General features: G+C 41.4%; 1 pseudogene; it reads left to right on the plus strand.

Annotated features, from left to right (window-relative positions):
• The first annotated feature begins 39,153 nt into the window (after positions 1-39,153).
• Positions 39,154-39,727, plus strand: LOC147426868 (uncharacterized; annotated as a pseudogene).
• Positions 39,728-72,089: the final 32,362 nt, after the last annotated feature.

Below are 72,089 nucleotides of genomic sequence, written 5' to 3' on the forward strand. Positions count from 1 at the left end.
ATGTGGCCAAAAATCAAGCTTTGCTTCATATAGAATGATTTTTGCAACAACATGGCAAGAGGCTTTGCGATTATATGTTGCCTGCAATAGTCTCAACAATGATATCCTTAAGTGAAACTGGTGCTATGGCTGAAGAAACAACGTTTAATGTTGATGAGTAGCGTTGTCGGAGTGTGCGTCTCTCCAAGGTCGACCGGGAAAGCGTCAGGCTTCTGGTTGTAGATGGAGAAGCAGACAAGGTGCAAACCGAGGGAAACCAGTGCAGTTAAGGCCGATTTAGTTTAAATAAGACGATACAGAGATGATTAAAGAGAATTTCACGAGAATATCACAGATCAGATCATAGTTAATGGCTAAAATCCTACTTAGAATAGATATTAAGACTAAATTGAGGCTGGCAATCAGAAGACGTTTCCATTAATCAGATATTTGGAACTCTTGATACAAATCGGTTGCATATGCCAACGTCGGTATGCCTATTGATTGAAATTCCCTATTCAGATAACCTAAACCCGATGGAAACAATCCACAATCTACCAGATAAACTTCATCCTTTTTAGCCCTTCTCGCGCTTCTTTCTCCTCGTTATCCCTCTGCCTTGCGAGGTCAAGAGAGCTTCGGAAACCTTCTTTTTATTTTACCTCCTTGCTCCCCTTCGTTTCATCAAGCTCCCGAAAAAGAGAGAGGGGTGAAAGCATGTTAACGTGTCATGCTTCTTGCTGTCCCGGAAAGTGCTAGTTAGCATAATTTTGACATATGCTAACTAGTACAATAACACAAGTTAGATCTCTAAGATCTATGATGTATGATATATCAATAGAAATCTCCTCAAACAAGGAATCCAAATGTACAAACTCAGACAAATTTTGATATTATTTGTGAAAATTTTACCTTGCACCCAAGTTTTTTATATATGCTAACTTGAATATGGTAACTAGCACAAGAAGCGTGTCACATTAACATGCTTTTACGTAGAGAGCCTTTCTTCTTTCCCACGCTCTTCACCTGCTTCCTTTCTTGTGGCACTGCCTTTCTTCCTCCAAAAACACACACCTCTTCCCTATATCCAAAAAAACCCGCCCCCCCTTGGGCGTGTGTACCCTCACTTTTCCCTTTTTTGGACCCTTCTCATGTGGACCGCCCCTTTTTAGATGCTATTCTTAGCTTGCCTTAAGCTTCACGGTTGAATACTTGTATATTGGTACTGGTCTCAGATTTTCAGTGTTGTACTAGTACTGGTAGTATTGGTACTGGTAATACTGGTACTGGCAATACTGGTACGTGTAATACTGGTACTGGTCTTGGATTTTTAGTGTTGTATTGGTACTGGTAGTACTAGTACTGAAAATACTGGTACTCATAATACTGATACTGGTCTCAGATTTTTAGTGTTGTACTGATATTGGTAGTACTAGTATTGGAAATACTGGTACTGGTAATACTATTATACTGGCGGCTAAACCGGTACAAACCTAGCCCCGACAAAACTTCAATTGGTGATAACTTGGTATCCAAATCTCTGATTGCCGATCTGAATGACCAGTAGGCTCCTTCAACACTTCAAGATCTACACATCTAAGCCAAGAACCAGCACCTCAGACATTCTTCACCTTTCAACCTGTCTGGCCCTATCTGGAGCCCATCTTGGTCTAGAAACCCTCATAAAGCATACATCTCCGAACACTTGCTGACATAACAGCTATTATCATTGTTCATAAGCTTGACAAAACCTCAAATATGTATGCAGATTTGCATCTTTCACCCCATGCTCGCAAAGCGGCATGACATCCACCCCCTCTTGAAAAAAATTTCAACTTGCTGGCTTATTTGAATATTCCCTCCTCCAGGATCATAGGGAAAACACAAGAATTTTCCAGCAATAGAGCATAAGCATGAACTAACCCATAAACCATCATGAACCCCAACTGGATCATATGGTAAATAAATCAACTGCCCTAAACCATGCACATATCCATCTCCACCCGGATCGAACGGCATATCAATCAATTTCCCCAGACCATGCATATAAGTGTTTCCTCCTGGATCAAAATCTAGCTCAACATCCCCTACATCATAGGGTAAAAAAAAATCCCATACAACAACATGTATCACTAGATACTGCCATATCCCTTGTGCAACTGGCTCATCCAATTGTTGATCATCAATCATGGGTAGGAAGATTGATAATTCACCTTCACCCCCTCTAGCATCAAAATTTTGAGCATGCATATCTGGATACATCAAGTCTCTGGAAAAATCCTCTTCATCAGACTCCCAAGATGCATCAAAAATAATTCCCCTAGTTTGTATAGGCCCAAAACCCAATAGAGCATCATCCAACGACTGTATAAGGTCATCATCAACCACATCTCGACAAACGTGCTTATGCATGAAACCAAATTGCTTGGTACCCTTTGCATCCATAATTGAGAAGCCTTCCAAAGCTTCATCCAATAAGCACATAAGCTCTAGGTCCGTCGTTTCAGAATAATTTTCCACCTTGCATATCTCAAGCTGTGAACTAGGCTTTCCACATATGACATGAATATTACTAGGCATACCTGCTATAGAATGATCTTCAATTTTCTCTTCCTCATCCAAATATCGTTGACCTTCTATAGCACAAAGTTCAACATGCATATTGAAAATTGCACCTACTACTCTGTTCATATAATTCTCATGATGAACCCAATCATATGCAATACCAAGAAATTGCAATTTATCATGCACCCCCTTTGAACCGGCATCGTCAAGTTTATAATTGGTTTGCCACATTGTGAGCTCTGCACAACAAAATCCTGCTAAAGATGGACTTTGTACCCCATGTTGTGGCTCCATCTTCACTCTCTCACCCCGGTCATCTTTCGCATCGAGTTTACCAAAAATGTCAAAGTGCGCAATTCTCTAGGGTTGACCGGGAAGGCGCTGGGCTTGTGACTGTGAGAGAGTTGAGAGAGATAGAGGCAACAAGAAAAAACAATGAGAAAAATGCAACATAGATCTTACCTAAACGTTGAATTTGATGAGTAACCCAAATTAGTACAAAGTGCGGTCAAAATCGATCCTTGATAATTAAAAAACAGAGCTTTGCTCTTTTCCAAAAGTTTTCCATCTTCCTGCATAAGAAGGAAAAGGAAAAAAAACGTTTTCCTTCACCTTCTTTTCTTTTCTCTTCTTTTACTTCCCTATTTCCTTGCTCCTTAACTCTTCACCTTTCTTTCTTTCCTTGTCGACATCACTCCTGCAGCCCCTTCCTCTCTCCTCCCTTCTTTGATTGAAAGCAAAAACTCCCCCCCCCCCCCCCCCCCCCCCCCCCCCCCCCCCCTAGATACTTTCACACCCACTAAAAGAAGAAGCCTTGGGCACATGCACCCATCTGCATTTGATCCGCAACTCCCTTTCATGTACATACTCATTCCCATAATTACACACTTAGCTGAAGTTCCTTTTCTTTTGTCTCTCAATAAACCCTACGTGGAGCACACACTCGGCACCCTCAAATCCACCAATGGACCTCTAAGTTACCATGACATTGCCGGTAGAAAAGCATCATCTACTCCGAGTTTATCAAATTAAACCATTCTTTATTGTATTTCCCTATTCAATGTCGCACAAAACTCGCATACACATGCATTATTGACTAAATTAGGCTTAATTTGGTCAATTTAATCCCACTGTGAGTGCTTCAAAGCATAGAAGGAATATCATGTCAAAAGATCAAGAAAAACATTGGCAAGGTAAATCCAATCACCTGACACACATTTTGAAGACGACTCAAAAATTGTAGACCAGGCACTGAGCGAAACTGCACATAACTTTTTTGTTCGAATTTTGATTGGCAAGCCATAAAGACTGGCATGGAGAGCATGTTGAGCACTATGATTCTGGCGTATTAAATTGCATTTGACAAAATATTTGCATCTTGACTTACATGCATCAACCACATTTGATGCCCCCAAAACCCACAATTAGCATACATTTTAGTCCTCTTGTTGGCATAATAGCTGCTAACATTGTCCATAAGTTTTGGCAAAAACCTCAAATATGTATGCATATTTACATCTTTCACCGCGTGCCCGTAAAGCAACACAACATCCATCCCCTCTAAACCTGCACATCCTCCGATATGTGCCAACCATTATTACAAACTGAAAACAAAAACCTATAAACATATAAGCATTGCCCCACTGTGAGCATGCTTTGAGAAATTTTCCAATCTGTGGTCTTATTTGAATATTTCCTCCTCTGGGGTCAAAGGGAAAACACAAGAATTTTCCAGCAATAGAGCATAAGCATGAATTAACCCATAAATCATCATTAACCCCACCTGGATCGTATGGCATATAAGTCAATCATCCCAAGCCATGAACATATCATCTCAAAGTGGATCAAACGGCATATCGATTAATTCCCCTGGACCATGCATATAACCGTCTCCTCCTGGATCAGAAGGTTGCGTGTTCGATTCACGTCTAGTTCACCAAATTGTCGGAGTGCACGTCTCTCCAGGGTCAACCGGGAAAGTGTCGGGCTTCTGGCTATAGACAGAGAAGCAGACAAGGTGCAAACCGAGGGAAACCAGTGTAGTTAAGGTCAATTTAGTTTAATAAGATGATATAGAGATGCTTAAGGCGAATTGCACAAGAATATCATAGATCATATCAGAGTTAATGGCTAAAATCCAACTTAGAATAGATATTAACACTAAATTGAGGCTGGAAATCAGAAGATATCTCCATTAATCAAATATATGGAACTCTTGATACAAATTGGTTGCATACACCAACATCGGTGTGCCTGTTGATTTGAAATTCCCTTTTCAGATAACCCAAACCCGATGGAAACAATCCACAATTTGCTAGATAAACTTCACCCTATTTAGCCCTTCTCGTGCTTCTTTCTCCTTGTTCTCCCTCTGCCTTGCAAGCTCAAGAGAGCTTCCAAAACCTTCTTTTTCTTTCATCTCCTTGCTCCCGTTCGTTTCACCAAGCTCTCAAAAAAGAGAGAGAGCCTTTCTTCTTAAGAACCCCACGCTCTTCACCTGCTTCCTTTCTTGTGGCATTGACTTCTCCCCTCCAAAAACACACACCTCTCCCCTATATCCCAACCCCCCCCCCCCCCCCCCCCCTCGGGCATGTGTACCCTCGCTTTTCCCTATTTTCGGGACCCTTCTCATGCGGACCGCCCCTTTTTTAGATGCTATTCTTAGCTTGCCTTAAGCTCCATGGCTCAATACATGTATACCGGTATTGGTCTCAGATTTTCAGTGTTGTACTGGTACTGGTAGTATTGGTACTAGAAATACTGGTACTAGCAATACTGGTACACGTAATACTGGTACTGGTCTCAGATTTTCAATGTTGTACTGGTACTGGTAGTACTAGTACTAGAAATAATGGTACACGTAATACTGGTACTGGTCTCAGATTTTCAGTCTTGTACTGGTACTGGTAGTACTAGTACTGGAAATATTGGTACTGGTAATACTGCTATATTGGTGGCTAACTCGGCACAAACTTGGGCCTGACAAAACTTCAACTGCTGTAACTTGGCATACAAAGCTCCGAATGCCAATCTGAAAAGACCAGTAGGCTCCTTCAACAATTCAAGCTCTACACATCTAAGCCAAGAACCAGCACCTCACATTCTTCACCTTTCAACCTGTTTCTCCCTATCTGGAGCCCATCTTGGTCTAGAAACCCTCATAAAGCATACAGATCCGAATACTTGCTGACATAACATCTGTTATCATTGTTCATAAGTTTGGAAAAACTTCAGATATGTATGTAGATTTGCATCTTTCACTTGGTGCCCGCAAAGCGACATGACAGCGTAATATAGCAGATCGTATGGAGACTTCCTTAAATGAGGATTAGCGAGATGCTTACCACCAAGTGCTGCAAGCTATCGACACACATTCAGGAGGGGATTTTTCTTAGATGGTCGTAGTGGCTCAGGAAAAACTTACCTATATAATGCACTTCTTTCACAAGTGTGAGGAAGTGGTAGAGTTTCTCTTGCATGTGCATCATCTGGTATTGCAGCTTTGCTTTTGAGTAATGGAAGAACTGCTCATTCTAGGTTTAAAATACCTTTGGAGCTTCACTCTGAAGCAACCTGTAATATATAAAATAAATAGTAAACTTGCAGAACTTCTAAGGAATGGAGCTTTACTTATATGGGATGAAGCTCTCCCATGACACATCGCTATGCATCTGAACCAATGGATAGAACTTTAAGAGATATTATGCAGCGAGATTCTTTGTTTGATGGAAAAGTCATTTTGTTTGGAGGTGACTTTCGACAAATATTACCTGTTGTACCAAAAGGTAGTCGTACAGACATTGTAAATGCTTCATTGTGTCATTCTCACATATGGAATTGTATGAAGATATCGAGGCTTACCAGAAATATGTGTATACTTGATAGTGGTTCAAATTCGCTTCAACAAAGTTTTTCGCAATGGGGATATGGATGATGGAGGAGACTTAGATAGAGTCAAAATACCTTCACACATGATGCTTCCAGGAAACAGTTTGGAAAATATTCTAAGCTTTATGTATGGAGATTTGTGTCATGTGCAAGATCATGCAAGTTTTTTCAGAGATCGAGCAATACTTGCTTCGCGGAATAAAGAGGTGGATTTAATCAATGATTGCAAAGAATGCATGGAGGTTGCAAAGAGTATCTGAGTGCAGATTCAATTTGTGTGTCAGAGGAAAATACACATATGTACACAATTGAATATCTGAATAGCCTTACTCTTGGTGGTGGTTTTCCACCTCATGCTTTAGTCTTGAAAGAAAATGCTCATATCATGTTGCTGTAAAATTTGGATCCAAGACGTGGATTATGTAACGAAACCAGATTGATATGCAAGAAATTTCATCATAAGATAATTGAGGTAGAGATAGTTACAAGATTGAATATTGGAGAGAGAGTTTCTATTCCAAGGATTGACTTTATTGTTGGAAACAATAAGGGCCTTCCATTTCAAATGAAGCGTTGTCAGTTTCCAATCAAGCTTGCTTTTGGGATGACTATCAACAAAGCACAAGGGCAAGCACTGGGAATTCTTGGTCTATATCTTGTATCATTGATCTTCTCTCATGGACAATTGTATGTTGCAATGTCACGTGTGCAAAGTGCACCTGCTATGAGGATTGTGTCAATACTGAAAACACTCAAGAGGAGTGTTGCTACACTCCAAAAATTGTATGCAAGGAAGTATTACAACTAGTGAACTCATAACAATAAGTTCAAATTGACATTGTGGCTGTTACTTAAAGTCAGACAGACTTGATATTAAATTTTATTGATATCTCTTAGATAAAAGTATTGGCCACAAATGGATCCTCGTTTGACACAGTGCATCCTATGTAGAAGGTCACATCACTGAATTCATTTGAGGTATTTATCTTCTTTTTTCAATTAAAGTATTAACTTGACCTATTATTTCCTTGAGAAGATTGGCTTATACATTGACTTAATTTGTTGAAGATCGACCGCAATGGAGGGGAAGAGTTCCTGCTATGGTTTTGATGATCTTATTTGATACAACTCATATTATATTGTAAGAGTTTTTATGTGGTATTTTGGTAGTTTTAAGCCTTTCTTGCTCTACATAATTCATGGATGCCTTTGCAAAGATCACTGCCATTGAGGATTTATCATCATAGGTGTTTATGAAATGCTATACTTAGATAGAGATATATCTATGCAAGTTCTTGGATACGACCATGTTTCCTTTTCTTTGGACCACGAGCATTGTCAAATTCAAGTTAATATTTGGTTTGTGAGTGATGAAAGGCCAGTCAATGCACAACAGGTGGGGGTTGCTGGAGACTTGACTACACCATATCGATTGAGGATATTTACTCAAGTTGAAACACCCCCCCATATCTTGCAAAATGTATACAACATAGGTCCTTGGACTTATAGAATCCCTAATGTGGTCTCTCAAAGGCTACACTTTGATGAATAACCTTTTTGTATTGTCTCTACTACATTCAAAATATTCAAAGCATCTTTGTGAAGTTGTGAAATTTCAAAGTCTTTTGAATTGCTTTCATCCCCCCCCCCCCCCCCCCCCCCCCCCCCCCCCCCCCCCCCTCTCTCTCTCTCTCTCTCTCAATATGCTAAATCCTTCTTTTAAACAAAAGAAAGATGGACACGATTCTCTACGGTATGATTGTGTAAGTCTTCTTTATTCTATTTTGTCCCTCTTCCTCTTAAACTTTTAAATTTCCATTGTTAGAGCAGATAAAGAATGGCATGATACATCATGGTTTCGATGTACCTTCTTATATTAGAGGTATGTAAAATCTTATCTTTGATACTTACTTTTACCATGACTGATAAATTTATGGTCTTTATTTTGTGTATTTACACGTGTCTTCTTTATTTTGTGTAAGTCTTCTTTATTCTATTTCGTCCCTCTTCCTCTTAAACTTTTAAATTTCCATTGTTAGAGCAGATAAAGAATGGCATGATACATCATGGTTTCGATGTACCTTCTTATATTAGAGGCATGTAAAATCTTATCTTTGATACTTACTTTTACCATGACTGATAAATTTATGGTCTTTATTTTGTGTATTTACACGTGTCATCTTTTTTTCTAGATCCTCCATCGTGGAGGGGTCCTGCACATGCTAAGGATATTGTTCATATTATCGAGGATTTTGAGATCCTTCGATGTGTATATCTTGAACTTGAATCCATATGACGCTAAATAAGTTGTCACTTTTTATGCCTGAATGGCTGGTTGTTATCTTCATTGCAGGTTTCAATATTATTGTAGACATTCTGTCTTGGCATTATGTGAAGCATGACATTTTAGAAGTTTTGTAGGTTATTATCACATAGAGTTTGATATAGATGATATGCGAGTCATTGTGCGAGAGTTAGGTATGCAACGGCCTCTCAATTGCAAATTTTCATACTGTCCCTATGGAGTGAATGAATGGATGTTTAGAATCTATTCTTTCCGTGACTCACCTTGATGCCTCGGACGTAGTGTTTGACGTGTTGGACCTAGGATCTTGAGAGTTACAAGTAGAGTGTGTAGTAGGCTCAACTTCTCTAGATGATCGATCACTCTGATCCATTGTCTATGCATTCTAAGAACCATATTTTTTTACATATTGTTGGCTTATTGAAGTGGGTTTTATCTAATACATAGGTTAATGTGTGTGTGTGTGTGTGTGTGTGTGTGTGTGAGAGAGAGAGAGAGAGAGAGAGAGAGAGAGAGAGAGAGAGAGAGAGAGAGAGAGAGAGAGAGAGAGATAACTTTGCTAACTGCTTTGTAGGTTAACATGGGTCATGATGTATTGGCTATTCTCCCAATACATATAAAGATGCTTATTTATTTGAAAGTTAAGGATGAGTACATTTATCAAAGAAATGGTACATGGTGCTGGTGGCATGATTGGGTGTATTCATATGCAGATGGGTGGTATTGAAATTGTGAACACTTAAGCATTTCACTATGCAAAGTGTCAAAAATATTGAGCGAGATAAAATTGATGGGAGTCCTACAAGAACTACATATGGTTGATATTTATTATGTCAATGTTTGTGGTTGTGATATTCAGTTGCAAAAGATATATCACAATCATAAATCTTATATTTCAGATGAAGAGTTTGAAGTTGTGAAGTTTATCAATGGGATATATTGGAGTGATCCTCAACCGTCCAACTATAGAGTAGAATAGGATTTGTTGTAAACAAAAACATTGAGGTTGTTGTAAAGACTTTGACCTAATGGATCTCTTGATACTTTTTGGCAATGCAGCTCTATTTTGTCATGACTTTGAGTTATTTAAGTGTTCGTATTGTGCATACTTTTTTAAAGTGTTTAAGTGCATGTTTAACAAGTGGCCATGTTGATCATCTGTGTGTGTGTGTGTGTGTGTGTGTGTGATAATAACTGATATCTAATTCTCCTAAATGAATTTCTCATGTTAAACTCGTCATTTAATATGGGGAAGTACCAGGGGAGAAAAAGCTAGAATATTGGTTAAGCTAGCAGACCGGCCACAATAGGGATCCAAAGGAGGGAAAATAGGGATCCAAAGGTAGGGCCATCTGCAAAAGAGCAATGTGAAACAATGGGCTTAAAAGACCCTAAGGTTCATCCCATTAAGACTTTCAAAATGCTAAGGTTCCAAAATTCAAAGGTTGTGTCCAAAGGTCAAACATCAAGGAAATTGGATGCTTTATGTGTGTCCCAAAAAGTCTTCACAAGTCCTACATAGGAGGGGGCGAGACTTAGAAGTAGGGGATGAGAGAGAAACACACACACACACACACACACACACACACAAGCTTCCTTTACACAAAGGGAAAGAGGGACACATGTCAGATCCCTAGCCCAAATGCCCACAAGGTGTACTCAAATCCTATTGGATGACCATGGAGGACCAATGAGAATTAGTCTAGAGTAAATCTAGTTTAATTAATTTAAAAACACTTAATAAAATAACCAATAAGAATTAAGCTCTCTAGAAGACTATTGGATAGTCTCCCAAGGGATCCAATAAGCATTCAACAGCCCAATGGCTTGCCTGATTCCTATTGTCCAGGAGGCAAAGGGGTCCAATGAGAGTTTAGTTGCATTTATTAATTACCTAAAGCTCTCACAAAACTGGAAAGGGGGACACATGTCAGAAGGCTATCACTTATGCTTCTTAATATTCATTGGCTAAGCCTGGAAAGGGCCAATAGGATTGCAGCATGAGCAAATAGCAAGAGGGGTCGACGAAGAGAGAGAGGGGGTTGATTTTCTCAAGGCATTATCCACACACACTCACACAAATTCATGTGTGAATCAAGAAGACTCTCTCTCTCCTTCTCAAGCTTTAATGGAAAGCTTATCACCTACTCCAAGCTTGTGAGAAGGGAGGCCTACACCAACAACTACTGGCTTTGTGATGCAAATCCAACCAAGAGCCAAGCTTCAGTGCATGCTCATCTCCTCTACCATGCTTATTACTAAGCTAAGCTATGCTAATATGAGTGATTATGTGAGGAGATGTACATGTTTCTCGTAAGACTACTCCTTCTTCCTCTCAATCTACTCTCATACCCCGCTAGCTCTCACCATCTTCGAAGGTGTCTAAGGTCTTGGGTCTGAGACCATGAGGGAATTGATGTTGTGTTTAATAAGTGTTTGCCTTAGTGCTTGAAGTTTCCATCTTCATTGCACTAGCTAGTATTGAAGGAACACAAAGTATTGTATTGTAAAATGTCTCTCTTGATGGGAGAAACCATGATACAAAGCCTTTTGGATGGGGAACCGGCTCCGTGCAAATCTGGTCCTCAATTGTTGTCAATAGCTTAATTTCTCTCTCTTTTTAAGTATTGTTCATGCTATCTGACTAGGTGTTATACTTTTTGTTGCTCTCTCCATCCAAGCACTCTTGTTATTCTCATTAGGAATCTATTCTAATGAAATGCTCACTATGTTCATGCTATTTTTTGATACACACAAGTTACTAGGCCAGTAAATGTTACATTCGTATTAGAGCACAAGGTTTCTCTTTTCTTGCTCAAGAAGGGAAGTCCTCAAGCTAGCTATAAGTGGTTGGTACTATTAATTGCATGTGAGTAAGTAGAATAGAGATTTTTCAGCCTTGCAGTGTGCCTGCCTTCATGTAGATAACGGGGCATCACCGTCAAGAGCTATGGTCTTAATAGTGGAGTCATATGGGCCTTGCCTACGGCTTAACCACTATTGAGCTATTAGGAGCTTGACAGGAGCCGGTCCTGTTTTGGTGTTTAACAACCCTCTCTTCTATTCCTTGCAATTATTGGTATTCGAGCCATGGGTACAGTAGCATGAGTGCTTTTTCTAAAGGGGTAAAGAGGAGTAGCAACTAGGGCTTGAAGTGCCAAAGTACACCTAAAAAGTTCACACCTAAAAGTTGTTAGAATGGCTGACAATAGTAAAGAGAGTGAAATTAATGTTGATAACTTTGATTTTGCTAATGAGCAGGCTACTAATGATGCCCCTATGCTTGTTAACTACCTTGCTTCTAGGCTTCAAAAAGCTATGGGAAATCCATCCCTCCAAAGTGAAGTGCAATGGCAGCTTCGTACTCATGGGATTCTCCAAGATCCCCACCATGACAAGAGAGTACCTAGGAAGCCTCCTTGTGAGACTTCCAAAAGAGGCCTCTCTCCGATTTAGGAAGAAGGGGAGGATCCATACGAAGGGCTCAAAAATTTGTTTCTTGATGATGCATCTCCTTCCCAAAGGAGAATTCAAGAGCCTCCACCAAAGGAACGAGAAAGAAGTGAGTCTCCTGCCACCTTGGTGGAGATGGCTCCATGAAGACGGCAGCCTAAACGCTCTCCAGCACCTCCAAAACAGAGAAGACCATCACACACTTCTCCACACCAATGAGAAAGAGGTCACCCTCTTCTTCATCTTCCTCAAATTCTTCATTTTCTGAAGAAAGTGATGGTGCAACTTTTGAACCATAAAAAAGAAGAGGCCATAGGAAATCCTATGCCGCATGGAAGAGGTCGTCCAAGCTCAAGAAGTCCAAAGAGGAAGGGAAGAGCATCTCTTTCCTTACCTACGATGGCACCTTTGTTGCTACAGACAAAGTCTTGGCCTTTATCCAACAGTTTGATGTGAAGTTTGGACATGAGGGCTTCATGGAGTCCTCTAAGCTATGCCATGTAGCTATGCACTTTCAAAAGTCCACCAGGCAATGGTGGTCTAGCCTAAGGGCCAACGATGAAGCTCCACAAACATGGAAAGCTTTAAGAGCTTCCATTATGAAGTAGTTTTTGGCCACCGATGCCAAAGACAAAGTATCACCGAATGGTGAAGCTTGAAGCTCTCTCCCTACGAATCCATTCACAAATATGTAGACAAGTTTTGGGACTTACAACTCAAAGCCACTATCTTCAAAAAGTTGGATTTTAGAGAGCAAAAGAAAAAAATTTGTGCGGGCTTAACTGAAGAAATAGCAGAGTATGTCAACTCCCAAAGGCCATGCACCATATTGGCGGTTATACACCATACCATGGTGGCTTCTCAAATCAATTTCCAAACAGGGGCTAAGAGAAATTCTAAGCCCACGGAAAACAAGGGTTCCAATGAGCCTAAGGGGAAGGACAATGTCCAAAAGTCTCCTAAGGGAAATTCCAACAAAGCTAAGGAGAAGGGAGTTTACGAAGGAAAAAACAAACTCTCTCCTAAAGAGCTTGAGCGTTATTGCAAGGATAACCACTATTTCAAGTGTGGCGAGCAAGGGCATGCATACCACGCTTTTCCCAAAGAACACCCGCCATGAGCCTCCTAGAGCTACCTTGGCTAAAATCCAAGAGGAAGAAACTCACCATAAAGGATCTCCTCTATGCCATGCTTGGGGAAAGGTAAGAGGACATGACGCTTTTATTCTCTTTGACCCTGGTTGTACTCACAATTTCATATCCACAGAGTTGGCCACCAAGCTAGGCATACAAGCTTATGAGATGGGAGATGTCCTACCCACAAATGGTGCTTTCAAGGGGCAAGAAGCTTCACTCACCCTTAATTGGGAAATTGAGGCTCCATGTCCAAAGCTATGTGGACAAAGAGGACTTCTTTATCTCTCCTCTCAAGCACGAGGATGTAATCCTAGGGGCACCATGGTTTGATCGCATGGCTGCCAGTGTTAAGTTCCCTGAAAGAAGAATCTACTTTAGGTTCAGGGAAATGATATGTACATAGATGCCAAGCAAATGGGTAACACCATACCCATTGTACATACACAAGCTTGCAATAAGCCAATAAAGAGCTCTATTTCCGTGTACATGATTTTTGTTAAAGATTCTCAAAATGAACCTAATGTTTTAACAAAAGAAAATAAATACACTCACAAGGAATTAGAGTTATCCAATTTTCTCAAGGGGTTTCAAGATTTCTTTATTGACGACATCCCTTGTGAGCTACCTCCTAAACGAGGCAATGATGACCATGCAATTGAACTTCTTCCAGGAAGTTCATCGCCTAACAAACCTCCATATAGAGTTTCTCAAGCTCAGCAAGAGGAGATTATACGGCAAGTGCATGATTTAATTGAGAAGGGCATGGTTAGGCCTAGCTCATCTCCATTTTGCTCACCCGTGTTACTAATGCAAAAGAAAGACAGCACATATCAAATGTGTGTTGAATATAGAGCACTAAATATGATCACTATCAAGAATAGGTTTCCCGTTCCACGGGTAGAAGACCTATTTGATAAGCTACAAGGATCGAACTACTTCAGTAGGATTGACCTAAAAAGTGGCTATCATCAAATAAGGATAGTTGATCAAGACATTGTAAAGACCACATTTTGCACTATGTTTGGTCTTTACAAATATTTGTCATGCCTTTTGGCTTGACCAATGCACAACCACATTCAACCGCTTGATGGAGAAGCTATTCAGGCCTCACTGAACCTTTACTGGAGTCTTTGATGATATCATCATCTACTATAATTCATTGGACAAACACAAGCAACACCTCCAGGTAATATTTCAAGTTTTAAGAGAAAATAAAATTTATGTTAATCAAAAGAAAAGTGAATTTTTCTTACAAGAGATTCAGTATTTAGGTCACATTATCTCTCAAGATGGCCTCCAAATGGATCCATCAAAATTAGAGGTAATAAAAGGATGGCCTAAACCAATGAATCTTCATGAACTAAGAAGATTTATAGGTATGTGTGCATACTATAGATGCTTCATAGAAAAGTTCTCACAAATTGCAGGACCATTACATGACCTAACAAAGAAAAACGTTAGATATACATGGTCTGCCAAGGAGAACAATGCTTTCGAAAAGCTTAAAGAAAAGCTTATCTCTCAACTTGTGCTTACATTACTGGATCTCTCAAAGCCATTTGAGGTCCAATGTGATGCTTGTGGTGATTGTCTTGGAGTTGTTTTGCTCCAAGAAGGGCTCGCCATAGCCTATGAAAGTCGAAGGCTCAACCCTGTTGAGCAAGCTCTTGGCATATATGAAAAGGAACTCCTTGCAGTTCTACATGCTTTAAACTCATGAAAGCACTATTTATTGGGGACTCCCTTTATTCTGCGAACGGATCACCAAAGTCCTAAGTACTTCATGACGCAGACCAAGCTCTCCAACAAACAAATGCCAGGTGGGTAAATTTCCTTTCACAATTTCATTTTAATATTGCGCACATTGCTGGCAAGCATAAACAAGTAGCCAATGCACTCTCAAGACGATCGAGAGTGAATGCGATTTCCATAGAAACTCACAATGATCCATCTTCTATTGTAGATGAGTATTCTATTGATCCCGATTTTAGAGATGTGATTTTAGCCGTTGCATTAGGGAAGAAAGAGGAACCATTTACTTTACAATATGGTTATCTTCTCTATTGAAATAGGCTATGCGTTACTAACTCACTACGTGAGAAAGTAATGTATGAATCTCATGCTCCTCCTTATGCGGGGCATCGAGGGATTCAGTCTACCCTAAAAGGGATTGAAACATAGTTCTATTGGCCTACCATGAAAGCAAACATACAGGAGTATGTCTCTAAACGTGTGGTATGCCAAAATACAAAGTTTGATAGAGGGAAGCAACCTGGATTTCTTCAACCTTTGCCAATCCCTAATTCACCATGGGAGAGCATATCCATGGATTTTATCTTTGGATTGCCTAAGTCTATCCATGGGAATACGGGAATATGGACGATAGTAGACAGGTTCAGTAAACAAGCTCGTTTTATACCTATCAAAAGGACTATCAAAGCCCATCAAATTGCAACCCTCATTTCACAAATCTTCAAGCACCATGGCTTGCCAATGTCCATAGTGTTGGATAGAGATCCTAGAATGACCAGTAATTTTTGGAAGGGTCTCTTTGAGAATTTAGGAACAAGGCTAAATTCCTCTTCGGCCTATCACCCGCAAACGGATGGCCAAAGTGAAATAGCTAACCTAACAATTCTCGATCTACTAAAATCCTATGTAACAAAAGTAGATCAAAGATCCCAATGGGAGAAGTACTTACCCTTCGTGGACTATGCCTACAATAACATTGTACATACTTCCACGGGATTAGCATCTTTTGAGGTAATTGAGGGAAGATCACAAAGTCCCCTCCTATTTAAGATACATGGGAAGATCTTCGCTGTGAAGATGAGTATATCCGAGACCTACAATAATCTTTCCAAAAGATTAAGGATGCTATCTCTATCTCACAACAAAGGCAAAAGGCTGGTGCCGACAAGCACAGAAGAGCCCAAGCCTTTAAAGAAAATGATTGGGTCTTACTCAAATTTCCTGAGGCTGGATTAAGGCACACAACAAGCAAGAATCCTACCGGACACCGGAAGTACTATGCTAAGTTAGCAAAAAGGTACTATGGTCCCTTCCAAATTCTTAGGCCAATCAATGAGATGGCCTATCAACTCAAGTTGCCCAGCCATTGGCTCATACACAATGCTTTCCATGTGCGCCTACTATAGCCTTACAAAGGAGAGCCACCTCAAGAACCAACTATTGAAGACCCATTGGAGATCAAGGACCAAGAAGAGGTGCTGCAGCCCAAGTCCATTCTCCGACATGAAGACAAGGTGCTAAGAGGCGGTAAGACTATCCCGACTATATCTTATTAAGTTTAAGAATTATCCTTTTGAAGATGCTAGATGGATGCAAGGCATACAACTAAAGGTTAACCTAAACCTTGTCAATGCTTACAATACTTCCCTAGAGTAAGCAAATGTACAAATGTTAAAAATGAACAAAGTTTTTGTCTTATAAGGCTCTCTTTTTCTTTATTGTGCACAAAAATGAAGTAGTATGCATGCTTAGATCAAGTTTGCGGAGGCGACATCTCCCAAACACCAAGTAGAACTTGTCACTCTACTATGGAAGATCGATAGGACTAATGTGCAGACATGCTTGCGATAGGTTAGGCTCTCAAGCTCCAAATGGACTAGTCATCCATTCTAGAATGATGTCGTAGGGTAACATAGGGATCCTCTACCCGCTAGGAAAAGGACTGTGAATATGCTTTATCTTCTCGACCACATAGTCGAGGATGACTATGATTTCAAGAGAGAGGTAATGTCATAATAATTAATATCTAATTCTCCTAAATGATTTTCTCATGTTAAACTGATCATTTAATATGGGGAAGTACAAGGGGAGAAAAAGCTAGAATATTGGTTAAGCTGGCAGACCGGCCAGAGTAGGGATCCAAAGGTAGGGCCATCTACAAAAGAGCAATGTGCAACAGTGGGCTTAAAAGGCCCTAAGGTTCAGCCCATCAAGAGTTCCAAAATGCTAAGATTCCAAAATTTAAAGGTTGTGTCCAAAGGTCAAACATTAGGGAAATTGGATGCTTTGTGTGTGTCCCAAAAAGTCTTCACAAGTTCTACATTAGGGAAATTGGATGCTTTGTGTGTGTCCCAAAAAGTCTTCACAAGTTCTACATAGGAGGGGGCGAGCCTTGGAAGTAGGGGATGAGAGAGAAACACACACACACACACACACACACACACACACTTATCTAGCTGACAAGTCATTGGCTAACCCTTGGTTGACAGCTTCCCTTTTTGGTGTGCTAACCTAGAGCTGCTATTCTCTAGAAAAATTTCACCGAGTCTCTAGAGAAGACCACATGTAATTGCTCATAGTATCAAATTTCTACCAGATGTATACCACACCCACACACACCCTTGCTTATTAAATATAGATACTATTCTCTATTTCGGCCCTTCTCCAGTCACTACCTTTGTCTCACTCTATCAGCTGACAGTGTCGATTCCTATATCTACGCTATGACGGTATTCTGGAAGTCCTTGTGGGATCCCTTGGTTTGGCGATACATCCTGGTGTTGCCCGCCCTTCTCAATGATAGTCACCCAGATCTGTTAAACCCAGATCACACGTACTTTGAATCGAGCAATTACTACTACCCACCCACCCACTCACTCTGTATGGTTTGGTGCATGCATTATACATCTTAAAAATATTACCTCACTACCTCACTCATAATCTAGTGATTACATCATAAGCTAGTGGTATAGCTGGCATGGTCTAGTTTCAACTAAAAGCCCATTTGGCATTCAATCCTAAATACTTTACATGGTAGGTCAACACACACACACACACACACATATACACAATAGCATCTGTATGTATTTTCCGATTCGCCATATCCTGGTGCTTTGCTTGCATATGATGGACATTCCTCGCAAGATCATGGACAAACCGCGCATGAACACAATAGAGTAGCAAAGTGGCGAACATACTGTGGCAAACATGATTGCTCTTTGGCTCGATTTTCTCGTGCAGTCGACATCATACAGGTAAGAGATTCTTTCCTTGGTATTACAACGAAAATTGTAGCAGTAACGAAAGATCCTCCAATATACCAGCTAATGTATCCGTTGGATCCTTCTACATGTAGATGTAGTGGAAGCTCATCCCAAATGATGGGCACATAAGATACAACACTAAGATATTATATTGTAGTAATCAAAGATCAAATTTTTGATCTAAATGATTGTATTATCCATTAGATACAGAAAGTTGTATTGGTGTATATGAAATGATTTACGATATCTTGTTTTAAAATTTGTTATTTAATATATCATTTAATACAATTGTCTAAGTATGGTTCAATTATGAGGGGATTTTTCATACTTAAACTCACACAAATTCATGTGTGAATCAAGAAGACTCTCTCTCTCCTTCTCAAGCTTTAATGGAAAGCTGATCACCTACTCCAAGCTTGTGAGAAGGGAGGCCTACACCAACAACTCTTGGCTTTGTGATGCAAATCCAACCAAGAGCCAAGCTTCAATGCATGCTCATCTCCTCTACCATGCTTATACTAAGCTAAGCTATGCTAATATGAGTGATTATGTGAGGAGATGTACATGTTTCTCGTAAGACTACTCCTTCTTCCTCTCAATCTACTCTCATACCCCGCTAGCTCTCACCATCTTCGAAGGTGTGTGAGGTCTTGGGTCTGAGACCATGAGGGAATTGATGTTGTGTTTAATAAGTGTTTTGCTTAGTGCTTGAAGTTTCCATCTTCATTGCACTAGCTAGTATTGAAGGAACACAAAGTATTGTATTGTAAAATGTCTCTCTTGATGGGAGAAACCATGATACAAAGCCTTTTGGATGGGGAACCAACTCCATGCAAATCTGGTCCTCAATTGTTGTCAATATCTTAATTTCTCTCTCTTTTTAAGTATTGTTCATGCTATCTAACTAGGTGTTATACTTTTTGTTGCTCTCTCCATCCAAGCACTCTTGTTATTCTCATTAGGAATCTATTCTAATGAAATGCTCACTATGTTCATGCTATTTTTTTATACACAAAAGTTACTAGGCCATTAAATTTTACATTGGTATTAGAGCACAAGGTTTCTCTTTTCTTGCTCAAGAAGGGAAGTCCTCAAGCTAGCTATAAGTGGTTGGTACTATTAATTGCATGTGAGTAAGTAGAATAGAGATTTTTCATCCTTGCAGTGTGCCTGCCTTCATGCAGATAACGGGGCATCACCGTCAAGAGCTATGGTCTTAATAGTGGAGTCCTACGGGGCTTGCCTACGGCTTAACCACTATTGAGCTATTAGGAGCTTGACAGGAGCCGGTCCTGTTTTGGTGTTGAACGACCCTCTCTTCTATTCCTTGCAATTATTGGTATTCGAGCCATGGGTACAGTAGCATGACTGCTTTTTCTAAAGGGGTAAAGAGGAGTAGCAACTAGGGCTTGAAGTGCCAAAGTACACCTAAAAAGTTCATACTTAAAAATTGTTAGAATGGCTGACAATAGTAAAGAGAGTGAAATTAATGTTGATAACTTTGATTTTGCTAATGAGCAGGCTACTAATGATGCCCCTATGCTTGTTAACTACCTTGTTTCTAGGCTCCAACAAGCTATGGGCAATCCATCCCTCCAAAGGGAAGTGCAACGGCAACTTTGTGCCCATGGGATTCTCCAAGCTCCCCACCATGACGAGAGAGTACCTAGGAAACCTCCTTGTGAGACTTGCAAAAGAGGCCTCTCTCCGATTCGGGAAGAAGAAGAGGATCCATACGAAGGGCTAAAAAATTTTCTTCTTGATGATGCATCTCCTTCCCAAAGGAGAATTCAAGAGCCTCCACCAAAGGAACGAGAAGGTCACTACAGGCAGGTCTGCACAAGCAATTTTGTCGTTTTTTACAAAATTTTTGTCAGTGTTGTTTTTTGCATAACAGGTTCTATACAGTCTACTACGGGTCGTGCTATATAGCACATGCTAGTCTCACTCAGTTTCTCCTCATTTCGGGCAGTTTTCACATCAGGTGCATACATTTTCCATGGCTGACAACAACACAAATGTGTTCAAGATGTTTGTTGCTGAGGACAGGTTGGATGAGGACAATTACCCTATGTGGGCTTACATGATGTAAGGGCGTCTGGAATATTGTGCAAGGCATTGCTGTACAGCATGGTTTTGAGGATGTAGGCGATGTTGAGGATGTTGTGGTCTTGCTGCAAGAATTGCTGCTATTAGAGTTGTTTTGCCTACAACAAAACAAGCTCGTTGGGATGTAAAGGATGCGCAGGCTCATGCATTGATAGTGTTGTCTGTGAAGCGCACCATTGTTTCTCACATTTGTTTAGTAAAATTTGCAAAACAAGCTTGGGATATTCTAGTCTTTATGCAAGTCGCAATCAGGCTAAAATTGCTTTGCTGCGTAAAGAGCTAGAATCGAAGATTATGCATGAGGAAGATGATATGGACACTTTCCTTGCTGGTGTCAAGGATATCAATGAGCAACTTACTTCTGCAGGCTAAGTCATTTCAAACAATTCTGTTGTGCAGACTGTTCTTGATGCCTTACGAGATTCTTACCAGACTTTTGCTAGTACTTGGAGACTTATGACCCAAGGAGATCCTGAAATTGTCAAATTTGATGCATTGTGCACATTGCTGTTGCAAGAGTCACTTTCCAAAAAAAACAGGACTAGGCAGCATGCATTTGAACAGGCTTTTATTGCTTCTCAAAGAAAGGGTGGTAACAGCAATGTAGTCACTTCTTATGGTTCTACTGCGAGTGGCAAAACTTTTGTTCCTAATGCTTCTGCTGGCAGCAATTCGTTTGGAAATTTTGGTGATAAGGGCAAAAAGAAGATGCGTTGCCATTATTGTAAAGCTAATGATTACTTGATCAAGTAGTGTCCTAAGTTGAAGGCCAAAGAGGCTAAGAAGAAAGAGGGTGGTTCCACTGCAAATGCTGGCTCCACTACAAATGCAGCCATTGTTGAGTCTTCTGTGAAAGGAGACTGTGATGCTGATGTTGATGCATAATGGGCTTTTAATGCAGAGTGCACTTACAATCCTGTTGTTCATGATGCATGCATGTCAGTTGCTGCAGATTCACATGTGTGGTATTTTGACACTGGTGCTACAAAGCACATTACCTCACATCATAAATTGTTCACCTCTCTTAAGTCTGTCCCTCATGGCAATTCAGTCACTTGTGCCAACAATGCCTCTTATCCAGTTCAAGGAGTTGGAAAGATTGTGCTTATAGCTGCAAACTGCAGTTATTTCACACTTGTTGATGCACTTTATGTACCTGGGATCAAGAAGAATCTTTTGTCTGTATCTGCACTTGCTAGACTTGGACTTGTAGTCAAATTTGTGGATGACAGATGTACAGTTCATGATCTCAGTTTTGGTGATGAAATTGTTGCATTTGGCCTTTTGTGTCGTGGATTAAATAATCTCACTTTGTATGACAAGTGTGGACAAAATTTTGCAAATGTTGTTGCAGATTTAAGGGTTGTTTCAAATACATGCACATTTTGGGCATCTGAATTTTGTCAGTTTGCTGTGTTTGTAAAAATCTGAAATGGTTGCTTCTTTGCCGCTGGGGCGGTCCGGGGCGGGCAACAAGAGAGGCGGCCTCTAAACACCCCTCAAGGCTCCCGTGCTGCTCAATTGGGGCTGGGGAAACCACAAGCACAACACAACAACAAACCCACAGCCAAACCCAAACAAGATAGGGGCACCACCTAGTTATGGTATGCGAACTAGGACGCAAGAGAGAATTTGGCACAACCATGAAGATGCACCACACAACACACACAAGCAACCTCACACCAAGACACACATGAAATGGACCAGAGAGAGCTAGAGCAAAGGGAAGAGAGAGAGGAAAGGATCTTGCGTAATACCTTATTTTTGACTTGCAAATGGAGATGGTTCGTTATGATGCTATCGTAGAACTTGTACAAAACTCACTCAATGCTTAGTGATTGCTAAACATTGCCAAAACACACACACACTGTCTTAGGGTGTGGGAGACCTCTCACCACAATACCCTCTTACAATGGACAAAAAACTGGCAATGAAAAACACACTAAAACACTTTCTAAAATCAAGATCAACCGATAAAAACCCAAAACACACAAGTCACCTTGAATTCACCAAATCGTATTGCACAAATGGAAGGACGAAGATTTGAACATCGAATCATGCCTTTGATGCACCAAACCTCAATTTATTGATGATGAAGAAGCATATACAATAGTGGTTTTGAGATTTGTGGAACTCACGCTCTCTCACTTGCAATGTGTAGCTTGAAGGCTTCTCTCACACCAAGAATGAAGCTCACAAGTGGTTGCTACACCTAAGTCTCTCCTCACGCATAGAGTGTTGGGGTGCTATGTGAGATGTTGGAGGTTGTTTTACAAGAAGGAGAGGGGCCTATTTATAGGTTGGAGACCCCTCATTAAGATTATTGGAAATCCTAATTTACAAGCTAACAAATCAAGATTATGATTTTTTTGAATATCAAAACATTGCGGGCCTTCTTTGTCTGCTTGAGTCATGGGTGTGGGCTCAAAAGAGAGCATTATTGATGGTAGATAAGGTGAAAGTAAGTAAGGAGAGAGAGAGAGAGAGAGAGAGAGAGAGGGAGAGAGAGAGAGAGAGAGAGAGAGAGAGAGAGAGAGAGAGAGAGAGAGTTACTATACACATGTCTTGAGGTGAGGTGTCTTTTATGGTTAGGTCAATGCTATTTTGTGTTAGTATGTTAGTCGTTAGTAATCACTAGAAAGTTAATGATATATTTACAATGGGTAGAATGGGGTGGATGGTTGAAGTAAGATGGTTGCATGAAGTGAGAAAATCCTTGTGATGGTGAAGCTTAAAGAAGTTTTGGACTTACTTGTGTAGGTTCTCAAAATGACTATCGATCTTCTTCTTCGTCTTCCCTTCTTTACGCCACCGCCGCCAAGGTTGATTATCGTGATGAAAATGGTAATTCCGTTGATGAGATCTCTTGATTTGCAGAGGTTAATCATGGTACACATGCTGAATGTATGTATATATATAAGGAGTAAGATGGAATTGTACTTTGGAGATAATAGAGAGAGGAATAGAGATGGTGTATGTACATGGAGAGCTCATATGAGAGCTATGGGAGTAAGTGGGGAGGTTAATGGTGAAGAAGGTGAGAGAAACCATTGAAGGTGCAGGTTTGAGTGAGGGATTGAGAGTAATGTGTGTGTGTGTGTGTGTGTGTGTGTGTAGAAGTGTGGAAAGAGGTGAGAGAAGACTATGGGCTACTTGTGAGAAAAGTGGGCAGACTGGGGTCCACTCAAAAAATCATATCTCACCGCTGGTAGCTCCAAAAATCATGAAAAAATTTGAGGTTATTATTCAAAGTGTGGGCTACATTTTCTCTTTTGACCACCACTCCAAATTCGGAGTGGAGATGGGTACCAAAAATCTCACCAAAAAACCTGTTTTTTATGCCTTCAAAAGTCTTTTTGTGGCCCCCTCCTTTGTTGAATTTGTACAATGCATCCAAGAGTGAGCCCCTCCTTTGTTGAATATGTACAATGAATCCAAGTTTCCCTTGACACATGCATGGAGGAGGATTATTGGTGACTAAAGAAATATATACATGGTGGGACTAGTGTATGGACTATTCATGGACTTTAGCTCAATGAGCACATGGTGTTAGAATAATGAGTAAAAATAATAATAAAAATATGGAGGAATTATGGATATGGAAAGATATTGGAATCATATGATATGGTCCCTCTTTGTATTATTTTGGGTGAAAGAGGAAAAGGTATGCAAGTAAATAATATAATAAACGTGACCAATGAGTAGAAATCAATTTTTTGTTATCACGAGGGTGAGGGTGAAAATGTGGGAGTGATTTGTATAAAGGAAAAATATGAGGTTAGAGTATGTACATATTGGCAAAAAATATACTTATGGTGCAAGAGGATAAAAGAAGGTAAATTTAATAAAACACACACCTAGGTATAAATATTTAAATAAATATCAAAATATTTATAAAAAATCCTATATTTAGGCCACATATATAATGAAATATTTACACACAAATGGGCCATAATATTTATTTTTATTTTTATTTTTTACTCAACTAGCCCAGTGACTAGCTAATTTAGGGTTTTTAAGAAAATATGGGAAAAGTCCCCTAACTCACACACGCCTATATACGGTGAAATAGTAGGGATAGCCATAGTGTTTGGGTGAATTTTGTAGGGTGAGGTAGCTCACTATGACAATTTTGAATAGCCGAAAAACAGCTATCACCGCCTCTTGAAGTACCTGTCAAACATGTTTGTGAAGGCTGTATTTTGGGTAAAATGCAGCATTCTAAGTTTCCAAGGGATGGTTCAGTTAGGGCCAAATGTAGGTTGGAGCTTGTGCATAGTGATGCTTGTGGGCCCATGCAAACTCCGTCCTTAAGCAATTACCTATACTTCGTGATTTTCATTGATGATTACCCCAAGCATGCCATGGGTATTTCCGCTTAAAGTGAAGCCCAAAGTTTTTATGTGCTTTAAACAATTTCTGGCTATGGCTGAAAATGTATCGAAATGTACTATGGGTACCCTCCGTCCCGATCGAGGGGGGGAGTATATGTCTCATTAATTTAATGCATTTCTGGCTAGTCGTGGAATAAAACACCAATGTACAGTGCCATATACACCGGAGCAAAATGGTATTGCTGAGAGGAAAAACAGGTCTTTTACAAAAATGGTAAGATGTATGTCCAAGAGTCAAGCTTTACCACATTCGTTTTGGCTCGAGGCTGTCATGTGTGCCACTTATGTACTCAAGAGGTGTCCTACAAAAGTGTTGCAGTTTTTGACTCCATATGAAGCATGGCATGATAGATAGCCATCTATTGAGAATATGTGTATTTTTGGCTGTTTGGCTTATGGTTTAGTGCCACAAGTGCAACACATAAAATTGGATGATAAGGCTGTCAAATGTATTTTTGTTGGTTATAGTGTTGAAAGCAAAGGTTACAGGTTGTACCATCCGCAAACAAAGTTGAGTTCTTGGCAGCTTTTTGGGAGAGGTTGTGGGACTCCAGACAGCCAAGGTGAGTCACTTTGTTTCAGTGACTAGTCGCACACAGAGCTATAACAGTTGGGAACTGGCTGGTGCATACTGGTCTCTTGATCGCATGCGCAACTTGTGACCATCTTGTGGAGAGCCAATGTCACTATCTTTGGGACTATCCCTTAGCACAGCAAGTGTGGCTTCGTGTTCTTTGGATGATGCCTGGTCTTTCCACGGCTTGGTAGTACACTTGGGGGGCAGCTGCTTGGTCCATTCTCATGGGCCTGACACTTCAATTTGAGTTATCTTCCACCAGTAGGATGATAGTGATGTAGGGGGGGTGACCTACACGCCAGTCTGTCATAGAGCTTACTCCACGAAACTGGTACAGTGAGAGAGAGGAGTGCTGGGAGCTCATCAGTGGCCTGACACTCTGGTTCATCTGGCGGGCCCGTTGCTTCCGCATCTTTGAGGCTCGCCCTATACCACCAGCAGAGACTGTTCGCGATCTTCGGTTAGAGGTGATCCACACCCTCAAAGGACAGCTTGAGAGACTTCAAGGCATCTCCGATCGCATGAGGGAGCACAGAGAGGCCTTTCTTGGACTTTGGCGTCCTGGGCCTTTTTTCACCATGGTCTAGGGTGTACTCAGATGGCACTACCATCCACCTGTGTGGCTTTTCCCTCCCCCCATTTCTTGATTTAGCCTCATTGTACATATGCTGTTTTTTCACTGGGAGAGTCTCCCCATCATGGTTGTTGTAGCCCTCTCTCAAAGAGGTGGTTGTAGCCCTATGGACAGTTTCATTAACTAATAGAAAGATCTTTTTCTCGGAAAAAAAAACAAAGCATATTTTGGTCTCACGTGATGTTGTGTTTGTGGAAGATTCTGTTCAACCCTTGCTGTCATGTACTAGAGACAGTAATGTAAGCTCACAGAACATTTATGACATTTTGTTGCCTCTTATCAGTGGTGGAAGTTCAAATATAAATTCCAATGAGGCAAATGTACAACCTACGGGGGTTCACAAAATGTTACAGATCAGCCTATTACTGATGCAGATGTACATGATGTACTTGATGAGGAAAGGGCTGAAAATGAGTATGCCAAATTGGCTGGTGCATACATTGTGTGACAGTAAATTGGATGCACCTTTGTCTAGTCATACTTGTTCAGGCTCTTGCCATGCATCTTATGCATCAGATTATTATGCTTTGGCTGTGTCTAGCTTACATGATGTTGAAGAACCTCTGTCTTTTGATGAAGCACATAATTCAAAAAATTAGATGGTTTCCATGCAATCAGAATATGATGCACTTATAGAAAAAGACACATGGATTATGTGATTTGCCTCCTGGCAAAAAGGCCATTGGTACAAAGTGGGTTTACAAGTCAAAACACAAGCTGGATGGTGAGGTTGATAGTCTTAAGGCTTGACTTGTTGCAAAAGGCTATGCGCAGAAAAAAGGCGTAGATTATGAAGAAACTTTTTCTCCCACTTGTTGTATGACTACTATTTGTTTTCTATGTGCATTGGTAGCTCATTTTGGTTGGGATGTATATCAGTCAGACATTGTTACTGCTTTCTTGAATGGTGACATATTTGAGGAAGTTTATGTAATGTAGCCCTGCAGTTTGTTCAAGAAAGGACCAGAGGACAAAGTGTGCAGATGTAAGAAGGCTTTGTATGGGTTGAAGCAATCTCCTCGTGCTTAGTATAAGAAAGCTGACACTCATTTGGTCAAACGAGGCTTTTGTAACAGTCCAACAGAAAGCACATTTTATGTCAAGTGTGAGGGTGATGTACTTCTCATTGTTGTTCTTTATGTGGATGATTTGTTGATCACTGGTCCCAGTGAGGCACATATTGCTGAATTTAAGGCTGATTTGAATGCTACTTCAAGATGAAAGATTTGGGGCTATTGCATCATTAATTGGGCATACAGTTTAAGCAATGTGATGTTGGTATTGCCTTGTGCTAGAAAAGTTACATAGAGACATTGCTATGTAAGTTTGGACTTGAGGATTGCAAACCTATTGCCACTCCCATGGAAACAGGTTTGAATTTAAGTCTACATGATGCTGGTGATCCTGGTGATGTCACTCTTTACCAAATTGTTGTTGGATGCCTCATTTATGTATGCAATACGAGGCCAAATATCTAGTTTGCAGTCTCACAGGTTAGCAGATTTATGCATAGCCCAGGGTCTAAGCATTGGGAGGCTGTCAAGAGGATTTTCTGCTACCTTAGTGGAACTTTACATCTTGGTTGGTTTTATCCCAAGGGGGATCATTGCTGCCAGACTTACATGCTTTTTTGGACTTGGATTGGGCTGGTTGTTTTGACACGCGAGTGTCCACAAGTGGGTTTTGTTTCATGCTTGTTAGTTCATGTATATCATGGTTGAGCAAGAAGCAACCTATTGTGGCCACTTTGAGTTGTGAGGCCAGATATCTAGTTTGCAGTCTCACACAGCAGATTTATGCATAGACCAGGGTCTAAGCATTGGGAGGCTGTCCAGAGGATTTTCTGCTACCTTAGTGGCACTTATCTTGGCTGGTTTTATCCCAAGGGGGATCATTGTCGCCAGACTTACATGCTTTTTTGGACTCAGATTGGGCTGCTTGTTTTGACACGCAAGTGTCCACAAGTGGGTTTTGTTTCATGATTGTTAGTTCATGTATATCATGGTTGAGCAAGAAGAAACCTAATGTGGCCACTTTGAGTTGTGAGGCTGAGTACAGGGTAGTCTTCACAGCTATAGTTGAGTGTGTATGGCTCAGACGCCTTATGGCTGATTTGGATATTGGATAGAACTCTACCAACACTATCTACACTGACAGTCAGAGCGCATTGGCAGTTGCGAGGAACCCAGTTTTTCATGCTCGCACAAAGCACATTGAGGTGCATTACCACTATGCTAGGCAGAGGCTCTCAACAGGAGAGATCAGCTTGGCTTATGTGCCAACCCAGGACAACCTTGCAGATCTTTTCACAAAGGCATTGTCTCGTGAGAAGCTCAAAGCTTTCCGCAAAGCTTTGGGCTTACTCACGTCCTCAAGCATGGCACTTCCCTTTACTCATGTGCCAGCTCTCGTTCACCGCATCACTCCAGGGGGGATTTGTTACCATATACCTGTGGTAGTGATGTGTGTGAACACACACGGACCACTGGGGCATTTTTTCCCTCTTTAGGAGGTTTTTTCCCCCGTGCATTGTATATACGCCCATCACTCTAGGGCTATCTATCTTTCCATTGCACATTAAGTAACACACTCTCAGTTGTGTGCCTTGAGATTCCTTCGTCTTCTCCAAGCTGTGTGCATTTCTCTGCAACATAAATCCCAACATGCTTTTGATCCTAAGGCACTGATTTCGAGATATTTCCTTTATAGTTCCATAGCATGCCTCTATGCTTGGCTGGTTAGATCCGCTTTATCTTTTACCAATTTCTCTTAGAGCTCTTTGATCCCCTGCTCCCTTTGTGTGTGTGTGGTCATCTGCCTAACCAACATCATTTGCCTTTCTAGTTTCTCTTGTGTCAGCTCCACATTAAGTGCTTTGATCTCCTCTGTTGTGGTAGTAGGAGCTTGAGAGGTAGAGGAAGGAGCAAGGACGTCTTAAATGGACAGGAGAGTAGACAAGTTATGCTTGACTGCATAATATGATTTTCACAACTTTGAGTATTTCTTTTGTTCTCCTGCCATAGTCTCCTCCAAGACCTATTCCTCCACTTGAAGCTCACTATAGGTGCTACCATGCGTGTGTGGTAGTGATGTGTGTGAACACACTTAGGACCGTCGGGGCATTTTTTCACTCACTAGGATGTTTTTTCCCCCGTGCATTGTATATACATCCATCACTCTAGGGCTAACTTATCTTTCCATTGCACACTAAGTAATACTACTCTCTGCTGTGTGCCTGTGCCTTGAGCTTATTCATCCTTTCCAAGTTGTGTGTGTTTCCTTGTTCCAACAAGTGTTATCAGAGTAGGTTGCGTCCTCCAAGGATTAGTTGCCAGCATCGTCAGCACATGCCTGCTCGTTTTCTCCAAATTGGGTGAGCTTTGGTGAGCATCAACAGGTCGACAAATACTTCAGGATTACTCGTAGAGCTTAGTCTGCTCAGATTTTCCTTTCGGACTCATTTCGGCCTTTGTTTCCACTATAGGCAGTACTGCATAGGCAATTCTGTCCTTTTTTATAAAATTTATGTCAGTTCTATTTTTTGCATAAAAAGTCCCTTAGAGTCTTTTTTGGGTTGTGCTATAAAGCACGTGTTGGTCTCACTTCGTTTCTCCTCTTTTTGGGAAATTTTTACATCCAATGCAGGCACTCACCATGGCTGACAACAACATAGATATATTCCATATGTTTGCTATTGAGGATGAATTGGATGGGGTTAATTACCTAATGTGTCCTACATGATGCAACATGTTCTTGTGTCAAATGAAATTTGGAATGTTGTGCAAAGCATTGATGTACGTCCGGGTTCTGTATTTTGTGTACTTAATCAACTGGTCACCCTCAATGGCATTGGATGGGGGAGTTCTAGAAGAGGCATGGAGAGGTAAACCGGTGAATTATGAATTTCTCAAAGTGTTTGGGTGTGAGGCTTTCATGCACATAGATAGAAGCCTAAGATCAAAGCTAGATGCAAAGTCCAAAAAGTGTTTCTTCATTGGCTATGGAGAAGGGACTTTGGGTATCGCCTATGGAATCCTGAAGATGGTAAAATCTTTAGGAGTAGCAATGTAATTTTTAATGAACAAAATATGTACAAAGATTACTTGGAAAGAAAAAAAACAAAAGAGACGGGTGATGAGTACATGCAGCTTGAGGATGGTGAAGTCTCAAGGACAGCAAACGGTGACAATGTGCAACAACGTCAACCAAATAAGGAGCCTCAACCTATTCCTCGAAGATCTACAAGAGCAAGTAGACCTCCAGAAAGGTTCGTTACATCCTTCAACTATCTCTTGATCTCAAATTCTGGAGAGCCAGAATCATACAAAGAAGTTATGCATCACGAATCCAAAGAAGAGTGGATGAAGAGCATGCAAGTGGAGATGGACTCACTACATCACAACCAAACATGGGAGTTGGTTGAGTTTCCTAAAGGTAAGCGGGCATTTTAAACAAATAAGTGTACAAGCTGAAGGAAGAAGAAGGTGGGAAGAAAAGGTACAAGTCTAAGCTTGTGGTAAAAGGGTTTCTCAAAAGAAAGATATTGACTTCAATGAAATATTTTCTCCTGTTATAAAAATGAACTCAATTAGGCTTGTCTTAAGCATTGTAGCTGCTCATGATCTAAATCTTGAGCAAATGGATGTAAATATAGTATTCCCTCATCGTGACTTAGAGGAGGAAATTTACATGCTTCAACCAAAGGGGTATGAAGTAAAAGGTAAGGGAAAATGGTTTGCAAATTAAAGAAGAGCTTGTATGGTTTAAAGCAAGCATCAAGACAATGGTACTTGAAGTTCGATCAATGGATGTTGGATCATGGATTCACAAGATGCAACTCGTATCACTGTGCCTACACAAAGAATTTGGGAAATGGGAAGTTCATCATCCTAATGTTGTATGTTGATGACATACTGATTGCAAGTGCTAACATGCAGGACATCAAAGACCTAAAAGAGGAGTTGTCTAAATCTTTTTCAATGAAAGATTTAGGTGCTGCAAAGAGGATACTTAGTATGAAGATATCAAGGGATAGGACGAAGAAGACAATAAAGCATCAACATGGGTAAAACTCCACAAGAGAAACTGAAAGCAAAACTTGTGTCAATAAACAAGGTAAGTGATTACTGCAAAGGAGAAGAGGAAAACACCACCTTGCCACTAGAGCACCAGGGAGAGAAAACCATAGCCATATTTGATAGCGGCGTTAGAGTGGCCATAGCTATAAAGGAAATCTGGGAGAAGTGGGGAAGACCAACTCTAAGGAAAGCACAAATGAAGTTGCAACTTGTAAATGGGTTTATAGAAAGACCTTTGGGTATGCTAGATCAGATAATTGTAGCCTCATTTGGGATCAAATTGAGTATACCTTTGCCATAGCAGACTTTGGGAAGAGCAACAATTTGATATTTGGCATGCACATTTTGGGCATCTGAATTTTGCTAGTTTGCATTTTAAACAACCTTTGAATCCACAATTGCAGTTGCAAAATTCTACCCACACTTGTCATACAAAGTGAGCTATACAACCCATGACACGAAATACCAGATACAACAATTCCATCACCGAAACTGAGATCATAAATGATACATCTATCATCCACAAAGTTGACAACAATACTAAGTCTAACAAGTGCATATACAGACAAAAGGTTTTTTTTATCTCAGGTACATAAAGTGCATCAACCAGTGTGAAAGATTTTCCATTCGTAGTAGTTGGCACAATCTTTCCAACTCCCTTGCTCATATAAGAGGCATTGTTGGCACATGTGATTGTATTCCCATGAGGGATAGCCTTGAGAGAGGTGAAGAAGTCACAATGAGAGGTAAAGTGCTTTGTAGCACCACTATCAAAGTACCACACATGAGAATTTGCAGCAATTGACATACATGCGTCATGGACAAAAGGATCATAAGTGAAATTTGCACTAAAAGCCCATTTTGCATCTACATCAGTATCACGATCTCCTTTCATAGAAGACTCTACAATAGCTACACTTGTAGTGTAACTAGCCTCTTTCTTCTTGGCCTCTTTTGCCTTCAATTCAGGACATTGCTTGATTAATTGATCACTAGCCTTATAATGATGGCATCAAAACTTATTTTTTCCCTATTGATTGAAATTACTAGACGATGTGTTGCCAACAAAAGCATTGGAAACATGTGATTTTCCACTCACAAAAGTACCATGAGAAGTGGTCACATTGTTGTTACCACTTTTTCTTTGAGCAACAACAAAACTGTGTTCAATTGCACACTATTTAGCCCTATTCTTTCTTGAAAGTGACTCTTGCAATAGCAATGTGCATAATGCATCAAAATTGAGAACATCAGGATTTCCTTGGGTCATAAGTCTCCAAGTACTAGCAAAAGTCTGGTAAGAATCTGGCAATGCATCAACAACAATTTGCACAAGGGAACTATCTAAAATGACTTTGTCTACAGAAGTGAGTTACTCATTTATATCCTTAATACTAGCAAGTGAGTTATTCATTTATATCCTTGATACTAGCAAGGATATAACTGAGTTACTCATTTATATCCTTGATACTAGCAAGGAAAACGCCCATGTCATCTTCCCCATGCATAATCTTTGATTCCAACTCTTTATGCAACAATGCAATTTTAGCTTCATTGTGACTTGCATAAAGACCAGCCATAATATCCCAAGCCTGTTTAGCTGATTTAGCCGAGCGAATGTGAGGAGTAATAGTGAGCTTCATAGATAATATAATTCCTCATGCATAATCTTTGATTCCAACTCTTTATGCAACAATGCAATTTTAGCCTCATTGTAACTTGCATAAAGACCAGCCAGAATATCCCAAGCCTATTTAGTTGATTTAGTCGAGTGAATGTAAGGAGTAATAGTGAGCTGCATAGATAATACAATTAATGCATAAGCATGCACATCTCTAACATCCCAATGAGCCTACTCAGCCATAGGCAGGACAACTCTAGCAACAGCAGCAATCCTGCCACCAAAACCTGCAACATCCTCATTATCGCCTCTTCGGAAATGCCATTTTGTTGAGGTGTCCTTGGGGTTTTTCTTTGCCTCTCAATGCCATTGCTAGCGCAAAATCTTTCAAAAGCTTGGCTGCAATATTCACCTCCATTGTCGGATTTGAGGCATTTAACCTTAGTACCTATTTCATTCTCCACAAAGGCTTTCCACCTTTGAAATATGGAAAACACATCGAATTTATTCTTCATTACATAACCCATGTTTTCCTAGTCGCATCATCTATGAATGTTACATAGTACAATGAGCCACCAAGTGATGGTGTACTTGCAAGACCCCAAACGTCAGAATGAACCAACTCAAGTTTTTTATTTTTTCTTTCATTTTTTGATTTTTGAAATTTTACCCTCTTTTGTTTACCATAAACACAATCTTCACAAAACTCTAAGTCCACTTCTTTCAAACCTGCTAGAAGCTTCTTTGTTTGAATGATTTGCATTCCTTTGGCACTCATATACCCAAGCCGATAGTGCCACACCGCACTGTCGACTTTCGTAGCTATTGCACAAGTTGAAGATTGCGTGCTAACACTACACAAGCAAAGTGTACCGACCGTTTCTCCCTTGTCAACCACCAAAGATCCCTTTGAGATCTTCCACCGTTTGCTTCCGAATGCAATGTTGTGACCTTCATCGTCCAATTGTCCTATAGAGATCAAATTTTTGCAAAGGAAGGAACATGCCTAACATCTTTAAACTTCCATTCATTTTCGTTAGCAGTTTTGACACAAACTATACCTTTGCCGACAATTTCACAAGCTTCATCATCTCCCAAGTATACATACCCAAAATTCCCTTTCGTGTAATCTTGGAAATGTTGCTTAGTGTGGTGTCGCATGGAATGAAGACGCAAATTCTACTATCCAAGAAATTGTCTAATGAGAGAATTAGAGCATCTTGCTCCACTTTACCTGCCACATTGGCCTCCGATGTTGGCTTGTTGTCTTGAGACTCCAACTCCTTCTTCTTCTTGGACCAGCAATCCTTCTTGGTGCGGCCCTTCTTGGTGCAGCTCCAACATTCAAGAACTGACTTTGTGGGTGACTTACTCCGCCTTGAGCGATCACGACCCTTGTGGTTTTTGAACCTCTCCTTAGGCCTTCCTCTTGTTTTCACTAATAGTGCAGCACTTGATGATTCTCTTGTGCTTCTCCTTCGCATTTCTTTTCTTAGGAGAACACACACAACATTATCAAACTTAAGAGTATTTGTGCCGAAAATAGAATTACTTATAGCCATCACAAGGCTGTCCCAACTATCCGGTAGAGACGATAATATAAGGAGAGCTCGCACTTCGTCATTGAAATTTATTTTCACCGATTGAAGCTGACTTATGTTTGTGTTAAAGTCATTTAGGTGTTTTGCAATTGAACCATTCTCTACCATCTTTAGATTGAATAAGCGCTTAATGAGAAATGCCTTATTTGATGCCAATGGTTTCTCGTAAAAGTCATCAAGTGACTTCATCAAGTCCTCCGTGGTCTTCATCTCCAAAACGTTGAAGGCCACCGTTGTGACGCCAAGCTTAATCGGATTGTTCCCAGTGCCTTTCGGTCAAGCACAATCCATGCTTCATCTGCCATTGTTGTAGGCTTCTTTGCAAGACCGCTTAGTGGCAAATAGAGGTCCTTCTAGTAGAGATAGCCTTCAATCTACATCTTCCAATGTTGGTAGTTTTTTGCCGTTGAACTTCTCAATCTTGAGATTTCCTTCCTCCGCCATTACTCCCACTCAATTCAAGGAATCCTTACTTTGAGATACTTTAGCTACGAGCAACCTTGCTTTGATACGAGTTGTTAGGAAATATGACGTAGCTAAGTAGATAATTGAGTAGATTACTTAATGGAGAGAGATAATTTTCACACACAAGAGATTATAGAGTAGAGAGAGCGAGAGAGAGAGAGAGAGAGTACACACAATATACATGGTTCACCCAATGTGGGCTACATCCACAGGAAAGCATCCACTTAATGGCTTTAGTACTTCAAACAAGAAGTAGGTTACAAAGGGATTATACCCATAATAGAGCTCCTGCCTTGCTTCACTCTCACCACCTCACACCCACCTTGTTGCATCAAATTCACACTATGAAATGTGTGTAGAAATGGGCTCCTTTTATAGGCCAAAAGGGCTACTCTCTCTCATGAGAGGCAGCCATGTGTATCCGCCCTTGTGTAGATAAGTCCAAATCGGACCCCCCAATCTGCCCATGTGTGACCGTCCTTGAGAAGACAAGTCCGCTTTTGAATTCGACCACCGGCATTGAATTTGGCCACCGACCACCGATCATTCACTACCGGCCACCGGACAACTGACCAGTCGTTTTCCGACCACTTTCCGACCGCCAGCCGATCATAATATTCCGGCGAAGCCAATCTCGATCTTGGGCTCAAGACTGGGCATGAAAATTTTGGTTTCCAAGGAGTGATTTTATTTTCCGGTGAGTTATTTTTCTTCACGCACGATGGCTTCTCCTCATAATGGGGGCCTTACAAATGTGTGTTTTTAACACAAAAAATTACAAGGGGTAAATCAGGCTCCATACTTAACATATTCCAGACACCCTTTGACATAAGGACATGTTGCATTATATAAGTCCATAAAAAGCATAAAAATTGGATACAACTAGCGACATGCAAAAACTTAGAGCCAGAGTAATAGGCTCTCCTAAAGAGAGAAAGAATGCCTTTGGAAAGCTATGTGGAGAGAAGATAGCAACAACCTTTGAAACTTAGGCAATTCACCAAAATCTTAGTCTGCACCTGTAGATAAAAAGGCGCACTACAAGAGGTACTTCACATTAGCGATGCTCGCAGTGCAATGCTCAAAAGTGAAAATCCACGGTGTCGCTATGAGCGTCACTATGGGCATCACTATTTTCTTTGTTGCATAGCGACGTCGACATGGGTAAAAACTAAACCGAGAGCGCCAAAAACTCAGATCTCAGATTTGAGTTTCGATGCTCTAGAAAAACAGGTAAACCCGCGCTCCCCCCCCCCCCCCCCCCCCCCCACACACACACACACACATTGTGTCTCTGAGAGAGAGAGAGAGAGAGAGAGAGAGAGAGAGAGAGAGAGAGAGAGAGAGAGAGAGAGAGAGAGAGAGAGAGAGAGTACAACACATGCATAAACAAAAAACACATACACACACACACATGCATAAACAAACAATGCATACACACACATTGAGAGAGGGAGAGAGAGGAGAAAACAAAGAGAGAGAGAGAGAGAGAGAGAGAGAGAGAGAGAGAGAGAGAGAGAGAGAGAGAGAGAGAGAGAGAGAGAGAACCAAAGAGAGAGAGAGAGCGGGAGAGAAGACGAAAAGAGAGAGAAAGAGATAGATAAAAAAAGTAAAGAAAATATGAATTGAAATGTTATATTAAGATTTAAGGTTAGGTTAGATATAAACTTATATTTAAGATTAAGTTTGATTAAGATCTAAGATTAAGTTAGATTACATTTAACTTATATTTGAAATTTAAGCTAAATTTAAAATTGTTAGACTTAAGATTAGGTTAAGATGTAAATTACATTTAAGATTAGGTTATATTACATTTAGGTTTAGGTTAGATTTAAGCTTATGTTGAGTTGAAGATTAGGTTAGATTTAGATTTACGTTAGATTTAAAATTAGAGCAGGATTTAAGATTAGCTACGTTAGATTTAAGTTAGATTACATTTAGGTTTAGGATTTAAGATTAGATTAGATTCAGGTTTATGTTGAGTTTAAGATTATATTAGATTTAGATTTATGTTAGATTTAACATTAAGACAAGATTTAAGATTAGCTAGGTTAGATTTAAGATTAGATTAGATTTAGATTTAAGTTAGATTACATTTAGGTTTATGTTAGACTTAAGATTAGATTATATTTAGGTTTATGTTGAGTTTAAGATTAGATTAGATCTAGATTTATGTTAGATTTAAGATTAGATTTAGGTTAGATTTTAGGGCATGTCAATGAAGGCTTTGCCCCAAGAGCAAACACTAAGTACACAACAATATATATATTCCCATCAGAATCTGACACCTATTAACTCACACACTAACCATGTTCAATTAGCTCAGAATCACCATATGTTAAATTAGGTTAGATTTAAGATTAGATTTTGGATTTAGTTTTTATATTAAAGTCTACCTTCGGGACTACGGAAAAAAATTAAACTTTTAGGCGAACGATGATCCCTCTCTTCCTCTCTACGGATGCGACCTTAAGTTGGAAAGCTTCCAACGGCATGATACTCAGGTTGGAGGCCAACATGTAATCTGCTAAGTAAACCCATGAACAAGGATCTTGCTACAGCTAGAGAAGAGGCAAAGGGATTTTGTCCACTACACGCACTGTCATCTAGACGTGGATGTGTAGATTTCTTGTACCCGCAAATAGAGACATTGACCAATAAAGACAGGATTAAAACGTAGTGGTTTTGATCTATGTGCACTCTAGACCGAGGTGTGCGAGGATCGGACATGACTAGAGAATGTGAGATAGTATACAGTGTGAAGAAAGAGAGAGAGAGAGAGAGAGAGAGAGAGAGAGAGAGAGAGAGAGATAAGACGGAGGATGCCAATATAAGATTAAATTTATGTCCAGGTTATAGGTTTTTACATTCATTATGAGTAGTGAGGAGGATGTGGGGCCGTCCAACCGAAACACCTATCTCTCAGCAAGGATCTTATGTCCTTGTACTCAATGCAAGCATGCTCTGCGCGACAGACAAGACGCGTTTCTTTGCAGCACGTTTGTGAATTTGGCGAGTTTGATCCATCTATTATAGAGATAGTTATTGCCAATTATAACTCGTCGGACTCTGACACTGGCCAACATGCAGTAATCTTGCAACCCAATAGACGTGTTCGTAGGCACTTTGGTCAAGCAGCATACGTGAGGCCACAAGATGTAGCCTCTGACAGCTTGGAGGATGATCATGTAGACCACATTCCCAACGAGACAATGTTTGAGCCTGAGATTGATGAAATGATTGAGATGATCATAGATTCAGAAAGGCTTATCTATGATGATATGAAAAGTGAAGCTGATACGCCATTGTATGATCATGTGTCTAGATTGAAGGCGCTCCTGGTTCTTCTCAACATGCATGCAAAGTTTGGATGGAGTGACACTAGCGTCACAATGATTTTCAGGTGGTCTATTATAATGTGTTTACTTCAATAAAAAACTCTAGATGTATAATGATCTGATAGATTACTTACACAAGTATGCCACATTTTTTTTGTTGTGTGGGTGGAAGCATGACTAAGTGGTACACTTTTATGGATTGAAAGCTCTTTTTTAATAGCCACTTAATAACTATGTCATTAGCTATTAGCGCCTTTGAAATTTTTGGATTCAAAAAATACTCGAAAAAAACACCAAAGCTCGTACGTGCGAGAGAGGTCCCAAAATCTCGTACTTGCGTGGGTGTTGAGCACACAACACATTCATGTAGCCTCTCTTCGTCTCAAGCAAGAAGCAATAGCAGCGGGGCACGCAGCAACAGGGCAACATGTCTCTCAGGTTCTCTCTCACTCTCTGAGGCAGGGTGGTCAATATCTGCCATCCCTCTCTCTTTCTATGTCACACACACACACACACACACACATGCACAGCTAAAAGTATTGCATGTTTGAAATAGGGTAGCTTAGTCTCAAGCTTGCCACCTTTGATTGGACATGTTTTGCTTGCTTTTTTCCTTGTCACCATTACAAGGTGCTTCATGTCCCGATAGCTTCACCACCAAACCGTGACCATTGTATGTTTCTTTTTCAGTTTCATTTTGTTCCATGATGCATATCCATGGACATAGATATGAACACACACACACACACACACACACATACCTACAGACAAAGAGTCTTGTTTCAGCATTAGGGTTTGTTATTGGTGCAAAAATCCTTCCTCTTAGGAGATTTTATCTGTTATTAGTTACTTCTTGTGGTGAAATGATGATTGAAAATGTTATTTCGATGGGTCATTTAATTATAAAACTGGTTTTATATGTATCTTTCAGGTGGAACCCGCCTCCATTTACTAGAATCCAACATACAAAACTTGCATGTCAAGACAAGACTTCTATGAATTCTACAACCTCAGCCTGGACGGGGTTGAGAACCCACACTTTATGGATGTTACAGAGAAAGACTGGTGTCCGTGTTCACGGTGCTACAAACCAAAGGGCAGAAGGTGAAGCTTCGAACCATACGGTCAGAGTTTTACAATAAATTCATGATGTTGTATCAGATGGTCTCTTAGGAGTTACCTATAAACGGTGAGTGCGTTGACTGGTTTGCCAAAGCATTTGCATTTGAAAATTGCCAGAGGGCGGACTTGTCTCTCGACAAGTCCAAATACCGAGTAGCTTGGGCTGTTGTGGCTGAGAACTCAGTTACTCGACTGGGGGCACATAAGCAAGGGCTCTCCAACAAGATGTCCAGAGTAATGATGCACATGACTGACGGGAAAATAGTGTGCAAGTCAGTATTGGTAGCTCAGTCATCGAAGGCGAGTGTGGATATGTCAAATAGTCGGGATGTAGAGCTGGCACAGATCATGCGGTCTGATGTACAAGCTAAAGTTAGGCAACTTGAGAGTGAAATAGGGCAGATCTCTAAAGAAATGCAGCAAGCACAAGTGGAAGTGCAGGTTTAGTCAAAGGCATACACTTTCTTGAAACAGATACGGGAAGCACGAGAAGAATTAGCCACGCTTGAGGCTAGTGGCAATGTGCCGTTGGAGAGGGTGATGACGTTGCAAGCTGTCATCAGTGCTAACTTGCCAGTTCTCGGTGTTCTTGGTGTCACAGAGAGTGGCACGTCTGAAAACAATGATGTTGCAGCCATATAGGTTGATTTGCGAACACCAAGAAGATACTGTTGTTACTCTTATTTTGTGTTTGAACAGTTTTGCTGAATTTTTTTGTCCGATACAGAAGAGCCTGCAACAAAAGAATGTGCTCTTGGCGAGACTCAAAAATCAGGAGGCTTTTGTTGGCAGTGCAATTTTACAATTGCAACAGGGCAAAGCACCTATATTCTCTCCATCACCTCCAATCATGACAAATGTACGTCGAGGTGTTATATTTATTGACGAGCCGTGCATAGCCTGTTGGTTGGAACTACATGATAAAATATTGGTGGGTGTTTGCATGCTACCATGCCAACACCCCTATCACAATTTTTGTTTCGCAACTTTGTCCATGCTGAGTGATTCCTGCTTGGCACCGGGATGCGGCATAGAGATCCCTACTTCGATGAAGAAGATGTTTGGTGCAGAGACAACGTCCGTGGCAGAAGAAAAAGTTACTCCAATAGGTATGTTCCCAACTCTGGTTACTCAAGCTCCAAAGGAAGGAAAAGTTGTATTAGTAACCAAAAGTATTAGTAGTAAGCTCTATTAGTAACCAATAGCTATCAAATAGCTGTATTAGTAGTAAATTATGTTAGTAACCAATAGCTATCAATAGCTTGTAATTAGTGGTAAGCTATCAAATAGCTTATAATTAGTAGTAAGTTGTATTAGGTACATCTATGAGTTAGCTATTTGATAGCTATTGGCTACTAATACAGCTTATTGTCCAATTACCAATAGCTGCTTATCAAAATCTATCAGATACAGCTTTAAACTAGCTATTAGTTTTCCAATGGCTTTCATAGGTAGGGGTGATAGCTATGTGCTAAGTTTAAAGAGAGCTACTAGCTTGTAATAGCTACCTGGATCTTGTTAAATAGCTCCGAAATAGCTGTTAATTGTGGGAGTAAATACTTTCTTATTCACTAGTGGCTAGTATTCCTAGCTATTAGAATTTAATAGCTCTCTAATAGCTGGGTACTAGCTATTACATATCTGCTGGTCCCGAAGCTTTTGACGAGCTATGAGGTAGCTATTCACTTTCGTAGCTGTACAATAGTTATTGATAGTGTGTAGATATACACACTCAATCACCATGTGGCCACTATTTCTAGTTAGCAACAAGAAATAATTGTTTAATAGCTTGCAAGTAGATATTATAGACCCAAACTTGGCTAAAGTTGCTTCTCAGACAGCTTTTGACCAGCTATTAGGTAGCTATCGTCTGCCATAGCTAGTGGGTGATGGCCTATTAGCTGGCAGTACTTATTTGACTTATTACTAATAGCTGTGTGACAGAGCTTTTAATCAGCTATGAGTTAGCTATTGGCTTCCATAGCTAGTGGATGATAGCTATTTTGCACAGCTGGTGGGTGATAGCTATTTTGCAAGGTTGGAGAGCTATTAGCGGAAGTAGCTGTTGATCACAGCTACTATCTTCCACAGCTAGTGGGTAATAGTTTTTTGCCAATTTTGGAGAGCTATTAGCTGGAATTAGCCATATGAAGCTGTTATTAATAGTTGCTTGATGGTGCTTATAACCAGGTAGCTAAATTTCCTGCCATAGCTATTAGGTCAAAGCTATTTGCCTAGTTTTGAGAGCTATCAGCTGCTAGTAGCTATCAATAGCTACTTGACACACAGCTTAGAACCAGCTATCAGGTAGCTGTTGTCTTCCATAGCTATTGGGTTGGGTAATAGCTATTTGGAATGTTTTGGGAGCTATTAGTTGGAAGTAGCTATCTCACCAGCTAGTAGCTATCTGGCCAGCTATCAATAGCTACTTGACACACAGCTTAGAACCAGCTATCAGGTAGCTGTTGTCTTCCATAGCTATTGGGTTGGGTAATAGCTATTTGGAATGTTTTGGGAGCTATTAGTTGGAAGTAGCTATCTCACCAGCTATTAAGAAGCTATTGTCTTCCACAGTTAGTGGGTAATAGCTATTTGCCAGGTTTTGAAAGCTTTTAGCTATTTTAACCAGCTATTAGGTAGCTATTGTGTAGGTATTAACCAACTATTGGGTAGCTATTGTTTTTCATAGCTAGTGGGTGATAGCTACCTATTGTGTAGGTATTAACCAGCTATTGGGTAGCTATTGTTTTTCATAGCTAGTGGGTGATAGATACCTGCTAGGTTTAGAGAGCTATTGGCTGGTAAAAGCTACTTTTTGCTTGTTAAATAGCTCCAGATTAGCTGTTGATTGTGTGGTATATACCCTTATTGACTATGTGGCCAGTATTGCCTAATTATTTACAACCAATTACTGCTCAATAGCTTGCAAGAAGATAGGCTATAATTTCTTTTCAGAAAGATTTTTATCAGTTATTAATAGATGCCTAACATATAGCTCTAACTAGCTAGTGGGGGATAGTCATTTGCTAGGTTTAGAGAGCTAGTAGCAGGCAAATGCTACTTGATGCTTGTTAATCAGTTCCCTAATAGTTGTTGACTATGTGTGGTAATCTTTTCTCGTTCACTATGCAGCAAGTATTTCTAGTTGTTAACAACCAAAAGCTGTCCAATAATTTGTTGAAAAGTTTGACTTTGTTTTCAAAAGGTTGACTTCCTTTTTTAATTGCTGCTTGGCATCTTTTTGTAACAGCAACTGATTGTGTTCCAACCATATGTATGTTCACGCCAGTAAAGACATCTGGTGGAGATACAATGCAGTCAACGAAGACATTTGAGCAGGATTCACAATCAGCTCTTATTGTTGGGGAGAATCCCCAGCAATGTCTTCTTGTAGCCCCTTCAAGAATTCACAGCTACCAGTAAAAAGTAGTACTTGTGACGTTGCTGCAGGCTGCTCCACAAGTCCAAAAGATGGTCTTCAAAGAAAAGGTGAGGTCCAAGAGTTTTTTGCTAAGTTTCAAGTTGTGTACATCTCCAGCCATGCTATGGCTACATGTTTTTGGCAAAGTATTACAGAGTTTTAGGTGTTGTATGATAGATGTTAGCCAGTTAATATTATGTTATTAGCTAGCTTCTAGATAGCTATTAAGTAGCTTTGAAGGTACTTCTAGTTTAATCACATCTTCCATTGCAGCTCCAAGGATCTCTGAGACACCTGATGATGTTCCAGAGGCAACATTTGGAGACATAGAGGACAAGGTAAAACAGGGAAAGCTTGCAAGAGGTGGCAAGCATGGGCAAAGTATGTCTAGGAGGTTGACAAGAAGGTCTGTAACTTCACACGGAGCTGACGATGAAGATACAAATAGCGATACATTGATGTAGAAAGGTATGCCTTAGTAAATTTAGTGTCAGTCCACTTACACGTGGTTGAGTTTTTGTGTGTTTTTGGAGCACTTATTGATAGCATAGCAACATGAAGAATCTCCTGTCAATAAAGATTGTGGAGACACTCTGGAGAACATGTTGATAGAAGCTAAAAGAAAGAGGCAAGGGTCAGCAAAGCCACCATCCAAGAGGATGAAGAAAACTCTGTTCAGCAAAAATCTTCCAGATGTTAGGAGTGGCGGTGAAATCCCTTGCCCAAATGTTGAAATAGAAACGCATGCAAAGGATGCTGGCGAAGACCCTACTCTACCTCGGGTAATTGACCTAACAATGGTTGGTGTTGAAGGTCCTACTCCTGATACAGTTGCTGATGCAAGCCTAAATAGTGAAGTCCCTGTTCATCGTGTGAGCATTGTTGGTACCGTGCCTGCTCTTGATACATTTGTTGATGCAAGCCTAAACAGTGAAGTCCTTGCTCATCGTGTGAGAGTTGATGGTAGTGTTGATGGTAGTGTGCCTACTCCACAGCAAGTTCATCAAGCAAGCCCTTTGGCTGATCACCCTAATACCACCAGCCAAGATCATGGTGCTGTTCTATTTTCTCCTGATGCATCTTTGTAAACTTTTATGTTTCAAGGACATAATATGAATGCTATTCCAAGATGTTTTTGCAAATATTTTGTTGTTTTTCCTCGCAATTAGTCAACTTATGTAGACAGTCTTGTGTATGCAGTAATTCATAAGGAATTGATGTTGATGCTAGTAGTATGTCCACCGTCAAAAACGAAGCCCAAGTCAAGGCCAAAAAAACTCGTGATAGATCACCCGTTTAAAAGGTGGAGACGGTACATGGCACTCAAGCGGATGTACCACATCAGGTTGTTGGCACATGTGTATGCATCCAGCTCATGTTCATGGGCTTTCCCAAATTGCAATGATCCGAGCAGGATGCTTGCATTAGCTTAGGAGGATTATCATGTTGTCCCAGAAAGTGTGCAAAATGATCCTCCGGCTCTTATTTTGGATATGAATGGTCTTTTGATTCATAAAGTGCATCTAGAAGAAGATATGTTTTTCCCTACATGGAATCTAAAATATGACCAGGTACTGGAGGAGAGGCCAAGAAGGATATACTTCCTTGTGTGGCCCACTACAAGGTAGTTCTTATTGTGGGCAGCAACTCATTTCAATGTCTTCATTTGGAGCTCAGCCATGGAACATAATGTTGTAAAGCGGTTTCGTGACTGCTTTCCAGGTTTTAGCAGGGTTCATTGCACAGACTTTCTGTGATGTGCTTCATAATCACAAAATCAAGGCAAAAAACCCATTTTCTTCAAGCACCTCAATGATTTCTGGAATAGGTGTAATGGTCAGTTTAGTCCACACAATACGCTACTGGTTGATGACAGTTTTTACAAGTGTATATTTAATTTTTTTGGCAATTGCTGCATTGTGCCAGCATTTGGCTCGCCTAGCGATACAACTCGAAGGCCATTTATTACACATAAGCTTGCCCCATGGCTGTACAAGTACCTGAAGGCAGGGGATAGAATGTAGTTTGTTACCGGAGGAGGAGATGTGTTTGGCACCTGAGGCAGTGAAGAGGACTTGATTGTTAAGGATCTTATAAGTTGCATGGACAGAGAAGCCTAGAGTGCTGCCATCGTGTTAGATGGGGCAAAATTGAAAAGAAGACCTCTGAGGAGATTCAGCGGGAGGCATCTGACAAAGTGGGGGATTTCCCAGAGCAAAAGGAGGCCTACAAGGTGGTGTGGGATACGGTTTTTCATAACCGGCCTGGACAGACACGCTTGGGCACATTGGTGGATTGCCTCTGATGTTTAGACAGCCTACTTTTTGTAATAGCTAGTGGATGTAACTTCTGTGCAGATTTAGAGAATCCCCTCTGGTCATCCTATTTGTAACACCATGCTTTTTGATGGTTCTTGCTCATTGCAAAAAGCTGTAATATAATTCATCGCTCAAAGCGACCATGTATTGTTTTTCCCTTGAGAAGGTTATTACGTTCCACTCTTATGTTGAGCACATTATACAAAATTTGGCTTTATGCGACATTGCATTGTTTACTTTTGTGCGAGGCTTATTAAGTTCTAGTCTTAAGTTCGAGTACATAAACATCATCTGTTTAGGATTTGCTCAATTTCCATGTTTTGGTGCCATGAGAGTTGTATTGATAGAAATAGGACAAATTACTTGTAGATTTGGCAGCGAACGGTAAAAAATTATACTTGTTAACCCTGCATAACTGACTAGCAACGCATGCAGACCATATGAATAGAATGACAAGACTTGTTTGCTCATATAAAAACCAAATGATTAAAATTACATCTCCCATGGCATGCTGTTGTATACAGATTCAAAGACCTCCGGCGAGATCGTGTACAATCCCCTAGCACCCTGGACTACCGTCAGTGGGATTTTTATACACCTGACAAGATGGGAGTACATGAAGACTGTGTTTCTGCCCAAACTATTGTAACAATAATCATTGACCTGCTTATAATAGAGGGCTTTCAAAATGTGCGACCCTACTTCAAACACACTGCCCCAACTGTCGACGTCGTGTGCTTTGAGATTCTCCAATGTGAGTGTGCACTTGATCAAGTAAAAGTCGACACCTTCTTTGTTCCCCTCCTGGCATTGACAGAAAAGTTTTCACCTACCTGAATCGCATCACTCAACGCTTCATAGTGCCCTTCATAGATAGGCTCCTCAGATTTGTCATCACTATTTCCACCATCACTTTGAGCAATCTGGTGTGGCACCAAAGCATATGCCAAACAACCAAAAACACGCATGTGCTCAATAGAAGGCTTTCTATCATGCCATGCTTCATATGGAGTAATAGACTGCAAAGCTTTCATAGGACACCTGTTTAGTACATAAGTGGCACACATGATGGCCTCAAGCCAAAAAGAATGCAGCAAAGCTTGACTTTTGACCATACATCATGCCATTTCCGTCAGTGACCTGTTTTTCCTCTCAGCAACACCATTTTGCTGAGGTGTATAAGGCACTGTACATTGGTGTTTTATCCCACGACTAGCCAGAAATGCATTAAATTCATGAGACATATACTCCCCCCCTCGATCGGAACGGAGTGTGTCCATAATACATTTCGAGACATTTTCAGCCATAGCCATAAATTGTTTGAAGCACATAAAAACTTTGGACTTCGCTTTAAGTGGAAATACCCATGCATGCCTGGAGTAATCATCAATGAAAATCATGAAGTACAGGTAATTGCCCAAGGACGGAGTTTGCATGGGCCCACAAACATCACTATGCACAAGCTGCAACCTACATGTGGCCCGAACTGAACCATCCTTTGGACACTTAGAACGCTGCATCTTACCCAAAATACAGCCTTCACAACATGTTTGACAGGGGCTTCAAGAGGCGGCAAAGAAGCAACCATATCAGATTTCTGCAAACGCAGCAAACTAGCAAAATTCAGATGACCAAAACGTGCATGCCAAAGTTTTGCATCTGAAATAGCCCTTGAATCTGCAACAGGATTTGCAAATTTTTTTCCACACTTGTCATACAAAGTGAGCTTATACAGCCCACGACACAAAAGGCCAGATGCAACAATTTCATCGCCAAAACTGAGGTCATGAACTGTACATCTGTCATCCACAAATTTGACTACAAGTCCAAGTCTAGCAACTGCGGATACAGACAAGAGATTCTTCTTGATCCCAGGTACATAAAGTGCATCAACAAGTGTGAAAGAACTACCATTTGCAATAGTAATCACAATCTTTCCAACTCCCTAGACCGGATAAGAGGCATTGTTGGCACAAGCTGTTGGGGTATAAAGCCCAATGTGGTCGCCCAGGTAAGTGGGCGGGCCACCAGGTATGTACACATATTCTTTTGAAAACACTAAACGCTTCATCCTTGTGCTTGAGAAAGTAAACCCATACTTTCCTCGAGTAATCATCTATAAATGTCATAAAGTAAGAAGCTCCCCCTAGAGATAGGTTAGGCATAGGTCCACACAAATCACTATGAACAAGTGCCAACTGTGTATCTCTTCTACTGCTTCTATGCTTATGTGGCTGCTGTGTTTGCTTACCATACAGACAATGTTCACAGAATTCAAAATCATTAAATGAAAAGTCAGGCAAATAACCAGAACGAGACAAGATTTCCATTCCCTTCTTGGACATATGTCCTAACCGGCTATGCCACAAAGAAACGTTCGGCTGCTCGGTTACATTGATTACATTTTTAGAGACATTTGATACATAAATCATGTAAAGTCCTCCAGACTTTACTCCATGTGCTACTGTCATAGAACCCTTGGATATCTTCCACATGTTCTGTCCAAAAGTGGTGACGTAGCCAGCATCATCAAGTAAACCTGTGCTGATCAAGCTCTTTGTAATTGCGGGAACATGTCTCACATTCTTCAGCGTGAAAGAAGAGCCATTCTGAAACTTCAATTGAACATCTCCAACACCTAAGATCTCACATGTCTGCCCATTGCCTAGCCGAACATGATCTTTAGTGGTCACATAAGAGGTAAACCACTCCTTGTTTGGAGACACATGAAGTGATGCCCCTGAGTCTATAATCCAGTCACTCAGTGCATTTCCATCAGATGCTGTAAGAAGAGCTGAGTCCATTGTATTCTTCAAGAAGTAGATGTCTCCTGACACTAGACTATCATCCTCTGCAACAGTGTTTGTCACATTTATTTCTTGAATCTTCATTGAGGACTTGTTCTTCTCACCATGGTCTTCAACTTTCTCTTTGCCTTTTTCTGCTTTCCATTCTCTGCAGTCTCTTTTCATGTGACCCTTCTTGCCACAATGGTAGCATTGTATGTCACTCTTGCTTTTAGCACTGCGGGACTTGCTACAAGACTGATTCCTCTTTCCACCTTTGTACTTTTCTTTGGTCCTTCCCCTGACAACTAAGGTTGTTCCTTTGCCTTTGTCCATTGTCTTTCTATTGGTTTCTTCAATAAGCAGACTTCCTTCTACACCTGCTATGTTCAAACCATCTAGAGGTGCAGAATTACTCAAAGCTGTGCGAAAAGTGTCCCAACTTTCCGGCAATGTGATCAACAGGAACATAGATCTAAAAGGTTCATCAAACTTGACACCTTGAGCTGACAACTGACTGTAGATTGTGTTGAATTCATTCAGATAATTGGACATAGGTGTCCCTTCTTTCATCTTCAAGTCAATAAGCTTCTTAAGCCAGTATACCTGTGAAGCTGCACTCTGCTTCTCATAAAGATCACTCAGCTTTAACCATGCTTGATAAGCCAACATCTCGTCTGCTACATTGAAGTAAACGCTTTCTGCCAAAGTCAGCATAATGGTAGAAAGTGCCAATTCATCCATTTCGCTCCATTCATCTTCGTCCATATCTTCTGGTTTTATCCCCTTGAGATTTATAGGTTTTATCTGCTTCTTTTGTACCAACACGTGCCAAATCTTCTGCTTCCACAATGGGAAATTGGTTCCATCCAGCTTCTTGATATTGTAAAGAGCAGTGTCCTGTGATCCAGCCATAGCTACGCTTCACAGTAGTTTACTTTCCTGGGAAAAATTCGGCAGAGTTTCCCCTGTAAACTGACCTCTGAACCAATATCAACCTGTCAAATGAACCAAGAAAGCTTCAGATTCTGCATAAATTTTGGCAGAGTCTCCTTTGTAAAATGGCTCTGGTGTACTCAAAAACAGACCAAAAAACAGCTCAAAAACACTGTCTCTCTGACACTGTAAGCTGTGGGTAAACCTGTCTTGCACCTGTCCTGTCTCTAACTGTCCTGTCACTATCCTGTAAGCATAGACTGCGACAATGCCTCAACGGCAGTAAAGCAAAGATGCAATCCCAACTGTCTAACTCACAGTCAATACATCCTAGCTGCCTATCTAAGGGTGCTTGAGGGATCGCTCCAAGACCTATATCACCGAAAGGATCTCAACATTCGAGAATCCCCCAGCTCAATAAAACCTCACTCGACCCTCAACAAAGGCTGCAGTAAATCTGACAGTACATAGACTTCCCACAAAGTCATACATCCACAAATTTCCCACTATATGCTGTAACCGCTGCGGCGGTTGTTTGCTGCGTGACTCACAGCCAGCAAACCCTCAACAAACATACATCATCTCTGACAATACATCCCATGTGGAAGTACCTACAATGTCAGGATGAAATCTGGAATATCAAGCAGCAAACACAAGCTACCTGATGAACTAGTGGATGTCGCCTACAGTCTGTGTGTAGATGCGCCCGTGTCGTATGTGACACGCCTCCAAGAACTGTGAGCCGTCCTTCGATGTGTAGACAGCCACAAATCAACACTCTGGGAGTGTCGATATCCTCAGCACCTGCAGTCGTAGGCCGAAAACCCCAAATTTGCAGAGTCGGATATGCACCCGTCGAGACCACATAGTCGAAAATGGCCTGCGTAGACCTTTGTCGAAGCCGAACGGTGGCCGAGATGACCTCAGAATGAAATTCTGACAACATTGAGCCCTTTGGGCTCGCCCACGAGATTTGGGGCCGTGTCTTCGCCTGTTGAATTTCACTCCAATCTAAGTTGGTGACTCTAGCCTCCTACAGTGCTGCCCCGAGCCTCGATCTGAGCTCTGATACCAGTTGAAGGAGTATTGAGATACCTGAAAGCTACAAAGAGCTATGGCTGGATCACAGGACACTGCTCTTTACAATATCAAGAAGCTGGATGGAACCAATTTCCCATTGTGGAAGCAGCAGATTTGGCACGTGTTGGTACAAAAGAAGCAGATAAAACCTATAAAGCTCAAGGGGATAAAACCAGAAGATATGGACGAAGATGAATGGAGCGAAATGGATGAATTGGCACTTTCTACCATTATGCTGACTTTGGCAGAAAGTGTTTACTTCAATGTAGCAGACGAGATGTCGGCTTATCAAGCATGGTTAAAGCTGAGTGATCTTTATGAGAAGCAGAGTGCAGCTTCACAGGTATACTGGCTTAAGAAGCTTGTTTGCTAAGTTTCACATATGGTGGCAATGGAACACTCAGTGCCTGAAATCTTGTCTCGTTCTGGTTATTTGCCTGGCTTTTCATTTAATGATTTTGAATTCTGTGAACATTGTCTATATGGTAAGCAAACACAGCAGCCACATAAGCATAGAAGCAGTAGAAGAGATACACAGTTGGTACTTGTTCATAGTGATTTGTGTGGACCTATGCCTAACCTATCTCTAGGGGGAGCTTCTTACTTTATGACATTTATAGATGATTACTCGAGGAAAGTATGGGTTTACTTTCTCAAGCACAAGGATGAAGCATTTAGTGTTTTCAAAACGTTTGTGACACTTGTGGAGAATCAGAGTGGCAAGAAGCTTAAATGCTTACGCACTGACAATGGTGGAGAGTATGTTTCAAAGGCCTTTCAAGACTTTTGTGAGTCAAAAGGTATAAAATGTGAACTTACTGCTCCTTACAATCCTCCTCAAAATGGTGTTGGTGAGAGGATGAATAGGACCATACAAGAGAAGGTCATAAGTATGTTGTCTAATGCACAACTGCCAAATGGGTTTTGGGCTGAAGTTGTATCAACAGCTGTTCATCTTGTAAATAGATCTCCTAGAAAGGTTTTGCAGAAGGATTCAGTGCCAGAGATGGTATGGTCAGGCAAAATGCCCTCATACAAGCATCTCAGAGTCTTTGGCTGTGAGGCATATACTCACGTTCCAAAGGAATTTAGGAACAAACTTGAGCCAAAGAGTAGAAAGTGCATCTTCCTAGGCTATGGTAATTCTGGTGAGATGGGGTACAGACTTTGGGATCCCGAATCCAGAAAGGTTGTCCGCAGAAATGATGTTCACTTTAATGAATCCAAATATCATTCTAAACCAGAGAGGGTTGAGGAGATTAGAAGAGTTGTCTTCCAAGAAGATGGACCTGCACGTGCAAGACAAAATGTCAGGGCTCAAGAGGAGCAAGGACAGGATAAAGTGGAACCACAGGTTGTGGCTGAGCCTGAGCCACCTATTGTGCGTAGATCTGGACGTGTCACGCGACCTCCTGATAGGTTTGTTCCATCTATGAACTATGTCATGTTGACTGATTGCAATGAGCCTTCATGTTACAAGGAAGCAGTGCAAATGAAGGACTCCGGGAATTGGGAATTGGCCATGCAGTCAGAGATGACATCTCTGCATAAAAACCAGACATGGAAGCTAGTTAAATTACCACAGGGCAAAAAGGCTCTACCCTGTAAATGGGTTTACAGGTATAAGATCACCGCTCATGATAGTCAGCCAAAGTACAAAGCAAGGCTTGTTGCCAAGGTCTTTAAGCAAGAACAAGGCATTGACTTTGATGAAGTCTTCTCTCCGGTGGTCAAGATGACTACATTGAGATGCTTTCTTGCATTGGTTGCCATATTAGATTTGGTGTTGCACCAAATGGATGTCAAGACAGCGTTCTTGCATGGTGATTTAGATGTGGAAATTTACATGCAACAGCCAGAAGGGTTTGTTGAGAAAGGCAAGGAAGATTGGGTATGCCAGTTGTTAAAGAGTCTTTATGGCTTAAAACAATCACCGAGGGCATGGTACCATAAATTCCACAAGTTTATGCTTTCTCAAGGCTACAAACGTAGTGAGTTCGATCACTGTCTATATACAAAGAAGGCTAAGGATGGTAGTTGGCTGATCCTTATTTTGTATGTGGATGACATGTTGATTGCTGGCAAGCACTTGGAAGAAATTTCAGCTTTGAAGTCAAAGATGGCAAAATCGTTTGACATGAAAGACATGGGTGAGGCAAGTCATATACTTGGTATGCGCATTGAGAGAGACACATCAAAGAAGTTGATTTGGTTATCTCAAATAGAGCATATTGACAAGGTTTTGCAACGTTTCAATATGGAGAAGGGAAAGGCACTGAGTGTTCCATTTCCACCATATGTGAAACTTAGCAAACAAGATTGTCCTGTGTCTGAGGAAGAAAAGGCTGAAATGGATAAGATTCCATATGCGTCTGCAGTGGGTAGTTTGATGTATGCAATGATTGCTACTCGCCCAGACATTGCATTTGCAGTGGGAGTAGTAAGTCGATACATGTCAAACCCAGGCAAGAAACATTGGGAGGTAGTGAAAGGAATATTGAGATACCTGAAAGCTACAAAGAGTATACGTATATGCTATGGGAGTCAGGAGCTAAGTGTAAAGGTTTTTACAGACTCAGATTATGCAGGTGACTTACACAACTGAAGGTCTACGTCAGGGTATGTCTTTACATTGGCTGGTGGAGCAGTATCATGGCGTTCTAGATTACAAGATTGTGTTACTCAGTCTACTACAGAGGCTGAATATGTTGCAGCATCAGAGGCATGCAAAGAATCAATTTGGCTTAATCGACTAGTAACAGATTTGGGAATCAAAGAAGAGATGCCTGTGTTATATTGTGATAGTCAAAGTGCTATACAATTGGCTCGCAATCCAGTTTATCACTCAAAGACAAAGCATGTGGATGTGAAGTATCATTTCATCAGGGAAATGCTCGGGGATAAGCAACTTCAGCTTGTCAAAGTTCACACCACAGAAAATCCTGCTGATCTACTTACAAAAGGACTTCCCTCAGAGAGCTTTGCGCATTTTCGCAAGCAGTTAGGTGTAGGGTAGTACATCACTTCTCTACATCTCTTGTATATTAGCTTGTATAGTAGCTTCTCTCACACTTAAAGTACCACATTGGACTTTAAGTGGGAGGTTGTTGGGGTATAAAGCCCAATGTGGTCGCCCAGGTAAGTGGGGGGGCCGCCAGGTATGTACACATATTCTTTTGTAAAAACCTAATAAGAACTCACTATGCTCTACACATTACAGAAGAGTGAGTTCACCATATCGTCGTGCTCTTCTTCTTGCACTCTCTCTCGCGTCGCACTTCCGCTCGTACTCCTTCACAAGTGACTAAATTCCCATGAGGGACAGACTCAAGAGAGGTGAACAATTCACGATGTGAGGTAATGTGATTTGTAGCACCACTGTTGAAATACCACACATGTGAATCTGCAACAAGTGACAAGCATACATCATTGACAGCACGATTGTAAGTGCACTCTGTGCTAAAAGCCCATTCTGCATCAACATCAGCATCACAGTCTCCTTTCACAGAAGACTCAACAATGGCTGCATTTGTAGTGGAACTAGCATTTGCAGTGGAACCACCCTCTTTCTTCTTAGCCTCTTTGGCCTTCAACTTAGGAAACGACTTGATCAAGTGATCATTAGCTTTACAATAATGGCAACGCATCTTCTTTTTGCCCTTATCACCAGAATTGCCAGACGAAGTGCTGCCAGCAGAAGCATTAGGAACAGAAGTTTTGCCACTCGCAGCAGAACCATAAGAAGTGGTTGCATTTCTGTTACCACCCTTTCTTTGAGAAGCAATAAAAGCCTGTTCAACTGCATGCTGTCTAGTCCTGTTTTTTCTAGAAAGTGACTCTTGCAATAGCAATGTGCATAATGCATCAAACTTGACAACTTCTGGATTTCCTTGGGTCATAAGTCTCCAAGTACTAGCAAAAGTCTGGTAGGAATCTTTTAAGGCATCAAGAACAGTCTGCACAAAGGAACTATCTGAAATGACTTCACCTGCAAAAATAAGTTGCTCATTGATATCCTTGACACTAGCAAGAAAAGTGTCCATATCATCTTCCTCATGCAGAGTCCTACCGTATGGAGAGAGAATATTTTCAAGCAAGGAGAAAATCGAGCGAGCAATGTGTGTGTGTGTGTGTGTGTGTGTGTGTGTGTGTGTGTGTGTGTGTGTGTGTGTGTGTGTGTGTGTGTGTGTGTGTGTGTGTGTGTGTGTGTGTGTGTGTGTGTGTGTGTGTGTGTGTGTGTGTGTGTGTGTGTGAGAGAGAGAGAGAGAGAGAGATGCGTCTAGTTGGATAAGTGGATACCGCTTGATTTTGAATTTCTACTTTTAAGGATAAGTAAGTGGATACCAAGACTCTCTACCTCAACAATATTTCTTGCCCGTTCTTGCTATTAGCTTTTGATCCTTCTCAAGTAGGCTTCCCACATAATCTTCATAATTTGCGACACCTATATGCAAGAAATTTATAAGCTCATCTTGCACATGCATGAAAATGAGAGCCTATGTGCTTATGCTAGATCATAGAGCATCAATATCAATATAAATAGTTACTGATTGCTATATTCTTTTTAAAAAACCATCAAAATTTAATGTGACATATCAACTCAAAAGTTCATGCATTGCAAAATAAAAGAATTGCAATTTTGGGCACTTTTTTGGGTCAATTATAATGATAGAAATCACCCTCCAATTTTTTCATCCATAATACTAGAGAAGCTTTTTGTAGTCATTGTTCGCCAAGAAATAGTCCTATTATTAGCATCCAAGTTATAACATTTGTTTTTGGCCAAGGCTTGCAATGGAGGTTTATACATGAGCTTAAGCTCCGATGATGTTTTAGCATCAATCCATATTGGATTTGAGTTGACCATCAACTTATCTAAGTCAACATGAAAGTGATCTATTCAATTAAAATACAATTTTTTTAGAGCTTGACCCCGGAATATTGTTAGGCATGCAACAACCTACATGCATATATGAATCGCATAACCCAAAAAAATTCATCTCTTTCTATTACTTGTAGGTATGAGTGTCAACACGGATGAGTACATGCAATAAAAGGTGGAAAAAAAGGGAAATCCATAAGCACTAGCTTTGGTTTTTAAATGGAGAGGATTTGCAACATGGATGACTACATGAAATTATTTATGAGAAAAGCATGCTATACGAGGTCAACTTAAGTCATTAAAATTAGGTCTAATTTGTAGCTTTTGGTGTGTCAATTGATTAATATCCCTCTATTGCTATTTAATTAGTGTAAGTGCTCGCAATGATGCTTGAAATGGTTGTGTCTCTAGCCATCAACTAAGTTGACATTGTGGGGTACAAATAAAGTCTTAGTAAGCAAGTACATTAGAATAGCAACAAGACATCTATCGTCATTCAAATGATGTGAATGAAAGATTGTGGGTCGTGTCACATATGTCTGCTCCTTGGACATGCCCAATTCTATGTGTGTGCACAACTTATGGCAAGAAGCTACATTGCAAGAGACGTTTGTTGTTCAGGGCAACCTCCTTGAGAAGAAAAAGACATTCCTTTTATTAGAGGCAAGAATGACACTTAAATGTCTTGAACTTTAGATCACGAGAAGGCATCATGAACACTTTATAGTCAAATGAGACCTTCATTTTCTTCGGCTCACTGTCCATGTGTGTTAGCTAGGGTGTTCAACTTACCTTGTAAGAGTACCCACATGTGACAATAAAGTTATTTGGTACATAATGGAAGTGTCTGTAGCCATCTAAACCGGTGCGAATGGCTACATGCAAGTTTCTAATGGAAATCTTTACATATGAGTTTCTACAGGTAGCTAGCGGGGTTGTTTCATTTGCCTTGTATGAGTGCCACATGTAACAAGGAAATTATTTGGTGCATAATGGAATTGCCTATAGCCATCCGCGCCGGCGTGGAATGGAAATCTTTACCCGTCACTCCTGCAAACATTGGCACGATCGTTCAAAAAATGAAGGGAAAATCACCAAAATACCCCTCTAATTTGTGGAAAGTCCCAAAATACACCTCAAATTTCAAAAATTCCCAAAATACCCTTGTATGTATTTGAGTTGGGTACCCAGCTGGGGAAAATCGGAAAAACGATAAAAACGGTAGTAGGTGGTTCAATTTTTTTTTAAAAAAAAATATGAATTATCTTTTACAGATTTCCTCTTTCTAGTCGTAGCGAATCTCTCTCTCTCTCTCTCTCTCTCTCTCTCTCTCTCTCTCTCTCTCTCTCTCTCTCTCTCTCTCTCTCTCTTTCTATTTCGGGAGGCGACTCCTTGCAGACATGTGTGGTGTGAATTCTCTCGTTCTCTCTTTGTCGCATGCGCAACAAAGTTTTTGCAAACCACGTTTTTCCCTCTCTATCGCATGCACAAAAGCCTGCGAAGGCCATTCTCTCTTTCCTTCCCTCAATACTATCGTGGTAGTGAAGGCCGTCTCTCTCTCTCTCTCTCTCTCTCTCTCTCTCTCTCTCTCTCTCTCTCTCTCTCTCTCTCTCTCTCTCTCTCTCTCTCTCTCTCTCGCATGCATATTCTCCCTCCTCGCTTCAATTCTGTATGTGCGACTCTCTATAGGCAAGGTGTCTTGGAAGCAGAGTGGGGAAGAAATTGTGCGCCAAGAGGAGAGGAGGGGAAGGGAGGTAGGGGAGGAGGGAGAAAGCGGAGGAAGAAGGGAGGCGGGCTCAGATCGAGCAGGGGAGGGGACGGGGCGAGGGGAGGGGGGTAAAACGCGGAATATACCCATCTATTGAATTTTTTAAAAGACAGGCGAATAATAGTAGCTATGTATTAGGAATTTCCACAAATTAAAGGGGTATTTTGGTAATTATCTCAAAAATGAACTGCCTGTAGCCATCCACGCCGGCATGGATGGCTACACGTAGTTTGCCTGGACGGTTATCTCTTCGACGCCAGCAAGAAGAAGCAGCAGGCTGGCAAGACAACGGCGGGACAGATGCTTCTCTCTCTCTCTCTCTCTCTCTCTCTCTCTCTCTCTCTCTCTCTCTCTCTCTCTCTCTCTCTCTCTCTCTCTCTCTCTCTCTCTCTCTCTCTCTCTCTCTCTCTCTCTCTCTCTCTCTCAGCGCAAAGCTGGAAACTTGCAAGGTGAGATGGGTGTAAACAAGCAAGGTGATGGGCAGGGATTTTCTGGTAATGCAGGCCTTCAAGAGGGCAAGGTATGCGTCAAGAGGGGGGTTTCTAGGTGTGCAGAGGAGAGATTCCAAAGCTTCGTCCAGGTGTCCTTTCTCGCACAGAGATTTGATGATGGTGCTGCTGTTGATGTTGTGGAACTTCCCGGAGCTGCTGTATGACAATGATGCCAGGTTTGAGAATCCTCTTACGGCTGCTCTCCTCCTTGGTGCATGAGGTCCAGCAAGCATCACGACATTGAGCTCCCATGCATTCCGTTGACCTCAGTGCATGCCACCTCAGCTTACAGGGATGCCTAGTCCTGACTGGCTCGACAAGCATCAGAGTCCGTTCAGACAGCTGTTAGCAGCTAGGGCTTAAAGCAAAGAAGTGAGCGGCAAAAATTTGCGCGGGATGGTTTTGAAGCTCGTGTACGTGCCACATCCTACTCTCACATGCCCACGAAGCCTGCGTGCTCTGTAGACACTTATCCTCTATAGGGCCATCCCCACGTTGAAGCTCCTCTACAAACATGTATGTGATCAAGCGCAGTCACGTATATATATATATATATATAGATAGATAGATAGATAGAGAGAGAGAGAGAGAGCTTTGCATTGCATAAAAATAAACCCTGGAACAGTAACAATGATATAAGTGGGGAAAAAACCCATTAAATCAGACCATAAAAAATACTAATATAATTAGTGAGAAGTGGCATGAAGTCCGAGAGAGAGAGAGAGAGAGAGAGAGAGAGGGGGGGGGGGGGGGGGGGGGGGGGGGGGGGAAGAAGAAGGAGAGAATTTTAACTTCGTAGGAAACTATCCCAAGAGACCTTAAAGATCTATCCAACGAGGAGATTTGTTCTCAAGACCTCTTATTCAAGAGGGAAATGGCATAGCCAATCTACCACACTTCGGTGATAAAGAGATTATACCATTTTCCTCTTTATTAGCACACCCAAACACCCACACACACAAGAATTTTAACGTCGTAGGAAACTATCCCGAGTGACCTTAAAGATCTATCCGGACAAGGAGAGTTGAACTCGAGACCTGTTATTCAAGAGGGAAATGGCATAATGAATCTACCACACTTGTGTGATAGAGAGGTTATACCATTCTAGTGGTCCCCATTGTCAAGCTGCATTCCACGTACTCTCTATCGATAGAATGAGAGCCAGGGCCTAAGTATGTGTCCATTCACACACACACACAGAGAGAGAGAGAGAGAGAGAGAGAGAGAGAGAGAGAGAGAGAGAGAGAGAGGAGAATAGTGAGTGTCACCTCACGTGAATTCCATGGTTTCTCTCAAGCTGCAGAAGTGCTTGGTAGCCAACATTCTCAAATGTGTGATGGCCCAATCCCAATGAGGTCAATGAGATTTCCTAGGCCAATTCACTTTCAGTATGGCAGGACATCACCAAGATCATCAAAGATGGTTTTGTAATTTGGAATCTAGCCAATATTTACTATAAGACAAGGATGAAGTGTGTTCCCATCCAAGGTCTTGTGGCTAAGATGCATGCGTGTTCTACGTTGAATTCTTTGTGGAGAGTATCCACACGTCAAAGGCTAAAAAGGCACGTAAGAATACATTTTCAAATCAATTTGAATATCAGAGAGCCCAAGGAAAGGCTATTTGTTAGAGGAAGGGTGCAAGAAGGGAAGACCTATTGGTGTTGAAGCTGCTCTAGTTATAGTCGCGTTTAGCAAAGAACTAAGCGATATCTTTAGGACTTGAATTTTGTAGGGATTTTACATTCGTACTTGCATGTGTCTATCATCAATGCAAATGAAATTTGAGTCTTTGACTCGGGGGGGGGGGGAGAGAGAGAGAGAGAGAGAGAGAGAGAGAGAGAGAGAGAGAGAGAGAGAGAGAGAGAGAGAGAGAGAGAGAGAGAGAGAGATGGATATTAATCAATTGACACACCAAAAGAGTTATCTGGTTTTTGGACAGTTGACTCTTGAAAACCATTACGTGACTTTTGGTTTTTGGAAAGTTGACCATAGATGGCCTATGGGAGACCATGTATATTTGCGTCCATTGACATTTTGGAAGCACAAGTGATGTTTGGAGGCCGTAAACATAGATGATGGAGAAGATGCATATGTGAAGTTAAAAATCGTAAAAATGTACTTTTGAATATGCTTTCTTGCTTGATCATGAGTTGCATCAATTTTATAACATGGATATGTTCAAGGTGCTTTGCTAGATGTCGCTCAATTTTGTATTCGCACGGAAACACTTGCTCGGAGTTTGGGATTCCTCCTCATGCATAATCTTCGACTCCAACTCTTTACGCAGCAAAGCAATTTTAGCCTCATTGCGACTTGCATAAAGACCAGCCAATATATCCCAAGCCTGTTTTGCAGATTTTCCTAAACGGATGTGAGAAACAATGGTGCGCTTCACAAATAACGCAATCAATGCATGAGCCTACGCATCCTTTACATCCCAACAAGCTTGTTCTGCTTTAGGAAAAACAACTCTAATAGCAGATATCCTTGCAGCACGACCTGCAACATCCTCAACGTCGCCTACATCCTCAGAACCAGGACATATATCAATGCCCTGCACAATATTCCAGCCGCCCTTTGACACAAGAACGTGTTGCATCATATAAGCCCACATAGGGTAATTGTCCCCATCCAACCCGTCCTCAGCAACAAACATCTTGAACACATCTGTGTTGTTGTTGCCATCCATGGTAAATGCTGCACCTGATGTGAAAACTGCCCGAAAAGAGGAGAAACGGAGCGGGAACAACACGTGCTATATAGCACAAACCGTAAAGACTATGAGGCACCTGTTATGCAGAAAACGGCACTGACAAAAATTCTGCACAAAATGAAGAAATAGCCTGTGCAGTATTGCCTGTAGTGGAAACGGAGGCCGAAATGAGCGCGAATCAAAAATCTGAGCAGACCAAGCTCTATGAGCTTGCCTAAAATATTTGTCGACCTACGAACGCTCTCCAAAGCTCACTGAAATCGGAGAAAGTGAGTAGACGTGTGCTGGAGCATCTGATAACTAAGCCCGGGAGGATGAAACCTACTCTGATACCAATTGTTGGAATTAGGGTTGCAGAGAAACGCACACAGCTTGAAGAAAATGAAGGAAGATCAAGGCACACAATAGAGAATGTGTTTCTTAGTATGCAATGGAAAGATAGATAGCCCTAGAGTGATGGGCGTATATACAATGCACGGGGGGAAAAACCTCCTAAAGAGGGAAAAAATGCCCCGGCGGTCCTAGTGTGTTCACACACATCACTACCACATGTATATGGTAACAAAATTTTGGCTATGAAATAGCAATCACAAGCCATGAACAGCTATCAATTGCTATCAAAGAGCTATCAAGAGATATTTTATAGAAATCACTAGCTATAAAATAGTTTCACCTAAGGCAAATACCTGATCATTAGCTATTACACAACTGCTAATAACACAATAGTTATTAGTATCTATCACTATCAACAAGTAGGTAATTACAAAAATAGTCATTATTGGCTATCAATATTAATACCAATCAGATAGCTTGGCAGAAGTTATGTAACAACACATAGCTACCGGTCAAACTTTGACGGCTATCAATTGGCCAATATATTGAACAACTACGACATATATTTGACTAGTTATAAGATGGTACAGCATAGCTAGTGGGTGGCTATGAAGTAAACTGTATTTGATAGCTATTAGTGTGGCAAGAGTTATCTATAAAACACGGATAGCTACCAGCCAAAATTTGACAGCTATTAACTAGCCCTTGCCAAAGAATAACTATAACGAATAGCCATAGAACACATAATTGGTAGCAAAACAGATAGATCATGGTCAATAATTCGCAGCTAAACCCTAGCAATAGTTATGTAAGTAATTTAAAAAGCTGTGCAGTCGAAAAGCTTATACCCGGCACTGTGATACTTCCAATAAATGGATGGGATGTTCGATATACTCCTTTTGACCAATTCTCTTTCGACATATGTCTTTTTTGTTGGGGGATACACAAGTCTCAAGCATCCAAAAGTTGACTATTAGCTCCTTTACCTCTTCAGGTATGCGACTTTTTTAAAGACTCCGATGACATGTGGCAAAGGACAAAGTGGTCTTCTGAGTTTGTTGGAGTAGCCGACTCTTGGCTCCATACAAGTTCCTTCTATGAATACAAAGTAGCTTGGAGACGACATTAACATTAAGGCCTTGTGCCTCCTTTGGGTTTTCTTAATTTAGAAGCATCATCATGGTAGACCTCTTGAGGAACATCTCATCTTCAGTTTGTGGCCTCTTCAAGTCTTGAAGTGTGTTCCGAATATTTCCTATCAGTGTATCTGTAAAACACGGTGTTGATGCTTCGTCGTTCTGGATATCTTTCAGTGAAGGGTGCTGAATCATCCGATTGAAGATGTCTTTCTTGGTGTCCATGTCCATTCCACTTGTGATTTGAAGTACATATCGTGCAATCCCTTTCGCTGTCTTTGCTCTTTTTCCATTCTCGACAATTTATGCACAACCCTGTGCCTTTGTTAAGTCTTCTATTCCTTCGGCTGCTTCATTCCCTTCTCTTGCAACAACCAAACCTACATCTACTCTTCTCTTCAATCGGTCTCTTTGTTCCCTCTTGTGGAAAGCTTCATATTCCCTGATCACCATTGCCTGCTTCAAGTCCTAGAATGAACCAACCGTAAAAAAACATAACATAGTGACTTATTTACAATCATCAACTAAGCTACAAGGAGCTTTAGATAGTGCAGTCATAGTCAAAAAGAGACTTTATGGCAACAACCCACCAAGGCATCTTTAGATTCACGAAAAAAAGCTTCAAAAGCAAGTAGGAACCCAAAAAATGTTCGGATGAAATAATGAGCTATCATGACATAAACAACAGATATTGCCAGGATCAAATTGTCACGGGGAATGGGAACCCCGAACAGAGAAACTGACATCTAAAGGATTCTCACTTCTACAGCTATTTGTGTCATTTCATTGTGTTGATATGAATGTTTCTCTAGACCACCATGTGGTGTTCTATGCTTACTATCTACATTGAGTGCCTCCTTCCCAGCAATACAATACAATGTAAGAACCGTAGATAAATTAAAGACAATCATAATATCCTTGGTCGTGTAGATAATAACCACCAATCGTGTGACTAACCATATGTACATACCTCCCCAGATTTTACAATACAAGGCAACTATTGTGAATAAATTAGAGACTACAGATCGTGTGACTGACCATATGTACATATCTCCTTGAATTTTGCCCTCACTCCCATCCCAAACATAACAAGTGCATTTAAAACAAACCTGCCCAAAGAACAGCAGTTAAAAAGAGAGGGAGAGAAACAGATATAATGGCAAGGCACCTGCTCCTTATCCTCCCCTCCAAAGATGCAAGTTCCACCATGAGTTCTACTCACCTACAAAGCAGAAGAAAGACGCTTGGAGAGAGTAAGAGAGCAATACAGAAAGAGCTGGAAAGAGAGAGAGAGAGAGAGAGAGAGAGAGAGAGAGCAATGTTCCATAGTTGTGAGAACATAGACGTTGCAGAGTGCGGGATGGTCGTTACGTCACCACGTTCAAAAAATTCACTTACCATAATGAAATTGTACTTCGTTAGTCTGACCACGTTTTAAAAAATAGTAGTCCCAAAAAATAGATTTTAATGTTTCAAAGGACAAGAATTACTAGCTTCCTCACTCTCCTAAAAGTGATGTCCCGAACACAGCTATTGTGTCCACCCACTCCTGCTTACACCCGTATAGATTTCTCAAAGAGCACATACTATTAGCTGATAATGTGATGCCAGATTCTAACAAGGAAGCAAGAAAGATCTTGAAAAACTTGGAGATGGATTACAATTCGATTCACGCTTGTCCTAATGACTGCATTCTTTTCAGAGGGGAATACATAGACATGGAGAAGTATCTGAAATGTGATTCCGAGAGATATCGAGTAGATCTCCACATATAAGAAATTCCACAAAAGGTTTTGCGACATTTTTCTCTTCTTCCTTGTATCAAGCATTTCTTTGAATGTAATTCCATGGCCACCCTAACATCATGGCATGAGGAGAATAGATCTTCGGATGGTGTGCTATGAATTCCTGCAGATTGTGCAGCCTGGAAACATATAGGCGATACATGACCAGATTTTGCTAAGGAAACTCGAAATTTGTGCACAGGCCTGGCTATGGATCGCGTGAATCCATTTGGTCAAAGATCAACATCTTACAGTGTATGGCCCATTGTCATCGTCAAGTACAACACTCCCCCGTGGTTGACTACTAAGAAGAGGCACCTGTTTCTAAGCTTGATTGTGCTGGGGTGGTATAAAGTGAAGAATATGGATGTGTATCTTCGTCCACTATTGAAAGAACTACAACAATTATAGATTGGCATAGAAGTGGTGGATATGAGGCGACACACAGGTCGATGGAATGCTTTGATCAGAGGTATTCTAATGTGGACCATGCATGACTATCCCAGACTAACAAAATGCTCAGGTGATTTACACTCAAACTCAAACATTGGTTTTCTCAAGATTATCTATTGTCATGTGTATACATGCAGGGATTCAAACAAGCAGATACAGAGCATGTGTCACATGTGGACCTAGACTTAATGCACGTCGGGCGCCCTCATTGAAGAAGCAAACCTACGAAGGACATCAAGCATATCTTCCATAGAATCATGAGTTACGCGACGGCTTTTTGGGAAGAGAGCCACCGAAGATGTCTGCACAAGCATGGTTAGAGAAAAAGGAGATATGTAATGACGATTTTCCGCCAGGGATGAAGAGACTCTCTCTATGGTACAAGTTACCATATTGGCCCAAACTCATGATCAATCACTTGCTCAATCGAATGCACATATTCAAGAATGTGGGTAATCTGCTGTGGGACCATCTGACCGGCAAGAAGGATACTTTGGGAGCCAAGGTTGACCTTAGAAATGTGGATCGTATGAAGCAATATTGGTCGCAGCAGGCAGCACCTGATGGATCGATAAAACTCCCTAAAGCGCCATGGATTTTGACGGGAGCCCAAGAACGCAAAGTAAAAGAGACCATTCGATCTATGCGGACCCCCACTGGCGTAATGCACTCGCTCCAAACGTGCTTCACTAAAGAAGGGAAGCTTACCAGTTTGAAGTCACACGAATGGCTTAAAATGTGTCAGGTATGTTTGAAGTGGAATATATCAGAGTGGAAATTGTGTAACAAATTCGTGTGTGGACTTTAATATCATTGCTAGACGTGTTGCAGTTTATTTTACCGGTGGTCATTGAGGGATGTTTGTCTCCTGATGTCCGTAACACAATCTACAAACTTGCGAAGTTGGTGCAATGGATCTTACAAAAGGAGAGCAATGTAGACTTCATACCATTTGCCAAACCATTCATGTGCATCTTCTTGGTGGAAATAGCTGGCACATTATGTTCTAGATGGATGTTCTTTTTAGAACGTTTTATGTAAACGCTCAAGGGATATGTGCGTTAGAAGGCACGTCCGGAGGGTAGCATGGCAGAAGGTTGGTTGGTATCAGAGTCCCTAGTTTAATAATTGGAGAGTGGCTAGACGGATTTGATAAAGCCCGAGACACGCTATAGCGAACCATAGATGATGAGTGCATATCTGGAATTGTCATGTGAAATCTCGGTGTTGAGAAGAAGATGACGGAAGATCTAGAGGCTAAAATCAACCGATTTTTGCATGCTTCACAACCCAGTGATGCAAAAGTGGATTTCACAATACGAGGATACAAAGCAAGAGCGACAAAGGGCACAAATCGAGTGGAGATGGGGAAGACGACCGTCGATGTATTATCCGACGGGTCTGGAGAGCCTACCAACATTCATGAGCTTAAGATGGTTGCACAACCAATTGAAAAGCGCGCAATAGTGCAGTGAAGAAGTGACCGAGGAGAAGTGGGAGTACTCTTGGGGTTGCACGACCAAGGTAAGTTTGCAATGTACGACTAACAACTTTCTAAATGTTTGAACGGCCACTCATAATCTTTGTTGGTTGTAGTATAAGTCATACACAGCAGCATGGTGTAAAGGTTTAGGGTGAAACGGATCGAAAAAAAGCGTTTTACACAAGATTGTGGAATCATGGCAAAATTTGAACAGTCTAGTCGACGACGGTCATCTGATGCAGATCCTGTGGTGGCGGAACTCACTTACTTCGGCACGCTACAAGAGATTTTGAGGATCGATTATAGAGGATTTTTTGTCTACTTGTTCGACGTGCAATGGTTCAAGATAAACATGGAGGATCACAACGCTACTGTGCGCAGAGGAGAGTCTCGTTTCCTTGAGGTGGATTCAACTAAAAAATGGACCGACCTAAGAGACACTTTCGTACTACCCGAGCATTGTGAACAAGTAAGTATGTAAATATTTAACATCCAATTTTAGAAGTTATGTGCTTGGAAGCTCTTAGTAAGTTATATGGATCTGGTAGGTGATATTTAATCCTACAAAGTCTGTATCAAATTGGTGGTACGTCATAAAGGTAGCCCCTCGTAGTGCACAGATGTATGAGGGCTACCATGTGCCAATCACAACAGCATCAATGGAGGAGATCGAAGAAGATGATCAGTCAAAAGCCCCTGAGGTGGTGCTAGACAAGCATCAAGCTGCTACTCTCTATGGGTGCATACAGAGGATCTACAAAACGAAACGGATGACATCTGCCTAAACAGAGAGCTCTATATAGACATAGGGAGTTATGTTGAGCTATGCGAGGATGAGAGAGAGACCTCTTAAAGCCATAAACATTGTATTTGAACAATTTTGCTCCGTTTTATAATATATATTGTATTCGCGTGGCTTTTTGTCCATTACTGTCTATATGCTATACTTGAGAAATTTAAATTGTGCTTAATCGTCATTGCTTCCACTCCAGGTATGCTCCTTCCCTCTCCTCCCTCTCATGTCTGCCTTGCTGAGGCAAGCACTACTGCTACCATGATCACTCATACTGATGGAGTCTGAGAATCTGCAACTGCCCAAGAATATAGAAACTTGCGTATACAAAATAGATTAGACAAGGGCATGATGAATTTAGTCAAGCATTCTACTGCGGGTTGTTGTCAGGCAGATAATAGTCGCCGAGTTGAGAACTTTGCGGCATTGTGTGAAGCAACGTGTGGAGAGGTAGCTGGAACAGGCGACAGAGCTTCAGAGCGTCGCATGGAGCAGACACCACTTGACAGGAGCGTTTTGGATATGAAGAAGGGCGGGGCTATTGGCTAACGCCCCCCACAGGGAGACATTCGGCAAAGCAAGGAAACGAAGCGAAGTAGCAGTTAGGTTTACGCTCCAAGCAGAGAGAGAGAGAGAGAGAGAGAGAGAGAGAGGAGGGGAGGTCAGGCTAGAAAAATACATTTTTACCAACCCATGAAAACAAGGGAAAACTTGAAATTCTCCCCGTTTTTAGGTCAAAACACTACAAGAGGTTATGTGCTCTTGTGACGCTCTTAGCGACGGAAATACACTGGGTTTTTATAACCCCCGGCGTTGCTATAACCGTCGCTAAAAGCGTCGCTACGAGAGCGTCGCTATCTGCGTCGCTATAGGCGTCGCTATAGGCGTCGCTATGAGCGTCGCTATATAGCGACGCTCATAGCGACGCCTATAGCGACGCAGATAGCGACGCTCTCACAGAAGAGTATAGCTCTCCCTGTTCTCTCTCTCTCTCTCTCTCTCTCTCTCTCTCTCTCTCTCTCTCTCTCTCTCTCTCTCTCTCTCTCTCTCTCTCTTACACAACCAGTGTTAGAAAAAACCCGAGGTCCATTGTATTTAAACCGCCTGAAGTCCTAGAATCCCGGTTGCCTTGAAGAAAACCGGGAATTTTTCACCAGTTTTAATGTAATTACCGGGAAAAGCTTCAAATTTTGACTCAAAAACCGGGAGAATTTCAAGTTTTTCCTTATTTTCATCGATTGGTCCCTCCCCCCCCCTCTCCCCCCCCCCTCTCTCTCTCTCTCTCTCTCTCTATATATATATATATATATATTATATATATATAATATATATATATTCTTCTCTCCACCCTTCTCTCTCTCTCTCTCTCTCTCTCTCTCTCTCTCTCTCTCTCTCTCTCTCTCTCTCTCTCTCTCTCTCTCTCTCTCTCTCTCTTTACACAGCCAGTATTAGAAAAAACCCGAGGTCCATTGTATTTAAACCGGCTGAAGTCCTAAAATCCATGTTGCCTTGAAGAAAACCGGGAAATTTTCACGAGTTTTAATTAATTACCGGCAAAAGCTTCAAATTTTGACTCAAAAACCGGGAGAATGAATTTCAAGTTTTTCCTTATTTTCATCGATTTGTCCCCTCCCCTCTCTCTCTCTCATTCTCATGTGTGAGCACTAGGGGTCTGCCTCGACGAGAGGATTTATGTCAAGCTTCGATGAGACAGGGAGCTATGAGGGAAGCTTCATAAGATAGGGAGTACGTCGAGGGAAGCTTCGATCAACACCACCGTGAATCTTTTGGGCAAAGAGTGTAATGTGTATGTGCACATGTTCGTTCCCATGCATATTACAAACTACTAAATTGTCTCATGAAGCTTGCGGGTAAGAGAGAGCGCGCTGACCCATAGGTGGCCTTGTTGTGCCGCAGCTACTTAAGCTATGGTCTATTGGCTTGTCAAGTAGGGTTTTGAAGGTTCACAAGAAGATTTAGAAATTTTCTCATGTAGGAAAACGGAGTCTTTTTCGGTGTTTTTCATACAATGCATAACATCATGAGCTTCTGCTCGAGAGGCACCGCATACCAAGCTAGGTACGATTGGGGGCAGGGGACCACCCCCCCCCCCACTGGGCCGGCAGTCCCCGCCCCCAATCGTACCTAGCTAGGTATGCAGTGCCTCCCTCACAGAAGCTCATGATGTTGAGGTAATGTGGGAATTATCGTGAGAACTTCTTGTGGTTACGAATAAGAGTGCAAGGTGGACGATTTGAAGGTGTGTCTAGCAGATTGTTTTGGCTTCGAAGTGATTTTGGAGTAGGTCTAACAACAGCATTTGATGTGGTTAAACAGGAACCAATGTGTATGATTCGGTGACATACACAGCTATAGGATCCGCAAATGGTGCTAATCTAGTGTCAAAAGGTTATTCTGAAGGCCTTGAACAAAAATGCAGCTTGTGACAATTCACCTTGCATTTAGTCAACATTATGGGAAATGGTCACTAAATGACCATTCCCGGCCGTCAAGGGTCGGGAGGAGGGGGCCCATGAGATCTCCTAACAAACTCTGCAGCTTGCTCTCCACGGTAGTGAATGACGCCACACCCGCCTACTGCTGTTGCTTGAAGTGCTCGTAAAGCACATTGCTGCTTCTTGCTGCACCCAACCTGCTGCACATTTTTGTAGTGCACAACATGCTATCATTATTGCAGCTTGAGCTCATCGCTAGCGGGGCTGCCATTGTCGTGATCGCGAAGCTTGTGGCACCACTCATGTTGCTACCATATAGCTGGTGCTAAAAGGTAGGATCAAAGCGGCTGCTGGCACTGCTGCTGCATCATGCGTGCTCCCACAAATAAAAGAGCTTGGTTGTTGATCGAGTATAGAGATCTGTTGCACTGCAACCGACCATCATCTACAAATATTAAGTGTGCTGAGGTTGCAACACCTCATCCCATTCCAGCTGCTGACCTGCCATATTCCGAACGCTGAGGTGGAGAGACCTGATTGTTGTGCAGAAGAACGTAGCCTCCGGCAGACTGTGCATAGCTCTCTCACTTTCTGCATGCTGAGTCGGAGAATCCTGATTGGTGTGTAGACTGAACGTAACCTCTGGCAATTCCCATCGCTGAGTTGTCCACCATCTGGCGGTCACATTCGGATTTCTGAGCAGGAAAGGCAAGGGGATGGAGGGCATAGATCTGCTGGCCCCCCGACTCCCGACCTTGACGGCCAAACTTGCAACAAAGTAAGGACAGCAGATTTTGGCAAACTTGCAACAAGCGTATGCAAGCTGGGCGTTGAGCATATTGCAAAGATCTACCCGAGCTTAGATGAAGAGGACCGTCCTTATAATAACTTCTGTCTAGACCTTGCATATGAGTATGCACTCCTTGTAGAATTCGAAGAGGAGCTCCTGGATTTTGTTTGATTTATGTGATAATCAACAGTTTTATTCATGGCTATTAATTGTAGAGTACAAAACTGAGGCATAGTGGACTAGAAGAAGCTTGTCATAATGTAGCATTCTCTCTTAAAGAAATTCATCAGATCAGGAATAGCTAAGATCCATTTAACCGGACTTGTTCCCTATTCTCTATTTAACGTATTTTGCTGGAAAGTAGGCAGCCAAAAGATGCGACACAATCTGTAGGAATTAATTTTTTGAGAGGCCATGCACATTGTTCCTACAGATTGTGTCGCATCTTTTGGCTGCCTACTTTCCAGCAAAATACGTTAAATAGAGAATAGGGAACAAGTCCGGTTCAATGGATCTTAGCTATTCCTGATCTGATGAATTTCTTTAAGAGAGAATGCTACATTATGACAAGCTTCTTCTAGTCCACTATGCCTCAGTTTTGTACTCTACAATTAATAGCCATGAATAAAACTGTTGATTATCACATAAATCAAACAAAATCCAGGAGCTCCTCTTCGAATTCTACAAGGAGTGCATACTCATATGCAAGGTCTAGACAGAAGTTATTATAAGGACGGTCCTCTTCATCTAAGCTCGGGTAGATCTTTGCAATATGCTCAACGCCCAGCTTGCATACGCTTGTTGCAAGTTTGCCAAAATCTGCTGTCCTTACTTTGTTGCAAGTTTGGCTCGTCAAGGTCGGGAGTCGGGGGGCCAGCAATCTATGCCCTCCATCCCCTTGCCTTTCCTGCTCAGAAATCCGAATGTGACCGCCAGATGGTGGACAACTCAGCGATGGGAATTGCCAGAGGTTACGTTCAGTCTACACACCAATCAGGATTCTCCGACTCAGCATGCAGAAAGTGAGAGAGCTATGCACAGTCTGCCGGAGGCTACGTTCTTCTGCACAACAATCAGGTCTCTCCACCTCAGCGTTCGGAATATGGCAGGTCAGCAGCTGGAATGGGATGAGGTGTTGCAACCTCAGCACACTTAATATTTGTAGATGATGGTCGGTTGCAGTGCAACAGATCTCTATACTCGATCAACAACCAAGCTCTTTTATTTGTGGGAGCACGCATGATGGAGCAGCAGTGCCAGCAGCCGCTTTGATCCTACCTTTTAGCACCAGCTATATGGTAGCAACATGAGTGGTGCCACAAGCTTCGCGATCACGACAATGGCAGCCCCGCTAGCGATGAGCTCAAGCTGCAATAATGATAGCATGTTGTGCACTACAAAAATGTGCAGCAGGTTGGGTGCAGCAAGAAGCAGCAATGTGCTTTACGAGCACTTCAAGCAACAGCAGTAGGCGGGTGTGGCGTCATTCACTACCGTGGAGAGCAAGCTGCAGAGTTTGTTAGGAGATCTCATGGGCCCCCTCCTCCCGACCCTTGACGGCCGGGAATGGTCATTTAGTGACCATTTCCCATAATGTTGACTAAATGCAAGGTGAATTGTCACAAGCTGCATTTTTGTTCAAGGCCTTCAGAATAACCTTTTGACACTAGATTAGCACCATTTGCGGATCCTATAGCTGTGTATGTCACCGAATCATACACATTGGTTCCTGTTTAACCACATCAAATGCTGTTGTTAGACCTACTCCAAAATCACTTCGAAGCCAAAACAATCTGCTAGACACACCTTCAAATCGTCCACCTTGCACTCTTATTCGTAACCACAAGAAGTTCTCACGATAATTCCCACATTACCTCAACATCATGAGCTTCTGTGAGGGAGGCACTGCATACCTAGCTAGGTACGATTGGGGGCGGGGACTGCCGGCCCAGTGGGGGGGGCGGTGGTCCCCTGCCCCCAATCGTACCTAGCTTGGTATGCGGTGCCTCTCGAGCAGAAGCTCATGATGTTATGCATTGTATGAAAAACACCGAAAAAGACTCCGTTTTCCTACATGAGAAAATTTCTAAATCTTCTTGTGAACCTTCAAAACCCTACTTGACAAGCCAATAGACCATAGCTTAAGTAGCTGCGGCACAACAAGGCCACCTATGGGTCAGCCCGCTCTCTCTTACCCGCAAGCTTCATGAGACAATTTAGTAGTTGTAATATGCATGGGAACGAACATGTGCACATACACATTACACTCTTTGCCCAAAAGATTCACGGTGGTGTTGATCGAAGCTTCCCTCGACGTAGCTCCCTATCTGTATGAAGCTTCCCTCATAGCTCCCTGTCTCATCGAAGCTTGACATAAATCCTCTCGTCGAGGCAGACCCCTAGTGCTCACACATGAGAATGAGAGAGAGAGAGAGAGAGAGGGAGGGGACAAATCGATGAAAATAAGGAAAAACTTGAAATTCTCCCGGTTTTTGAGTCAAAATTTGAAGCTTTTGCCGGTAATTAATTAAAACTCGTGAAAATTTCCCGGTTTTCTTCAAGGCAACCTGGATTTTAGGACTTCAGCCGGTTTAAATACAATGGACCTCGGGTTTTTTCTAACACTGGCTGTGTAAGAGAGAGAGAGAGAGAGAGAGAGAGAGAGAGAGAGAGAGAGAGAGAGAGAGAGAGAAGGGGTGGAGAGAAGAATATCTATATATATATATATATATATATATATATATATATATATATATATATATATATATATATATATATATATATATATATAGAGAGAGAGAGAGAGAGAGAGAGAGAGAGAGAGGGGGGGGGGAGAAGGGGGGGGGGAGGGACCAATCGATGAAAATAAGGAAAAACTTGAAATTCTCCCGGTTTTTGAGTCAAAATTTGAAGCTTTTCCCGGTAATTACATTAAAACTGGTGAAAAATTCCCGGTTTTCTTCAAGGCAACCGGGATTCTAGGACTTCAGGCGGTTTAAATACAATGGACCTCGGGTTTTTTCTAACACTGGTTGTGTAAGAGAGAGAGAGAGAGAGAGAGAGAGAGAGAGAGAGAGAGAGAGAGAGAGAACAGGGGGAGGGAACAACACACACACACACACAGAGAGAGAGAGAGAGAGAGAGAGAGAGAGAGAGAGAGAGAGACAGACAGAGAGAGTAAGAA

Source organism: Adiantum capillus-veneris, chromosome 24, assembly GCF_014529385.1.
Source record: "Adiantum capillus-veneris isolate H3 chromosome 24, ASM1452938v2, whole genome shotgun sequence".
Taxonomy (NCBI): Eukaryota; Viridiplantae; Streptophyta; class Polypodiopsida; order Polypodiales; family Pteridaceae; genus Adiantum; species Adiantum capillus-veneris.